The sequence below is a fragment of the Rhinatrema bivittatum genome, chromosome 17 (genome assembly GCF_901001135.1).
Source record: "Rhinatrema bivittatum chromosome 17, aRhiBiv1.1, whole genome shotgun sequence".
Classification (NCBI taxonomy): Eukaryota; Metazoa; Chordata; class Amphibia; order Gymnophiona; family Rhinatrematidae; genus Rhinatrema; species Rhinatrema bivittatum.
Window position 1 is genome coordinate 33,549,543 of NC_042631.1, and position 72,089 is coordinate 33,621,631.

A 72,089-nucleotide genomic window follows, 5' to 3' on the forward strand; every position below is an offset into this window, starting at 1 on the left:
AATTGACAAACTAAAGAGTAGCAAATCATCTGGACCAGATGGTATACATCCAAGAGTGTTGAAAGAACTGAAAAATGAAATTGCAGACATACTATTTGTAATTTGTAAACCTATCTTTAGAATCATCTACAGCAGTGGTTCTCAACCTTTTTCTGTCGGGACACACCTGATTGATAGTTCTCACATGCATGACACATCAAAAATGAATCAAATGATAGTCACAAGGCTAAATGTAAATGTAGATTTTGCATCCACAGGAACCCCACCCGTACCCTCACCCCTGACCCTCAGGAATGGGTATAAAGCAGAACCAGAACATTCCCCAGACAACTCACCATACAAAAAAGATATTCTGATGTTATTTCAATAACAGCAACACAAATTTCCTCTACTACCAGGCGCAATAGCCCTATTTATAAAAAGACAGCAGTTTACCATCAATGCAAATCCTATTGAGAAAACACAACAAATAAGTCAATGTATTTTACTAGCCATGCTAGTCAAATACCTCACCTCAGTCATGCTCACAAAATCAACCTTAACCAAGTATAGAAAGACCACAAATTACAAATATGGAGGCAGAAACTGGAATGGAAACCCAAAAAAGCCACTCTGCATGCAGTACAAAACAGGAGAAATGGAAGCTGCTTCAGTTCCTCAGGGAACCTATGCCAAAGCTAAAAGCATCCAAAGAAAGTTGTTAGTTTTGGTTTCCAAATCCCCATCATAAACAAACCTTATACCATCAGCAATGTTCACTCCCTAACACAAGAGCAAGAATTCCTACTTCATGCTCCCAAGCAGGCTTGCTGTTTTCTGTTTGGACAACAATGTATTCACTGTGGGTTTTCTGAGGATAAGAATCCCCTGGAACTCAAAGAAAAATAATAGACACAAACATTAGGAAGGGAATGGTGAATAAAACGGAAAATGTCATAATGCCTCTGTATCGCTCCATGGTGAGACCGCACCTTGAATAATGTGTACAATTCTGGTTGACGCATCTCAAAAAAGATATAGTTGCGATGGAGAAGGTACAGAGAAGGGCAACCAAAATGATAAAGGGGATGGAACAGATCCCCTATGAGGAAAGGCTGAAGAGGTTAGGACTTTTCAGCTTGGAGAAGAGACGGCTGAGGGGGGATATGATAGAGGTGTTTAAAATCATGAGAGGTCTAGAACGGGTAGATGTGAATCGGTTATTTACTCTTTCGGATAATAGAAAGACTAGGGGGGCACTCCATGAAGTTAGCATGGGGCACATTTAAAACTAATCAGAGAAAGTTCTTTTTCATTCAACGCACAATTAAACTCTGGAATTTGTTGCCAGAGGATGTGGTTAGTGCAGTTAGTAAAGCTGGGTTTAAAAAAGGATTGGATAAGTTCTTGGAGAAGTCCATTACCTGCTATTAATTAAGTTGACTTAGAAAATAGCCACTGCTATTACTAGCAATGGTAACATGAAATAGACTTAGTTTTTGGGTTCTTGCCAGGTTCTTATGGCCTGGATTGGCCACTGTTGGAAACAGGATGCTGGGCTTGATGGACCCTTGGTCTGACCCAGTATGGCAAGTTCTTATGTTCTTATGTTCTCTGTAAAGAAATCTTTCCTGAGATTACTCCTGAATCTATCCCCTTTCAGCCTCATCTTGTGACCCCTTATTGAGCCTCCTTTCCATTGAAAATGACTCACCTCCTGTGTATGGAAACCTTAGAGATATCTGAATCTCTTTCTCGTCTTTCCTCTAAGGTCTACATGTTTAGATCTATAAGTCTATCCCCATATGCTTTAGAACAAAGACCACTGATCATTTCAGTAACCACTCTCTGGAGCGACTCCATCCTTTCTATCCTTTGGAAGGTGCGGTCTATAGAATTGTACACAGTACTCCCAGTGAGATCTCACCAGGGACCCATACCGGGGCAATATCCCCTCCCTTTTTCTGCTGACCATTCCTCTCCCTATGCAATCAAGCATCTTTCAGGCTTTTACTGTCGCTTTATCCACCTGTTTTGTCTGGCTCATTCCTGTTCAAAATATTGTTGGGTTGAGAAACCTGTATTTTGATTTAAGCCAAATATGGAAAACCAGTATATCTGTGTGGAACAGATGTTGGAAGGTAGTAAGCTTGCACAGGTCTGAACTTAAAATTGTCTCCTTCCAAGAATATTCAGATGGCTTTCTCTGCTGGCTCGATAGGAAGGATGATGGAGGCTATTGGTGGAAAGGTGATGCCTCGCAGCTTGATTCTACAGTATCTGCTCTTTATCAGGGTGATACACCATTAACGTGTATGGTGGTAAACGACACAAGGGAATAGGTAATGGCCTTAAATCAAGAGCGTCAGCAAGAGATGAAGGTCAGCTTAGATATCAGACACATTCCAGCTCTTCCTCTTGCCTCCTCATCATCATTTTGTGACCATCTGCTTTTCCCCTCCTTTCTTGTTAACTCCAGCTTTCACTTTTTCTCAGCTATTTTCTGAGTACTCTAGATGTTCATTTTGTCTCTTTTACTTCACATCTGTCTCTCTACAATTCTCATAGTCCTGTCCAGTCTTTGATGTACCTGAATCTATTACTGCAGCTCATTCTGCTATACAATGCACTCATACAGCTCTTGGCATTCAGCAGTAACATTTCACCCAGTTGGCAGCTAGAAATGTGTTCAGATGCTAATGCCATGTTGAATGGGAACTTGGTGGCATTCATGGATTATCGCAGGACTTTCACCTCAGCAAGCTACACGATGTCACAAGCAAGATATGTTAGCTGGAATTAATCTAGTCCACAGTTCATCACAAATACAGTGACCCCTTACTACAACAACCCCCTCTATAACAAGCTGAGGCCTCTAGTGATGTGCTGGAGGGGGCTGGCAGGAGATAAGAAAGGCCATGCTGGGTGAGACCAGTGGGCCTTCAAGCCCAGCATCCTGCTTCCACCAGTGGCCAACTCGGGCCATTTGAAAGTACCCAGCAGATCTTAATGGGAAGATCCTTTCCATGTTCATTCCTAGAAGTGGTGATCCCTACATCCACCTGTCCTTCAGAAGCTTGTCCAAACCTTTTATAAACCAAACTGTACTATTAACCTTGACCTCCTTCTCTGGCAAGAGCCCAGCTGTGCACAGCCTGAAACATATGTTCATTTTTTTTTTTTTTTTAATTAGATTGTTTATCTGGTAGTTTCTTGGAGTGCCCCCTAATCCTTGTTCCTTGTTAACTTGTTTCACACCTCTGGTAGCACACCCCTGGATCTCATCGCTTAGTACAAATCTTCTATAGTGTTCGTCACAGTCATCAAATTCGGATTTGTCAGGGTCTCGGCATTTTTTTAAAATTAATATTCAAATTGCCACAATAATAGCCAGAGCTCACTAACTGGTTGGCGGATAGTGTGCATAAGTGAAAATAATGACATTTCCTGCTCTTATCAAAGTTAAAAAAAAAAGCATAGAGGCAAGATAAACCTAGATAAACATGATTAACTGCATAAAAGGCAAACAATGTTATCAGCAGTAGTATAAATCTATATTAAATAAATAAATAAACTATAAAGGGAGCCGTTCTATCCTCTTTATCATTTTTGTTGCCCTGCTGTATCCTTTTTGAGATGGGGTGACCAGAACCGTACAAGGTACTCAAGGTGTGCTGGCACCACTGATCAATCCAGAGGCTTTATAATATTTTCAGTTTTCTTTTCCTTTCCAAATAATTCCTCAAAGCAAATAGAATGTTAGCAGACCTATTTCTACAGTAATAGGAGTCCTGCGGGATGCTGGTTTTGTCAAAATAGTAAGGCTTGTGCATGATGAACAAGGATAGATTAAGGATGCCTTGAACCCAGGGCTCTAACCCAGTCATAGATCCCCATTTCCATTACTCTTTACTCTTAATCTGGATGCATTTGGTCCCTGGGTGACTGCTCCATCTGCTCTCCAGCAGTCACCCAGGATCCTGCATCAGTGCTTAGTCCAGCAGTCACCCAGGATCCTGCATCAATGCTTGGTCCAGCAGTCACCCAGGACCCTGCATCAATGCTTAGTCCAGCAGCCACCCAGGATCCTGCATCAATGCTTAGTCCAGCAGCCACCCAGGATCCTGTATCAATGCTTGGTCCAGCAGTCACCCAGGATCCTGTATCAATGCTTAGTCCAGCAGCCACCCAGGATCCTGCATCAATGCTTGGTCCAGCAGCCACCCAGGATCCTGCATCAATGCTTAGTCCAGCAGCCACCCAGGATCCTGCATCAATGCTTAGTCCAGCAGCCACCCAGGATGCTGCATCAATGCTTAGTCCAGCAGTCACCCAGGATCCTGCATCAATGCTTGGTCCAGCAGCCACCCAGGATCCTGCATCAATGCTTAGTCCAGCAGCCACCCAGGATCCTGCATCAATGCTTGGTCCAGCAGCCACCCAGGATCCTGCATCAATGCTTAGTCCAGCAGCCACCCAGGATCCTGCATCAATGCTTAGTCCAGCAGCCACCCAGGATGCTGCATCAATGCTTAGTCCAGCAGTCACCCAGGATCCTGCATCAATGCTTAGTCCAGCAGTCACCCAGGATCCTGCATCAATGCTTGGTCCAGCAGCCACCCAGGATCCTGCATCAATGCTTAGTCCAGCAGTCACCCAGGACCCTGTATCAATGCTTGGTCCAGCATTGATGCAGGATCCTAGCCAAGGCTGCTATAGTAGACAATGTCGAAAAGAGTTTCTGAGATACAGGATCCTCCCTCCCTTCCCCTCGCCTGTGGAGATTTGTGCTTCTCCCTTGAAACAAAGACAGTTTGTGGCTTCCTTGGCTCAGCCTCCGGCAGGGAGGGCGAGGCAGGAAAGAAAGGAGATCCCTTTTCAGCGATTGCCCGTGGGAAGAGCACAGTGTACGGAAGCACTAGTCCTGGATCTACAGCTCCCTGCACGCAGCGGAAATCTGAGCTCCTGCCCCCCGAGATGAACCTGTTCAAAGCAAAGGCCTCCACGCCTCAACCAGTCAGCTCCACGCGCAATGCAACCCGCTTACAGAGTGAGCGCGCAGTCAGCATCCCTCCGAATAACGGGGCTCCCCCTCCCCCTTGCTAGCATCCTAACACGGGGCTTGGCGTCGGGGCCTCTCCGGGCTGGCGCAGCCTCCCGCTTCGAACGATCCCAGGCAGCCAATGCGCACCGGAGAGAGGCGCGCGGCCCGAGCCCTGATTGGCGCCGCCGCTCTGCTGATCACTGGTGGGAAGCCCGAGGGCGATGAAGGGAGGGGAGGGGTGGGGGGGGGGGGAGGAGAGAGTGAGGAGCATGGGTGATGCCGGCTGCCTGAGCCGATCAGTCACCGCCGGGGCAGGCAGGTGGAGGGGGGGCCGGGAGGGAGGGAGGAGAGGAAGGGAAGAAAAGGTCTGCGAGAGAGGGAGAGCGGCTCCCAGTCACGTACGATCGCCACCAGAAAAGCGACGAGGAGCCCGAGCGAAAACGGGGGAGGAGAGAAGAGCCGCGGCAAGTGGATGATGGGGAAAGGCGGCGAGCAGGGCGAGTGCGAGAAGGCGGCCGCTGTCTACAGCTGGGAGGAGATCCAGAAGCACAACCTGAAGACGGACAAATGGCTGGTGATCGAGCGCAAAGTGTACAACATCAGCGAGTGGATGCGCCGGCACCCCGGGGGCTCCCGAGTCATCGGGCACTACGCCGGCGAGGATGCCACGGTAAGGAGAGGGAGCGGGGAGCATCCCACGGGAAACCCTACCGTGCATCCCTCAAGAGATCCTGTGGTGCATCTCATGGGAAACCCAACCGTGCATCCCTCAAGAGATCCTGTGGTGCATCTCATGGGAAACCCAACCGTGCAATCCTCAAGAGGTCCTGTGGTGCATCTCATGGGAAACCCATCCGTGCATCCCTCAAGAGATCCTGTGGTGCATCTCATGGGAAACCCAACCGTGCATCCCTCAAGAGATCCTGTGGTGCATCTCATGGGAAACCCATCCGTGCATCCCTCAAGAAATCCTGTGGTGCATCTCATGGGAAACCCAACCGTGCAATCCTCAAGAGATCCTGTGGTGCTTCTCATGGGAAACCCAACCGTGCATCCCTCAAGAGATCCTGTGGTGCATCTCATGGGAAACCCAACCGTGCAATCCTCAAGAGATCCTGTGGTGCATCTCATGGGAAACCCAACCGTGCATCCCTCAAGAGATCCTGTGGTGCATCTCATGGGAAACCCAATCGTGCATCCCTCAAGAGATCCTGTGGTGCATCTCATGGGAAACCCAACCGTGCATCCCACGGCTAATCCTGCGATGCATCTCACAGGAAACCCAACCGTGCATCCCTCAAGAGATTCTGCGGTGCAGCTCATGGGAGGCACTACCGTGCATCCCACGGGTAGTCCTGCGGTGCATCTCACGGGAAACCCTACCGTGCATCCCACGGGTAGTCCTGCGGTGTATCCCACGGGAAACCCAACCGTGCATCTCACAAGAGATCCTGCGCTATATCCCACGGGAAACCCTACTTTGTATCTCATGGATAATCCTGCGGTGCATCCCACGGGAAACCCTACCGTACATTTCACAAGAGATCCTGTGAGGCATAAGCTCTCCTTAAATTTAGGAAATTAAAATGTTTCTGTTCTGCGGTTTACAGGCCGGGCATTCCGTTAGTGTCATTTCTTCAAAGGACAGGAATTGACAAGCATTATGAGAAAGTGTGTTTGTTTGTGTGAGTGTGTGTGTTGGCCAGTGCATTTTTGTGAATAGGTGTAAGGTTTACATTTGTGTGACGTGTATAAAGTGCTTTGGGGCATTTGCAGAAGACGATCTCTGAATGCACAAATGAACTGAAATATGTGCAGTATGTGAAACGATATAGGATTCTGGTTTTCGAGACGTATAACATCTGAAGAGGAACCTATGTGGTCCCAGAAAGTTCCTGCACATCTTTGGTCACATGAAAGATATGACAATCCACTTCTCCAGGATCAAGATGGCTATTATTTATGTGCACTACAAACAAAGAGCCAGACTTACAAAAGAAAAAAAATAAATAAATAAGTGCCCTAAATACGAATCGTGTAGGTGCAAAATACCTGTTACAAAACTATATGTAAATTGTATGTGAGTGTAGATATGGATCTGTGTATAATATATGTGTTTGTGTATATGCATTCTGCAAGTGTGCACCGTGGACATACATTACTGGGCATGTGAGGTGGTTTCTGTGTGTGCAGCCGTGACACAGCCGATGGGCGTCTTCATGTCAAATAATGGGCTCATGCGACTTACAGTAACTGCAATTCTCTTCAGGGCTGATGCATGAAACTGTCACCAGCTTTGCAAACGGCATTAGGCCTGTTAAAATGGCTAATAGCGTGCTTAAATCACCTTTACAAAGTGTTATGCTCGCTCTTGGTTTCTGCAAAATCACGAATGATCTGACAAAAAAAAATCTGGCAAATCAGTGCATTAGCATTCGGCGAGCGCAAAATTTCGCAAAAGCGAAAATTTGTGCAAAACTTTTAGATCAGGAAGATGCAGTTAGACTTTAATAGAAAAAAATATATAATATCCTCTGACTTCCTGCAAAGTTTATAGCAAAAATGAAGCCCGCAAAGTCACTTAAATATTCTTCAAATGAGCTGAGAGCATGCAAAAGATTCTGCTGAAAATTCAGCAGTTTGCCACACTGGCCCCCGCAGGGGGTAAAGCAGGGCCAGCCCTGGTGTGCCAGGGCTGCTTCAACGGGCCGTGGCTGCTGCCACGTTTCGGGAGGGGAGGTGGGAGTGGAGAAGGGATCCCCCTCCCCCACACCCTCTTCAGATCTCCAGGGGGGCCGCAGAGGGATCCCCTGCCCCCACAGGGTGCCACTGGGGGGCTGGCCCCGGGTGTACTACTGACTGCCATCGCGTTCCTGAATCTGCAGTCCACCACCATCTGCTTTAAGGATTTCTATACAGGAAACCTGTTCCCCGTTTCATACATCCGGCCCTAAAGTGCCGCGACATTATAAAACGCAGGCAGGCAGTCTGTGTGTTGTGTATCCTTCTGGGTGAATGAATTGTCCCAGCTGAGAGGCTCTCAGCGGCGTCTCCTACCCTCCTAGCACATAAAGCATTCATTCTTGCTCTCTCTCCTTGCTGTAATAGGTTCAGGGGATCAGATCGATGTGATCGCGCCTACAGCCCTCTCTCTTTAAGTAAAGAAACACGACTAATTGTTGTTTGCGTGCCACCTATCCGCCTTTCTGTCTGGGGACGGCATCTCTGCACGGCTTCCTGTAATTACGACGCTGATTAAGTTCTGCCTTGCGCTCAAAATATTGATCCTGGCTTCCGCCCCGGGGCAATTTTTGCCGTTGCTTTGCTGAAGCGCTGCAGTGTCCTGTAAGGACGACACTTGGCCGCTGAAGTCTTAGTACCTGCTGGGGTTACTTCCGTTCATCCGATCTAAGCTGAATGTGTCGGGCTTTGCTGCAATGTAACCTGAATCCCGAGTTTTGTATCTACCTGTCCGTCTGTTCTGGTTTTTACTTCCTCCCCCCCCCAGCTGTTACCAAGAAGCAGAAGCTATTCCAAGGGGCATCAGGTAACTCCAGTTCTTCAGCACTAAAAGCAGGTCTGGTTTTCAGGCTTATCTCAGTGCATATGCATGGAATATATTTGCATACGGTTGCATAGGAAATACCAGACTGGATCAGACCAAAGGTCCATCAAGCCCAGCATCTGGTCTCCAACAGTGGCCCATGCAGGTGATAAGTACCAGGTAGGATCCCAAAAAATAGATCCAATCCTTCCTGCTTAAAATGAGGGATAAGCAGTGACTTTCCCAAGTCTGTATGGCTAATGATGGTTTATGGGCTTTTCCTCGAGAAACATGTCTAAATCCTTTTTAAACCCAGCTACATTTACTGCTTTCACCACATCCTCTGGCAACAAATTCCACAGTTTAATTATGCACTGAATGAAAAAAAATATTTTCTCCAATTTGTTTTAAATGTGCTACCTATTAGCTTCATAGAGTGTCCCCTTATAGTACAATTGGAAAGGGTAAATAACTGTTTGCCCATTCATCCCCACTCATGATTTTATAGACCTCACTTATCTTCGTTCTCAGCCATCTGACCTGTTTAGCCTATCCTTGTAGGAGAGCCATTCCATCCATTTTATCATTTGTGTTGCCCTTCTCTGTACCTCTTCCTATATCTTTTATGAAATGGGTGCAACCAGAGCGTCACAGGATACTCGAGGTGCAGTTGCATCATGGATCGAAACATAGGTATTGTGATAGCTTCTTTTCCTTACCTAACATTCTATTTGCGTTTTTTTTTGACGACCGCCACACACCAAGCCGAGGATTTCAAAGTGTTGTCTGCAATGACTCTAAGATCCTTTTCCTGGATGGTGACGCCTAATACGGTACCCAGCATTGTGTAACTATAGCTTGGATTATTCTTCCCTGAGTAATATCTACAGTAAACTTGTTATTGGCACCAGTGCTGTAACAGAATTTTCAGGTTAAACTTGCACTTTCTAAGCTGTCTTTACTCATATGTGCCCACATTTGTGTTGGCAGACTTTAAAAAAAGAAATTCCTGTGTTGCTCTTCACCCGTCTTTTTTTGTGGTGCATGCTACTTCATATACAGCAAAATCTGCAGCTTCATCACAGGAGGGAAGGGAAGGAGGAAATGACACAGCGGCATGTAGTCAGGTGCTTAATGCAAGAGCATGTTAGCTACACAAAGAGCCACATAAATTAATGTTTACAGTGACAGTGCTTATGACCGTGCCATAGTCTTGAAACTCCCAGATTACATTCATCATGGTATGGCCTGTCCTACTGTCAAAACCCGTGCATTAGCCACACTAGATAAAACATGTATTTCAAAAGACACGCTGTGCACTGATCCATGCACAGAAACTACACACCGGGTTCATTTGCATATTTTTTTCTGATTTAGAACATTCTGGCATGTTGGAATGGTAGCCAAAAAAACCCAGGATAGTGCTATACACTACCATGTAGAGAACATGAGTTTGACTCATGGTTCATGGCTTCCATAGTAACCCAGTAATGATAGCAGAAAAATACTAAATGGTCCATCCACTCTGCCCAGCAAATTTCTTATCATAGTAACTGCCGATCCATGCAGGTTACCCCAAGACATATTTATACATAACAAAATTACTGCTAGCAATATTTTTACGAGAGAGCAGCCTTTTTGATAATTCAGATAATGCTGCTTGAATGGGCTTTGCTTATGGACTTGGCTGTAGAAGCAGTCTTGTGTTTTTTTCCATACTATCTGCGTATCAGTAGCCCAGACCATAAAAGTCAGGGCCCAGCGCTGGCTGGCTGGCTGAATCTGATTCCCCTTTTTCCCTCTGCTGGAGAGCAATGTTGCAGTTGCATCTAAAGCATCCGGGCTTATTGCTTAAGGGTAGAAATCCCAGGCCTTCTGCTAAGGGTAGTAACTGCCGCTCTGTGCAGGTTACCCCCAAGCGCCCTCTGGCCTTTAGGGATCCTCAGTGTTTATCCCATGCCATTTTGAATTTGTTTGCTGTTTTTTGTCCTCACCACCTCTTCCAGAAAGGCTTTCCAGGCATCCATCACCCTCTCCATGAAGAAATATTTCCTGATGTAGGTTCTGAATCATCCTCCTGTAGTTTCATTTCATGACCTATAGTTCTAATGTTTGCTTTCCAGTGGAAAATGTTTGAAGTTCATGCATCATTAAAATCTTTCAGGTATCTGAAGGTCTGGATCATATCTTTTCTGCACCTTCTCTTTTCGAGAGTGCACATATTCATATCTTTTAGCCTCTCCTCATAATTCTTCTGATACAGACCCCCATACCATTTTGGTCACCCTTCTCTGGATCGCTTCTGTCCTGTCTCTGGCTTTTTGAGATGTGGTCTCCAGAACTGAATACAATACTCCAGGTTAGGCCTCACCAAGGACCGAACAAGGGGATTATCACCTCCTTTTTCCTGCTGGTTATTCCTCTCTCTATGCAGCCCAGCATTCTTCTGGCTTTAGCTAGGCCTTGTCACATTGCTTCACTGTCTTCAGATCACCAGATACTATCACCTCAAGATCCCTCTCCCAGATCCTCTCCCTTTCACCACCCATAATATACAGCTCTTCTGGAGCATCCTAGATGCATGACTCTGCACTTCTTGGAATTGTATCCCATCTGCCAAATCTTCTACCACTGTTCAAGCTTCCTTAAATCACATCTCATTCTCTCTACTCCTTCTGGCATGTCCACTCTGTTGCAGATCTTAGTATCATCTGCAAATAGACAAACTGTGCCTTCTGTCCCTTCCACAATGTCCCTCACAAGGATATTGTACAGAACCGGTCCCAACACCAATCCCTGTGGCACTCCACTTAACACCGCTCTCTCTTCAGAGTAGGTTCCATTTACCATTACACGCTGTCTCCTATCAGTCAACCACTTTGTAGTGCCGAGTTCTAAGCTTCTGATTTTATTCACAAGCCTCCTATGCGGGACCATAAAAAGCTTTGCTGAAATCAAAGTAAATCACATTGAGTGCTCTTCCTTGATCCAATTCTCTAGTCACCCTATCAAAAAAATCAATCAGATTTGTCTGACAGGACCTTCCACTGATGAATCCATGCTGTCTTGGGTCCAACAACTCACCAGATTGAAAATTGTTCACTATCCATTCCTTCAACAGCGTCTCAATTCATTTTCCCACCACCAAGGTGAGGCTAATTGGCCTGTAGTTTCCAGGATCCTCTCTGCTACCACTCCTGTGAAGCAGGACCACAATCGCTCTTCTCCAATCTCTGACACCACTCCCATTTCCAGGTATCTATTGAACAGGTCTTTCAGCACCACTGTTCCCTCCTAAGCTGTGTGCATTCATGGCCACACATAACTTTTCCCATGGCTATGAACAGCTTTTACCCCCACTCATTGCACAGGAAGACCAGCGGGGCCGCGGTGGAGCTCAACCCATTGCGGCCCAAAGCAGAGAAGAGGCCTGTAGCCTCCAGGGGATCCCATACCACCCAATGGCCCAAATAGAGGAGGCCTATGGCCGCCAGGGCATCCGATCTCACCTGCCGGCCAACTGGAGGAGGCCTCGCAGCTGCTAGGGGTTGCGTCCCGCCTGGCAGCCCAAACGGAAGAGGTCCTGTGGCTGCCGGGGGATCATGTCCCTCCCAGCAGCCAAAATGGAGGAGGCAACGCAGCTGCCGAGGGATCGTGTCCTGCCTAGCAACCAACTAAAGGATGGTTCCATGGTCGCAGGGACTTATGTCCTGCCTGCTGCTAGAGAGGAACTGCTATTATGTGTGTGTAAGAATGTGTGCTGAGAGAGAGGGAGCATGTGCGTGTTTGTGTCTGTGCATGTGTAAAAGTGTGTGCCTAAGAGAGAGGAAGCATGTGTATGAGTGTGTGGGAGTAAGCATGTATGCCTGAGAGAGAGGGAGCATGTATGTATGTAAGCATATGTGCCTGAGAGAGAAGGAATGTGTGTGTGTATGTGTAAGCATGTGTGCCTGAGAGAGAGGAAGCATGTGTATGAGTGTGTGTGTATGTGTGTGTGTGTGTGTGTGTGTAAGCATATGTGCCTGAGAGAGGGGAAGCATGTGTATGAGTGTGTGTGTGTATGTGTAAGGATGTGTGTGTGTGTGTATAAGCATGTGTAAAGCATGTATGAGTCTATATATGTGTAAGCATGTGTGCTCGAATCATGTGTGTGTGTAAGCATATGTGCCTGAGAGAGAAGGAGCCTATATGTGCCTGAGGGAGAAGAAGCATGTGTATGTGTGTGTGTTTGTGTGTAAGTATGTGTGCCTGAGAGAGAGGGAGCATGTATATGTGTGTAAGATTGTGTGCCTGAGAGAGAGGGAGTGTGTGTGTGTGTAATGGGTAAGTATGTGTGCCTGAGAGAGAGGGAGAGTGTATGTGTGTAATGGGTAAGTATGTGTGCCTGAGAGAGAGGGAGCATGTGTGTGTGTGTGTGTAACTATGTGCACCTGAGAGAGAGTGTGCATGTGTCTGTTAGCATGTGTACCTGAGAGAGAGGAAGGGTGTGTATGCGTGTAAATATGTGTGCCTGAGAGAGAAGCATGTGTATGTGTGTGTGTGTGTGTAAGCATATGTGCCTGGGAGAGGGGAAGCATGTGTATGAGTGTGTGTATGTGTGTGTGTGTAAGGATGTGTGCAAGTATATTTGCCTGAGAGAGAAGGAACATGTGTGAGTTTGAGAGAGGGAGTATTTGTGTGGTATATGAGAAAAGAGAAAGTTGTGCACCTCCTTTCCCCTTTCCCTCCCACTAATCCACGACAATCTTACAGTGACCGGAAGTTAAAAGTTCCCAGGTATGGAGAGCGAGTCATTTTTTTTATCCTTATTGATTTAATTAAATCTGGTGTTAATTGATGTGTCTGCTATTTTGAAATATTTTATTGATGTTTAGGAAATTTTAAAAAATCTGTGCAAGAGGTTTTAATTATTGGATGTTATTTTATTTGTCTGCTATTTTGAATATATATTTTCTAGTAGTATATTTTTACAGTTCTGATTGATTTGTATTTCTTGATTGTATTGGTGTGAAGAATGGTGATGTTTCTGATTTTCCGTTGTTGCACTGCATATAGAGTCTGGCTTGCTGTGGTTTCCAATTCAGTGTTTGCATGTGTGTATAAGTGTAGGAGATACAGAGGAAGCATATTGTGTGTGTGCGCTCATGTGTGTGTGTGCACACGCCCCCAGTCTATGACAATCTCAGCCAATTGAAGTATCCACCTTGGGTGCCAAATACTTTAGGTATGCCACTGATGTGAAAGTCTGTGAGTGTGTCTGCGTGATGTCCTGTGTGCAATCCATGTATATCTGTGTGTGCCTATGTGTCACACTATGGGCCTGATTTTAAAAAGCATTTACTTGGGTAAGTGGGCTTTTGAAAATTGCTCCAACACTTGCCATTGAATTGTCCATAGTTTTTTCTCACGTAAATGCACTTTACTGGAGTAAATGGCTTTTGAAAATTGACACTAGTAGTTACATTTACGTGTGTAACTCCTTTGAAAATGACCCCCTTGGCCTCTCACAGACACACACACATAATGTGTGTGTGGGAGAGACAGCCTGGGTATGTATGAGAGAGGGAGTATGTATAAGAGCGTGGGCATGTATATGAGAGAGGTAGGTTGCGAGAGAATGAATGTGACAGAGTGTGTGTATGAGTGAGAGAGAGAGAGAACAGATAGCGTTTGTGCGGCCCTACCACCCCCAATCCATGACAATCTCAGGGTGACTGGAAATCAAAAGATCCCAGGTATGGAGAGCAGGAGATTTTTTAAAATCCTTATTGGGTTTAATTATTGGCTGTAATTTCTGTTGTTTTGAAATATTTAATTGTATTTTTGAGAATAATAACATTTTTAAATTATTGGATGTTTATACATCAGATATTTTGAAATCTTTAATTGATGTTTGAGATATACAAATTTATCAAGTTCTTTAGATTATTGGGTGTTCGTCGTCTGTTTTGACATTTATTCTTTTTATTACCATGATTTTAATATTATGAATAATGTTTTATGTCTCTTGATTTTATTGCTTGATCTTTTGCAGAGAAAGGTTACATAGTCCGTTTTCAATTGTTCAAATGAATCTTGTAACATTTCTCTGCACTTTTTGTGGTGAACTATTGATTTTGAGTGCAGTTGTTGCTCTAGTGCTTTGCTGGAATTGCTTGATCTTTTGCAAGGCATGATGATGTTTCTGTTTTTCTATTGTTGCACTGCATAATACAGTCGGGCTTCTGGTTTTCAGTACACGTTTTGCTGGCACATTTCTATTTATATATGTGTTGGTCTTTCTATTTTGTATTTGGTGAGGGTCTGTCTGCATTTTAAAGGTCCAGTTCTTGTGCAAGTTTAATTCTTGCTCTGAAAATGATGGTACTTATCACTGGCATTATGGTCCTCTCTTCCTCATTTCTATTTTAAACAGAGTTTACTCTTTATTAATTTCACTTGCATGCAGAAAATGTTTTTGAATGTTCTTGCAGAATATATTTTTTCATTCACATATTTTATTGTTGTAATTGTTGCTGATAGATTAGATGAGTATTTTAAGGGTTGGACTTAGCTCATGTTCCCTTTAAGGACTGGGTTGCTGTGAGCATAAAATTGATAGGCTTTTTGCATCAAAGAAAGTAGTAATTATTTGCTCACGAGCAACCCAATCCTTAGAGGAAACATTGATTAGCACACCTCTGCGCTACCTTAGTATCTTGGGATGTATCCCGCTCCCCAGGTCAGCTGGAGTTGCTGCAGAGTTAGTGTTCACAGCCCCTGACGGGGAAGGGAGTCATAGTCATTGCACAACAGTGACACCTAGTGGTTGCAGTTAGAGCCCATGATTACAGGATTCAGGCCAAGGACTGTCACTGCACTCACCACATAACCAGACTAACCCTCCCAACTGACCCATATAACCCTCCCAAGCTGAGACTTGGGAGGAGCTCTAACATGGGGGAAAATGTCCCCGGGTGGTTGCAAATGAAGGTGCACCAGATCCCAGTCCTGTTTAAATAAACTCCCCCTAAAAAATCAAAACCAGGACTGGATGAGAACATTTCAGTTTTTATGGAGTCACCTGATTATGCTACACGAGGAATGTTTGGATTTTAGAGCAGAATATGAAGCATTGATGAGTCATTATCAATGATGTCAGTGAGGCTCTAGTTATATATTCACATACAGATGAAGAGAGTCAAATAGGGTGAATTTATACATAGCACCAAAACTGCTTAAATTAACATTTATTGACTCACCCTCAGACAGATCTATAGCCAGGAAACTCCCTAGTCTGCGAGAGTGCTGCCTGATGTGAGAGACACCTTGGATAACGTGCATATAATAAATGATAATCAGACAGTGCTGCATCTGAAGACAAGTTCTGTCTCTTGCAGTGATCCCCAGCCACCTGCAAATCTCCACCCACTCTCTACATGTCCATCATGCCTTTATGGGCTGCCCGTAATTTGTCCAGCGGCGCAATGTTACACTATTGCCCTGGCAATGGGAAGTGAGCTGGCAATCATTTTGCAATGCATTTTGTGCAATAGATTTCACACATCTGTGCTAGGAGACTTTGCCAGTCTGTCAGCAGCTCATTAATACCCTAGTAGTAGTGCATGCTAGCAAATATTGTAGATTAGCTGTGGGCCTTTCCGGAGTACTTTGCATTCCTTCTTACAGACACTTCCAAGCAAAGTATAAAAGGCAGTGCAGAGGGACCGGTCAGAAATGTTCCTGAGCCAGGAGAAGATGTGAATAGAGCAAGGAGTTCAGATGTGTGATAAAATAATAGGGGGATTTGGAGAGGGTGTGAGAAACCCTCTTCAGGGTACAGCTGGGAGGAGATTTACAATAGAAGCATAATCTGAAGATGGATAAATGTCTGGTGATGGAACATAAAGAGCATGAGATCAGCCAACAGGTATATGGGTCACGGACCACTGCCAGCAAGCATTGCATTGTAAGGACAGATGGCAAGCCATTCACCTCCAAAGACCTCTTAGATATGGACATATCTTTTTGCCAGTCACGCAAGGTTATGAGCTGTGCTTCTAGGATATATGGGGAAGATGTCCCTTCTGTTTTGCTAGCTCTCTGCAGCTCACTTAGCCGACTCCCCTCTATAACATGTTTATATATGTATTATTATTGTATCTAATACAATTATTCAAAGTGGATTACAACAAAACATTCAGATAATTTCAACAAAACAATGCATACGCAGCACATAAAGATCGAGGGCCTGTAGGAAGTTCCTGTGGCTGACAGAAGGCTGCGGTTCTCTCAGAGCTACTTCCAGTGCTGCTCTGGCTTGGCCAGCAGGTGCTACCATGAGAGCAGGACCAGGACCTCAGCCCCTGGTCCCAGACTGTCAGCAGTACTCAGCTCCTGCCAGCCTTGTGAGTAGGCAGGGAGCTTAAGCCAGATAGCAAACCCAGGTGTCGCAGGAGCAGAGAATGCCAAGGCATGGATCAAGCAGAGGGAACAAGGACAACCATCCAGGCTCCAGAATATGGGATCCTCCCGGCACCAGCTCACCTTGCATCCTATTGCCTTTTTAAAATGCAGACACAACAATCACAGGCAGCCCTGCCAACATCAAACAGAACGAAACATTAAGGGGGTCCTTTTCACCTTCCTGCAAAGTTGACAGCTACTTCTTAGCTGTGGACTGCACACCCGATTTCAAAGTATGTGCATGCGTTTTCTTGAAACTTGCATGCCTAGGCACTTTTAGGCTTGCATTTCATGTGGGTAGAGGTTTCGTGGAGAATAACCCGTGAAGGGTTGAAAAGGCAAAATGTCTCGTCTAAAGCACACCCTGGAATGCCTGCCCACATGTGGCTGTGAAACACCACCGTGTGCTTTCAGAAGGCCTGAGGGAGGGTGGGTTTCAGCGGATGAATCATAGTTTTCTAGGCTTTGAAAACTGCTAAGGTGGTAGCAGAGCTCAGATCTGCGGCAAGAACTGAAAGCTCTCTCTGTCTCCTGTTCCTAGATGAGGTCGGATTAGGTTGTAGCTGTCTCCTGCTGCCTCTCCCTTCTCCTCTGGGGCTCCCTCATGTCCCAGGCCACTAATTGGATGCTGCTTCCCGCTCCCCCCCCACTGACACTCCGATCCCCACAGGAGACACAGAGGGTTCAGAAGATGATGTCACCCTCTCGCTTTTCGCAGAACCAGTTTAATGTTGGAATAATTTTTTATTTTTTTTTAATGGATTTAAAAATTATTTCTCCTAGTTCCATGCTATTATTTTGTAATCTTCTTCTCATAATATACGTTGTACAGGGAGCAGGGTTCACTGCTGCTTGAAAAGGGTGTGGCCTAGGTGGGGGCCCTCTTTTTTTGTGGGAGAACGTGGGGTGATTAGAACCAGGGCTAGGCCTTATTATGGAGGAAATAGAACAAGAACTGGCCTATTGTGCTGGCTGAGACATTTTCAGTGCTCTGAGAGATGAGAGTATTTCTCTCATGCTGTTACGCAACCTTTAAACTTGTCATGAAAGATGTGAGGTCCATTCTGCACTGGAGCAGGATTCCTAGCTCCAGGCCTTCTCTGGATCAGGCTTAGAATTACAGAACGCCCTGCCTAGAAATATTCACCAAGCCTTTAAATATTCAGAAAAATGGTCAAGACTTGGGTATTCAAAATGGCTTTTAGGGTTTGGATATTTTATTTGAGTTGTTTTGTTTTGTTTTTTGCTGATTATATTAGTTTATTGCATGTGTTTTGAGTTCTTTTTTTTTCTTGTTTATTTTAGACATTTTTACCTTGTTCCTTTTATTTACAATTAGGGATGACTTTAGTGTTATGAATTGTTTTGTATGTTGCTTTTTAAAATTTGTTTTATGAGATTTTATTGCTCTACTTCACGTTGAACATTTTTTTTAGGCCAAAGAGAGCAATAAATAATGACAATGATCTCAGTTCCTTTTCTATGACCGTGAATCCAATAAAGACGTTTAAAATAAAAAAAAAGAACAAAAGGCAGGTCTGAGAATTCTGGGGTGTTCTATGGAAAATGGGGACACTCCCTGCATCAATGAAGAGTTATTTAAACAATTGGTGCTAAAGGGCAGTGCTGAGCCCTGCTCAGATTTCAGTGCCTCTGTAAAGGAGTGAACGTTAAGCCCTTTTTTAAAAAGTCCAGGACTAGGCTGCCTGGTCCACCTTAAGCCTGGTGGCAGGGCGTGTCCCTGGGGAGAGCAATGGCAGGGCCTGGAGGCCCCAGAAGAGAAGAGGAGAAAGCTAGAACTGTGCTGAAACTGTATTATCTGTAAATTGCTGTTTCTGTCTCCAGTTCTGCCGAGGTAAGCAGGCTTCCGGTGGTTTAATTTGTCTGTAAATAATGAAGTCTGTTGGAAGAATGGCCAGAATCCAGCCTGCTCTGTTCTCCGGCACGCTGAAGGCAGCTTACACTGCGTTACACATGGTGTCATTCAGCGGGATGCCCCTGCTCCAACGGCCTGTACAGGCGGGGACCAACGCTAGCCGTAGGGCGGTGGTTCTCAGCAGCTGGGTCAGGACACCCTGGAGCGTCGTCGCAGGACCAGCCGATGGCTGCCTCCTTATCATTCTGGGTGGGAATTGGTTGACTTCTCTCACACTGGGCCTGCTGGGGAGGCTTCTCTCACTTCCTTCGCTTCTTTCTGGCCCAGTGGGAGGCTGTTTCCTCCTTCAGCCAGATCAGAGCGAGACATTGCCAGCTCCTGCTGTTCTGGGCCTGATGGGACACAAACTTTTATCTCCCCCTGCTGAGTCTGGGAGTGACGCTGCCGCTGATCTCCCGCACCCTGAGGAGGTTGGGGATGCTGGGCAGATAGAAGTGGAAGGGAGAGGGAGTGTGAGCACTGCTGAGCAAGAAAGGATGAGAAACGGGGGGGGGGGGGTCAGTGTGGCTGAGCAGGGAGGGGTCAGGAATGCTGGGCAGGGATGTGAGTGTGAGTGGATGACTGAAAGGGAGTAATTGGGGAAAAGTGAAGGATGATGGTGACATGGAGGGAGAGTGGCAAGGGGTGCAGTTTGGGGAAATGTGCCTTTCTTCTCTCTTTGAACTTTGCATAGTACAGGAGGAAATGCATTTCTCTTTCTAGTTCTCCAGTTTTACATGGCATGCAGAGTGGCTTTTTGAGGTTTCCATTCCAGTTTTTGTCTCCACATTTGTAATCTGTGTTCTTGTATTTGGTGAAGGTGGGATCTGTATGTGTGAGTGAGGGATTTGTTGGGTTTTCTCCTTCTCAATAGGACATGCACTGCTGCCTTTTCATAGGTCTGAATTCTTGGAGTTAGCATTGCTATGGTATTGCAGTATGGCAGGTTTGCTGTACATATGCTGAGTGGGTTTTGTTTTTGTTTTCAGGTTTTGTATATTTACAATGCTCCGGGTAGTAAGGGAGTTTGTGTTTCTCTTACTGAGCGAGCACCAGAATCAGAATATATATTTTTATATGGCAAGTTGTATCCATTCTTTGGGGACCGGGAGGGCGGGTTCCTGTGGATGCAGAGTATATGTTTACATTTGGCCCAATATGATCCAAGTGTTCAGTGTGTCATGCGTGTAAGCATTATCTGTCAGGTGCGTCCGGATTAGAAAAAAGGTTGAGAACCACTGCCGTAAGGGAAGGGAGAAAATGTTTTTTCTCTGCCTCTGCTCTGGCTGTTTGCTCGGAGCAGGTTCTTGTGCTGAAAGAGTTTGGCTCTAAAGCAGCAGCACGGAGCAATGAACCTTGTTAAACTTTCCTGGGCCCTGGCTGCAGCTGCAGCCGTAAAGTAAAATACAACAGGCCAAGGGGGATTGTTCCACCTGGACAGGCAGAAAAAAAAATCAGTCAGAGCCAGACAGGCTAGGATTTTTTGTTTTCTTTCGAATGAGGCACGGAGTTACAGCAAGGAAAGCCTCTGTAAGGCCAAGGTTTATTAACTAATATGGAGCGATTAGTGCAGACCCTTGCTGAAGGGGAAAATCAGCTCCAGAGAGTGGTTCAGGTCCTGCATGAACAGTTTAACCAGCCAAGCTCAAGCAGTGCAAGTCACTACCACCCGGACATCCCCATTGCCTCCGGTGTGGTTTAAAATGAAATCAGGATAAGACCTGGGTATTTTTCTTAAGGAACCTCGAGAGAACTGCCCACACATGACTGCGGGGCCCCAAGCTACCTGGACCACCTAACCCGTTGAATCAGCTTTCCGACAGAAGCCAAGCGGCTTGTCAGACTGCCAGCTCAGATGGAAGAGCCAGCTACTCGGAAGTTAAAACCGGCATCCCGGAAACCTATCGGCAACAGGTCTGGCACGGGACCCTACAGCCCAGGGAAAGTCCATGGAGCCTTTTTCATTGCCTAAAGGATGCTGGATGAGTGGCTACAGCCCAGGAGTACAAACAAGCCTCAGAGTAGCCAGCCAAGTACTCTTGGTTAGCAGTTCCTGGATGGGCTGGACCAACCCATGTAGAGTTGGGTGTGTTGACGCCCAGGATTTACCCTGGAAAGAGCATTCGACGAGGCAGATGCCTTCCATCTGGTTCAGCTGATGCCAGAACTAATACAGAAGTTAGACGGGCAAACCCGCGCTGGGTTCCTGATGTGTCCTCTGGGTCCGTACGACGCTCACAGAGCCCAGGTCTGCCAGCTGGTTTTAACCGTGGAAAGAGGAGTCACTTGGCTATGAAGAAAGTGAGACTATAGGCTCCAGCCTGGTGATACAGCCGGCCCTTAGAGGTTAAAGTTCACACTGACAAGGGAAAACCTCCAACGTGGGGAATGGCCGCTGGGCTGCAGGAGAAAAGAAGTCTCTGAGGTGCCCGCACAACCAAGAAGCAAGGGTATGGATGTTTTCCTTCTGCTGCTCTCTTTGTACAAAGAATGGGCATGAGGAGGAGTTTAGCCCTTATGGGAAAGAAGGGGACGATGAGCCCCTGGTGGGAAGCGTTGACGTTAAAGCAGAACAGGTCCCCATGGCGTGAAAGAGCACATTCTCACAGACTTGAAGATGAAGAACGGGAGTGGGAAGGAACAGGCACTTCTGCGAAACCTTAAAGCTGTGATTTGGGGGGGGGGGGGGGATTCCTTGCTTGGGCCATAAGGACTTTGTGATCCCAGTTGAGTGGGTAGTGCAGGAGCCCCCTAACTGATTCCCCGAGAAGGATGGGGGAAGGTAATCCTAGAGGTTAAAAAAAAGCCCCACTGGAAAGAGGTTCCCCTGAGTTGGGCCGGAGGGTATTTACGGGTGTTGGAAGGGAAAGGACTCTCAGGCCTAGGGGGCTCTACACCGACCCTGCCCTCCGCAAGGAAAGGAAATGGTCAGTCCCAGTTCTGCCTGAGAATGGGAACTAAGAAAGGTGAATTACTTTCCTGGGATTTAACCAGGGTAGAGGCAGATGCCCGGATCTGACAAGGTGAAACTGAAGGAGCACACGTTAGACCCTCCTTAAAAGTCCAGAGCCAGGCATTTAGCCTGGTCCACCTTAAGACAGCCCAAGGGAACCCTGATTGCAGGTCATGTCCCTGGGGAGAAGGGAAGAAAGCTGGAACTTGGCTGAAACCTAAATATCTGTAAACTGCTAGGTTTCTGATTCCAGCACTGCTGAGGTAAGCAGTGAACCTGGGAACTCCCGGGATTTCACCCTGAGACTCAGGGAATCTGCATCCATTGCAGGGTCTCAGGGGAAAGGCTAGAAATCTCAGGGCCTCTCTGTATACAGCGCAGCCACTCCCCTTCCTCAGTAAACCTGCAGAGAACAGGAGAAGTGGGGCGAGCCTGAAGCAGACACCGCACAGCAGCATATGGGGCTGCAATACACGCAGCTGTGATTCCAGGACTTGGGACTCCCTCAGCTAAGGACAGAGTGAGGATGCAGAAGTCTTGGAGCTGAGACTTATAGGGGAAGAGAGCAAAGAGAGTGCTGGGGTCAGGGAGAGAGGAAGGGGAAGTGAGGGGGGGGGGCAGGTGATGGGTGGGAGAAAAAAAAAGTGGGGTGGGGTGGGAGAGCAGTGGAAGAGAGAAAGCTGATACATCTTCTTCCATTCCTTCCCCCTCCCCCCACCCTCTGCTAATCAGCAATCTCAGGGTGACCACAACTCAAAGTCCCCGGGAATGGTAAGCAGGCTTTTGATTGTTTAATCTTCCTGTAGAAGAAGAGCCAGACTCCAGCCTGCTTTGTGCTCTGGCAAGCTGAAGACCGCTCAGGCTGTACCGCATCCTACGTATGTAAAGCAGTGCCTGACACCACCATATTAGCAGGGAAGACTGAGGATCCCGCTCTCTGAAATGCCATCACCAGGACGTCCAGTTTGTTATTTCAAGGGCCATACGCAAGATCCCTGGCTAAGTGACTGGCTCCATATGGGAACCCTCAGCTAGCACTAAACAGTTTGTAGAACGTAAAATCTAATCCCAAATGTCTGTTCTCAGTTGGATGTTTTCTGTAAACTTTTAGATTTGAGGTTTAGAGTTTTTTGCTTCAAGGACTGGCTCCATCTGTTCCACATGACAGACAAGTGGTAGCAACCTTGATAGGGTGACTTTGCTGTGCCAGGTATGTGGGGGAGGGGGGGGGTAGACCTGGGATATTGATTGTGGCATTCTGGGGGCTGAACATGCCTTAACATTTCAGCAGAAACGTTTAGATGGTGCATAATCATGTGATACGTCTTCTCACACTGCATGAGCACAACTGAAGTTATAAAGATCCTTGATGCCAGCCCCTTTACCCCACAATCTTTCTGGCCTTGTGGCATGGATCCCATCCCCTCTCTTCCCTCCCCTGACCTCTCTGGCCTGGATCCCATCCCCTCGCCTCCTCGCCCTGACCTCTCTGGCCTGGATCCCATCCCCTCTCTTCCTTGCCCCGACCTCTCTGGCCTGGATCCCATCCCCTCTCTTTCTTGCCCCGACCTCTCTGGCCGGGATCCCATCCCCTCTCTTCCTTGCCCCGACCTCTCTGGCCTGGATCCCATCCCCTCTCTTCCCTGCCCCGACCTCTCTGGCCTGGATCCCATCCCCTCTCTTCCTTGCCCCGACCTCTCTGGCCTGGATCCCATCCCCTCTCCTCCTTGCCCCGACCTCTCTGGCCTGGATCCCATCCCCTCGCCTCCTTGCCCTGACCTCTCTGGCCTGGATCCCATCCCCTCTCATTCCCTTGCCCCGACCTCTCTTGCCTGGATCCCATCCCCTCTCTTTCTTGCCCCGACCTCTCTGGCCGGGATCCATCCCCTCTCTTCCTTGCCCCGACCTCTCTGGCCTGGATCCCATCCCCTCGCCTCCTCGCCCCGACCTCTCTGGCCTGGATCCCATCCCCTCGCCTCCTCGCCCTGACCTCTCTGGCCTGGATCCCATCCCCTCTCTTCCCTTCCCCAACCTCTCTGGCCTGGATCCCATCCCCTCTCTTCCCTCCCCTGACATCTCTGGCCTGGATCCCATCCCCTCTCTTCCCTTCCCCAACCTCTCTGGCCTGGATCCCATCCCCTCTCTTCCCTCCCCTGACATCTCTGGCCTGGATCCCATCCCCTCTCTTCCCTCCCCAACCTCTCTGGCCTGGATCCCATCCCCTCTCTTCCCTTCCCCAACCTCTCTGGCCTGGATCCCATCCCCTCTCTTCCCTCCCCTGACATCTCTGGCCTGGATCCCATCCCCTCTCTTCCTTGCTCTGACCTTTCTGGCCTGGATCCCATCCCCTCTCTTCCCTGCCCCGACCTCTCTGGCCTGGATCCCATCCCCTCTCTTCCTTGCTCTGACCTTTCTGGCCTGGATCCCATCCCCTCTCTTCCTTGCCCCGACCTCTCTGGCCTGGATCCCATCCCCTCGCCTCCTTGCCCCGACCTCTCTGGCCTGGATCCCTCTCCTTCTCACTTCTCTTTGCCCTGGATCCTGATCTGTCGTGCTTGAATCACATCTCCTCCATTTCAACCCCAGCCTCTCTCTGCCCAAAACCTTTTCTCCTCTCTTCCTCATCTCTGTGTTTTACTAAAGGAGTGGATCTTACACTTCCGTTCATTTTAGCAGGTAAGAAGAAGTACATTAGGGTTGCCAGCTGGCTCCATTTTTTTCAGGATAGGTTCAATCAGTACTGGATTTACCTCACCGTATGTGTGAACTTCCAGTTCTGACGTCCCTTTTCATTCCTCTAAGAAACTCAAGCTTATTAGGCCATGTAGGCAATGTGGTAAAAGCAGGAATGGATCAGCCTATCCTGAAAAACTGGAATCAGTTGGCAAACTACCTACAGGAATACTACCTACCTACAGGAATACTATCCTTAGAACAAAGAAAGAATTCTACGCAAAAAAAATACACAACTTCATTTTCGACTCAAAGGCTCTTTTTTCTTACGTCTCCTCTTTAACCAAACCATCCCCTCCCACTATCCCAGACCACCAAGCGCTCAATAAAGCTAACGAACTAGCCAACTACTTCAAGACAAAAATCACTAACCTTACCAATTCAATTACATCCAATAGCCCCACCTTAACACACCATCTAACAACAGTGCCGCAACAAACACAAGCTTGGACTCATTCGAGCTCACTTCTTCACTGGAGATTGAAATACACTCAAAAACTAAAACCATCCTCACACCCATCAGACCCATTACCACAAATCTCCTCATTGCCATACCAAACACCATTCTCAAAAACCAATAGCAGAAATTATCAACACATACCTGTCTCAAGGCTTAGTTCCTAACCAGTTAAAATTGGCAATCCTGAAACCGTTACTAAAGAAACCAAACGCTTCTCCATCAGACCCAGCTAACTTCCGACCTATTGCAAACTTACCACTCATCGCCAAACTGATGGAAAAAAATTGTCAACAAGCAACTGTCAGAATATCTGGAAGATCATAACATTCTATCCCCAGCTCAATATGGCTTCCGAAAACGACTAAACACCGAATCTCTCTTATTATCGCTCACTGATACCATCCTCGTGAACCTGGAGAAAAAACAATCTTACCTGCTGGTTCTACTTGATCTTTCTGCGGCGTTTGATACGGGTAAAACATACTACACTTATAGACCAACTAGCTAATATAGGGATCAAAGGCACAGCTCTCAAATGGTTTCACTCCTTCCTAAGCAACAGATTCTACAAAGTAAGGATAAACAACAAAGAATCGCATCCAATCCTTACAGAGCAAGGAGTCCCGCAAGGATCCTCACTTTCTCCCACCCTATTCAATATCTACCTCCTCCCTCTCTGCCACCTACTCTCAAACCTCAAGCTTACCCATTACCTCTATGCAGACGACATTCAAATCCTACTCCCGATTACAGAATCCCTTCAAAAAACCATCACTTACTGGAACGAATGCCTACAGCCCATTAAGGAATTACTCTCAAGCCTCAACCTAGTATTGAATGCCAATAAAACCGAAATGCTCATTGTATCTCAGGATCCCCTCACAATCTCTTCTAGCCTCTCTCTACCAAACGCTAATAACATGTTCTCACCGGACGTCAGAGACCTGGAGCATGGCTTGACAATCATCTTAACCTAAAAAAGTTCGTAACAATACCACGAAGGACTGCTTTTTACAAACTGCAAGTCTCAAAAAACTTAAACCCCTCCTTTTTACTTCTCCGACTTCAGGCTAGTACTTCAATCCATTATATTATCTAAGCTCGACTATTGCAACTCCCTGCTACTAGGTCACCCAACAACACGAATCAAACCATTACAGATGGTACAGAATTCTGCTGCCAGAATTCTAACAAGCACTAACAAAAAAAGATCACATCACCCCAATCCTTAGTAACCTACATTGGCTTCCCATTAAACAAAGGATACTCTATAAGGTACTCACAATCATCCACAAAGCGGACATAACAAAATACTCCCATCACGTTAAGCATTTCAACTCCAACCGCACACATCTTCTAGACCAATCAGAAGCGCTTACAAGGAACACTGCATGCCCAACAAGTAAAATCATCACTGAGCAAAAGAGCGCTATCCTTAGCAGGCCCCCACCAGTGGAACATGCTCCCCCCAAATCTAAGACTTGAACCCAATCATCAAGAGTTCAAAAAAAGACTAAAGACTCTTCTTTTCCAACAAGCCTTCCCAGACTCACAATCCTACCAAGACGGAAAGACTTCACAAATAAGAAGTATCCCCTAATTATGGTCACCATACCAAGTCCTACCTTCAGGTCTCTGCAACTGGACAACAATCTTTGAGTTCTAAAAATTAATCTTATTATATTTTCCTCTGCAACTGGACTACAATTTCTAAGTTCAAAAAATTCATTTTATCTTATTATTTATATTTGGCATGGTTAATATGTCACTATATCCAAGTTAAATAGTTAAATTATACAGATTATATTACATAATTTTATTAATTACAATGTTAAACTATACTATATTATTTATTATCATTATGTTAAATTGTCATCCAGTTATATTGTTCCATATGTGCTACTGTTCTATGTAAAGCCCCTTATCTCTGTTGGGCAGTTTATCGTTATATGTAAACCGGAGTGATTTGTAGTCTCTATAAGAACCTCGGTATATAAAAATTAAAAATAAATAATAAATACAATGCATCTTTGTAACGTAAGCACTTGTCTTGGATTTGCTGTCTCTTAGCCCAGTTATTGCGTGCGATTGGACTGTAGACTAACCCAGGCTGAAACCCAGTGACCGCTTAAGAGCTGCTGCCTGTGCAAAACAGAGGCAAATTATTTTTCCTAAAATGTGCCACCACTACGTTTTGACATGTTTCTCTGGTTTCCTTGGAAACCAGCTATCTTGGGTTCCCCGAGAAATTCTGCGTCCTTGCAGTAGGACTTAAAAGTGCCTGGAAATGGCAGCTGGTTGCAGGGCTGCTGAACCTTCAGAGCTGGTCTCATATTTAGGCCTTCACCTTCCTTCTGCACAGCATTCCCGAGTCTCCTGTCAGCAGACATGATGGGGGAGGGTCTAGCAGCACCCCCTCTGAGCCTGGCACCCTGTGCAGCTGCACAGGTTGCACACCCCAAAAGCCTGCTCTGCTCGCATTTGCACGCAGAAGAATAATACAATGTAAAGCAATGCCTTCCTGAGGATCCAGTCTTTATATTTTGGGGCTCCAGGAGGGTAACCCTTCCTCTTAGGGGTTGGGCAGATGCGTGTGGGAAAAATAATGATTGCGTAACCTGATCTGTTTCCTCCCCAGGACCCATTCCGGGCTTTCCATCCAGATCATCAGTTTGTACAAAAGTTCCTCAGACCTCTACTGATTGGAGAGCTTGCCCCCGGGGAACCTAGCCAGGATCGAGACAAAAATGTAAGTGCCAGCAGAGGCCCAGCAGGAGAGACACATCCGTCTGTCCATCTCAGCCATCCTGCTTCCCCTTCTGACGCTATCTACTTGCTGATTTGTTCTATGCCTCTTTGTCCCTTTGCTTGTCTCGTCCTTCCCCTCACTTCTCCTTCTTCGAGTACTTTTGTGTAAAGCCTCCACAAGCTCTCCAACTCTAGTGGCTGCTCCCAAATCTTAGTTTCCGTCCAGATGTCCAAGGGTATCTAGATGGTTGCCATCTTGCCTTCAGGAAGAAGGTGAAGACTTGGATCTTTCCAGATGCTTGAGGCATATTAAGGAATTTCTGATATTCAGCTCTTGCAATAAGATTTTTCCTTTTCTTGCTTCCTCCCCTATTGATGTTGGGTCACTATCTAGTGAAGTGCAGTGTGTTTTCTGGCGTGAAATATGTGTGTGTCATTTTCGGTATTGGGCTTAATTTTTTTCCATTGAATGTTGTTTTTTTTTCATTGATTCCTTTATTTAATGTTTGCTTTTGTTTGTTTTGTTTTTTTTATTACCTGATATTGTGTTTTGTTTTTTGTGTTTTCTGTTGATCATGTTTTTCATGCCGGTTGCCTATAAGCTTGTGCACCACTTTGGACACCTCTCTGGAAAAATGGTAGAGAAAATTGTTTAAATAAATAAATCCAACCTTTATGCTAAATGTACTTTCTATTTTAATTTAAGAAAGGAACTAATATAGCCACAAAGAGATGGAGAGAGAGAAAGTATGTGGAAGAGGAAGGGAGGAGGGAAGAGGATATGTAAAAGGTTTAGATATGTTTGTGGGTACAGATGGGGAAAGAACAAAGACCCTTCCTATGAGCTCTTAACCTCAAGAATGAGCAATTCTACTCTATTAATCATTCTTAACCAAGCTAGGTTCCGCTGCTGAGCCTTCAAGAATGGAGAGTGCCAGAGAGACCCAAAGAAACGATTCTCTGTGTGAGGACATTGTACAGGCTATGGAGGGAGAAGGCTGTGGTTCTGTCTGCAGATGTTCTGGCCTATGCTTTCTTGCTGTCTTTTCCTCTCATGCCCCTGTATGATGCATTCTCTAACTGCTTTCTGGACTTCAAATTACTCCATTCATTATTCAAGCACTTTGCATCATTGACTAGACATGGAAACACTGGCCCTTTTATTCCTATTGTTCCCGGACCATGGAAGGGCCATGATAGCCTTCCCGTTTGCAATATTAATGGCCTCATTAACCCAAGTCACTGTTTTACTTCTGTGAAACTCAAGTGAATGCAGGGTAGCAGAAATGCTTCATCGTATCATAAAGGAAGAGTGTACTGCCCTCATCTAGAGACACAGAACCGAGCAGGACTGGAAACTGGATCCTTCCACATCTGCAGGAGGAACTGGTTGCGCGAGGATTAGGTTCCTTTAGAGGGAGGATCAAATGCTAGGAGCATTTTGCAAGGTGTGAGGCAGCAGTGAGAGACACGTCTCAAAGCCTTTTCACAGGACCGCCTGAAACACAATGCAGTGAGGGACTGCGGCTGCCTTTCCCAATGGAGACCCGTTAGTAGCCCTGTAATGGAGTTCAAAAGGGCATGGGATAAGCCCAGAGGATCCCCAGTGGTTAGAGGATGGAAATGGAGGGGGGGGGGGGGGGAAGATCAGGGATTGCCAACTTTTAAATAAAAAAAACCGGCTAGATTTAGTTGGATATTCAGCAACACTTTAACCTAGATATGTGCTGCTAAATATCTGGATAAACGTACTAGGGATGTGCAGGGAAACAATTTTTGTTTTGGTTTTTCATTTCAGCGGTGGGAGGGGGGGGGGGGGGAGGCGAGGGGTTTTATTTGGGCTATGGCTCATTTAATGTTTGGTTTAGTTCATTTGCCTTACTGAAATAAACAATAAAGTAAAAACCAAACCCCATCCAGGCCACGCTTACCCAGTCACTTCAGCCTCGCAGGCTCCAGTTCAAAAATGGCTTGATCACTGTGTCTCTCAGAATTTCTACCCTGTTGGCTTGGGTTACAGGATGTCGCACTTCACAAGGGATATCAAGACGGAGGCAAAGGTGCGGAAAACGAATTGTGCTAGCCCTGAGTGCCAACAAACTCCTGATGCAATACATTATAGGCAGGGAAGCCAGAGTCAGGCAGTTAAATGCCTCAGCAGGCCACTCACTCACAGCCTAGTGAGGTCATTTCTTACTCCAAAAATTGCAAACTACTTTTTTGTTCTACAGGCACAGCAAGTGGAAGATTTCCGAGCTCTGCGGAAGACAGCAGAGGACATGGGTTTGTTCAAAGCCGACCCCGTGTTTTTCTCTCTCCACCTGGCTCATATCATTCTACTGGAACTCTTGGCTTGGTTCACCCTATGGTGCTTTGGAACTGGCTGGATCCCCACCATACTAACCATTTTTATGCTTGCAACTTCCCAGGTAAGTATTACCTTCTCCCTTCACATGTATTCTGTGTTCAGCTCTCACAAGATACTCCTTGTATCACACATTACTAAAAGTAATGTGTGACTTCACCTGTACCTGCATCTCAGTGCTGCCAAACCATAGCCCTTGCATACGCCGACAGCTTGTGCTAGGGCCATGTTGCTTCTCCTTCCTGGCTCCACTGCAGTTCACATCCTTCTGAAGGGGCAATCAAAGAACAGTGTGCCCAAACGCTCCTGTACCGCAGAAGAAAGAAGGCCAGGCCATTATAACGCATCTCCAAAACCAGATTTGTTCTTCTGACAGTCCAGATCTTAGAGGCTGCCTACAGCAATCTCAATCAGAAGTTAAGGATAGAGCGGAGGTGAGAAGGAGAAAAGAACTGATTACCTGTTACCCTACTACTTTTGCCAAACCCCAGGGGGTGAGGACGATCCCGGCCCCGATGGGGCAGCAACGCCGCTTCCGGTCCGTGACGTCATCTGGGAGGGACCGGAAGGGCTTTAAAACCGGTCCCTCCTGCGTCGCGCAGCAGGCACGCGGCTTTGTTTAATTTGGTAATTTCAAAATACTAAAAAATTTCTTGGAATGTATGGATTTCATGTAAGTTAAAACTTTTCATTGCTCTTCCTTCCTCCTAAACCTTAGTACTTTGGTTTCCTTTCTCTGTAAACCTCCATTTCAGGAGAGCTAGAAAGGTTTAGACAGAGACACATATTAAGAAGGAGTTGATATATTACCTTTAATATATATTTCCTTAATGAACGATGCCTCATACCAAAAGGAAGGCACGGTTAAGGGAGGCATCGACCTCGTCTCCCATGCCGATAACATCGCAGCCGCAGATATCCTCCTTCTTTAGGTCTGCAGCTGACCTATTATCGGAGGACAAGGCTGCTGCGGAGGTCGCACTGGAGCGAGAAGCAACACCGCTGGTTGAAGAAATCTCATTAAGCCCCGACGCTCCTAATACTCCTTCCCCGCCATATGTAAACCTTATGAATCCTGTGAGCTCCCCCAACGGGGGCCTTGGAGAGTTAATTCATTTACCAAGGGATAATTCGAGGAGTGGAGGCCAAGCTGTGGGGGGAGAAGGGGTTTCAAAACCAGAGTTGCAGATAATTTTGCCTCAGAAGCCCACAGACATCACTTTAGATTTATTATGGTCAGCGATTAAATCTTTGGAGTTGGCAATTATAAATCTGACTCAAACTACTACAAGTTTTCAGCATAAAGTTCTTAATTTGGAAAGTTCAGTATTAATGAGTGAAAAAATTTTGGAAACTTGTGAGAAACGTTTGGAAAAGGTGGAGGTTCTTCAAAAAAACTTTTGTTAAATCTCAGTTATGTAATGAAAAGAAATTGGAATTTTTAGAGAACTCATTGAAATATGCAAATTTGAGGGTTTTGAATTTCCCGGTACAGAAAGTAATTACCTGCAATAGATATGTTTAAAGAGTATTTGAACTAGGATTTGAAAATGCCACAGCAATCTTTACCAGCTTTTGCGAAAGTATATTATATACCATCAAAATCTAGGATAATTAATCAGGAGGGGAATCTGCAGCCTGAGAGTTCCATGAATCTAACCGAGGTATTAGAAACTTCAATAGGTACAGATTATGCCTACTAGAGTAACGCTCTTTGTTTCCTTTATATTCCCTACTGAGAGAGATACTGTTTTGCGAATGTTTCTTAGACACAGGTTAGAAAATTTCCATGGCCAACAAATTTGGATCTACCCAGACTTAGCGAAAATAACTCAAACTAGGCGAGAGGATTTTTTTGAGATTGAAATCAGAAGTGATTGCTAGGGGAGCTAGATTTCAGTTAAAATTTCCATGCGGATGTGAAATAAATTATTTAGAGCATAAGTAAGTACGTCTTTTATGAGGTTACTCAACTTCAGGTATTCTTGGAATCCCATCCCCCAGTAAACACAGAGGTTGGTTAAGAGAGAAAGTGAACCCAGCTGTAGTCTCTGATAGCTAGGTGAGGGGATTACACTAACCCCCCATATAGCTTTATGGTTTTCCTTTTCCTGAAAACTCACTCTATTAAAGTTAGCTCTTCCTGGATTTACTTGAGATAGGTAAAGATAAATGATTATGTTGATAATATGTTTCCATAAGATGTATTGCTTTATCTGTATATAATTATAACAACAGTGTTTGTTATAATTTTGGAAATGCATAAATATAAAATAAAAAAAAAGGATAGAGCAACTCTCTTAGTTATCTTTGCACTATAGCCAAACAAAAACTGGACGGTGAAGCTTTTTTTTGGCTCACATATTGAGGACTTTTAGACCAATGTCATAAAACCCATGCCAAAATCAGTGTTAGATTTTAGTGCAGGTTTCATTTAAAGCTTATGTTAAAAAAAAAAGAAGTCCCTGCAGGATGCAGGAAGCTAGCGATATGCAAATAGACCAGGAGTAAAAAAAAAAACCAAGTACAAAACTGAAAAAACATGCTCTTTTTGACGTCCCAACCATGCTAAAAAAAAAAAAAGCTCCTCAATATCCCTAATGGTGCTCCCTCCCTCCTGCTTGGCCCAGTGTGGCTGGGCTGGGCTGGGTGGATCAGTCTCTTATCATGCTGAACCCTCTTCTTCCCATATTAAAATTAAGTCAGGCAGGGCAGAGTCTGGGCCCAGGTCAGTCGGGAACTCCAGCTGGAACAGGCCTTACCTCCTCACATGTCAGACTTCTGAAAGGGGACTGGTCCTTTCACTGACTGACAGGGGAGGAACCAATCAGCAGACAGCGACGGAGTGAATACATTAATATTAAGTTGCCGCGGGAGACGCAAAGTTCTCTTCACTTGATTTCTTTTCACATTCTGTGTCGGCCCCTGCTTCCGCTGCTCACAACAATTTGGGAAAACTGATTGGGCAGTAAAGTTCAGTGTCATGGGTTCAATGCAATGTGGAATTAGCAGCTGGAGGGTATGAGATTGTGCATGGGGGATTTGAAAACTGCCCCTATGAGGAATATACAGACGAACAGGATTTTGTCGGAATACCCTGTAGCTTTTCCTGGAAAAAAGCTTTGCTTGTGGAAGACCAACGTAAACTTGCAAAAGATTCTGAGCTTCACGGGCCCCATATAGATATAATATTGCAAGCGTTTGTCAGGCTGGAGTCTTTGGTTGCTAAAACTGAGTTACAGCATCATATTGTGGTAAAATATGAGCAGTGAATTATTGAATTATTCAGTGAGAAAACAAAGGAAAAGTATTCTGAAATAGTAATTCCTGTAGAATGTAAAGTAAATTCTGTACAAGACACTTGTGCTGCATTATTAAAAGATAATATGATGTTACATCAGAAACTGGAAAACGCTGACAATATGATGAAATGCAGAAATTTGCACTTAAATTTCCCCAAATTGTCTAATTTCACTGGATCTGACTTATTTAAAAGAGCCTTTGTTGGAGCCTGAGGCAGTCTTACCACCATTGATATCTGCACTTTATGGGCCGGATTTTAAAAAGGTTAAGCCGTGCCTATTTTAAAAAGGCCCGGCCACGCCCGTAAGTCCCGGGGCTTGCAAAAAGGGGAGGGGGTGGGGAGTGGGCAGTTCGGGGTCAGTGGCTCCTGGCACAGCGGCCAATTTGCCGCTGTGCCGAGGATCGTGCGCCGGCTGTTGGCCGGCGTGTGCAACTTATGCCTGCCCAGAGGCAGGCGCAAAAGGTAAAATAAAGGTCAGGGGGCGGGAAGGTCAGGCTAGGGGGAAGGGAACGAGGGAAGGCAGCGCAGCTTGGCGCGCACAAGGTGCACAATTGTGCACCTCCTTGCGCGTGCCAACCCCTGATTTTATAACTTGCGCGCACAAGTTATAAAATCAGGTATACACGTGCGCGCGCCAAGTAGCGTGCGCACATGTACACCCACGCGCACCCCTTTAAAATCTACCCCTATTCAGATTAAACGGAATGGAAAACCAAAACGAATGATTCAGTTTTCAATTTGATTTGTTCAACTGAATATTTTTGGTTTGGCACTATTTGCAGAAAAAAAGAAATGGGGCATAACCGGAACTGAAATGGGATCTCCCCAGGCCTCTCAGCCTCCGCTTACTCCTTCCGTGGGGTCTCCAATGTAGATCTGGGCAGGAGCAATCCTCAGTCACTCCTTCTCCGTCAATTCTCAGTTTCACAATGGCGCTAGTTGGCTCTGAGCTTGGTGCTACTTTGCCGTACTTTGGTGCTGATTTTAGGGCTGGCAGGTCAGGAGTGACCTGGGATCACTTCTGCCTCTGTCTATTTTGGAGACTCCCATGAAAGAGATGAACAGGGTCTGGGGAGGCCTCATGTTGAGGGAGGCAGGGGAGCCCGGGGAGGTTCTGGGGCCAGTGAGTCCAGGGAGACCCCTTTGTAGTTCACTGCTTTTTTTCATTTAGAGTATTTTTAAATTTAATATTTATTTTAATTCAGCAAATGAGCTGAACCAAAATAAACATTAGACAAACCAGATTCTGAAAGAAAAAAAAAAAAAGTGAAAAAGTGAACAGAAGTGAAAAACTGTTCCCTGCACACCCCGAGTCTGTTTTTGATAATTCTCCAGTGGGTAAGGATCGTCTAGATTGTTCTCCTGCCAAGGCTTCCTTTGATCTCCTACCAGATTTGCTGGAATAAGCTACCTTGTTTATAAACCTACTCCTTGAATCTCATATGGACTGGATCCTTAAACTATTCTTTTCTCAATAAGATACAGAGTTTTGGGGCCAATTAATAAGAATGTGTTCTTACAGAGATTCAAATCTGCCAGCAAAGTTCCTGTCACTTAGGCCTCAGTTCCTTGATAAGGGAGCCAAGTTCCTTTTAAATTATCCATGCAAATGTAAACTATTACATCAACATGTTTACATTTTCTTTTTAACCCAATCGCCCTTCTGATTTTCTGAAGAGCGTGAGGCATTGATCTAGGAGTGAGCTGGCTGGGTCTTTATCTTCTTTGGAAGATTCATTTTTATTTCCTTCTCTTTTATTCTGATTGCCTAACCTGTCACATTGTTTACATTTCTTACAGATCTCCTTTATGAGTTTTTGTTCATCTTGGAGTCTCTTAATTGTGGACTTAATGAAAGCTACTGTACTATTCTATTCTCAGGCTTTTACCCTGCCTTTTTCAAGAGGGAACTCAAAGGTTTACATTTCAGTACAATTCAAAAAAATACAGCAGTACAATTAAAACATAAAATAATGTATTAGTCTGTACTTACCTATTTTGGATTTGGTGTTTTGTTTTTTTTTAAATGTTAACTTCTAAGAACTATTCAATTAGAAGAAAAAACACTAACAATTAGAAGAAAAAAACATCAACAGAACAGTTAACTGAATTATAATCATCACACCCAGTTTCTTGGTTCCTTTACTGACTTTTAAATGCTTGCAATAGGTCACTGTGTATTATGTTTTTCATCTAGCCTGCCATAGAGAAGCCTGAAAATACAAAACAAGGAAGGAAAAAAACCAAGGAGGAAGAAAATATGCAGAACTTTGGAATGTCTGTGGGTGTTTCTTTAGAAATCCAGCTACCAAATTAACCACACTAAAGATCACAAACATTTTTGTAAATATGTATGGGAGTTCCAAAAAATATTATTGTAACTGCAGATTTTTTTTCCTTTTCCTGTATCTCAGGTTTAGGTAACTACGGACCAGTACTCAAGTGTTGAAAGGTGGTCACACTTTCAAGAAATCCACAATGAATAAAGCACATGCATTGCCTCCACTACATGCAGATGCATCTCATGCATATTCATTGGGGATACCCTGAAAACCCGACTGACTTGCAGCACTCAAAGACCAGGGTTGCCTTCCTCTGCTGTATCTGATAATTTACATGTGTCCAATAAAGAGGTTTAATGTACTTTTGAGTTTGGGGGGGAGGGGTTATATTTGCAGATTTTTCTTTTTCCATCTTAAATTCTTTGGCCGAACTCAGGTGAATTTTCAAAGGAGTTACTCGCATAAATGTAACATACCATCGTAGCAATTTTCAAAAGACAATTTCATTAGTGACCCCAGTCACCAGGCGGTGTATCATGCTAGTGGTACTTCCTTTTGTCTTCCCTCCTGCCTTTCCTCCTCATCATAATTTTGTTTTTTTCTCCCAGACTCAAGCAGGCTGGCTACAGCATGACTTTGGGCACCTTTCTGTGTTTAAGAAGTCCACATGGAACCATCTGGCCCACAAATTTGTGATCGGTCACATGAAGGTAAGGACCTTGCCGTAGGACAGCAAGAGGTGTGAACTCTTACAAAAGGAAGTATTGGGTTTGGCCTGCTGTCTCAGTAGGCATTCGATCCCCAAGTCAGGTCTTCCACTCTCCAGATTGGCTGTGGGTGGGGATGCTGTGGTAGCCCCAGAGTACCGGTCAGAGTACAGAGTACCGGTGAGCCAGAAGCTGCGGCAGAGATTTTGGTGCTGGGCCAGGAGGTACACACCTCCTGAACCCCTGTTCTTCAATAACCCAACCTCCCTATATTCGTCTCTTCCCCCTCCACCCTCTTTAGAAGCCTCCTCCAGCTAGCCTCCCGAAGCCCCCACCTTAACCCTCATCCAACCCTACTTTCCCAACCAATATTATCTTATCCCATCGGCCTTCCAGCAAACACCCTTAAACCCCTTTAAATGTTGCAAAATGCCTCTGCCAGGATACTAAGACCAACAAGAGAGACCATATTACCCCCATCTTAAGGAACTTACATTGGCTCCCAATCAAGTACAGAATCCTATACAAAACACTAACGATCATTCACAAAACCATCCACAAGCTCACTCCACTGGAACTCAACATTCCTCTTCAACTTCATCTACCAACCAGACCGACAAGAACAGTATACAAAAACACTCTTCTAACAACATACATCAAAACCTCTCTAAGCAAACGAGCCATGTCAGTAGTAGGTCCAGCACAATGGAACTCTCTACCGCCAGAACTCCGTTCAGAACACTGCCCAATCAATTTTAAAAAGAGTCTAAAAACCTGGCTATTTAAGCAAGCATTCCAATTATGTTAACATACCTCAACACCGTCACACAAGTCATCATTCTAAATCAAGACTATCCAATTATGCTACCCTTACAATTTTTGGTAACCCTACTCTACATCAGCTTACCCATAGTAATATGTCTCTCATATTAAATATATGCGCCTAATAATATAATCATGCGTTTTTTCCCCTTCTATGTTCCTGTTTTTCCCCATGTATTCTGATCCAAGTTTTATGCCCTGTTCTATGTAATTTGCATTCTCACATGCCTGTTTTTCAGTTACAATGTAAACCGAGATGATATGTAAAATTTTACATGAATCCCGGTATAAAAAAAAAGTTAAATAAATAAATAAATAAATATTGCTCTCCAATCCTAACACAAGTCTCCTCGCTGCAATGTAAATAGTTATAAATTACAAAATACCTCATACGATGTAAGTTCGTATTTATATTAATTTATTGTAAATGTTACTTTGAATTGCTATTACCTTAATATCTTATAAATGTCAAAATATATAGTCATCTCTTTATTTCCTTGACAAGTTACCATGTTACAATGTAAAATAAGGCACAACCTGCCCTATTCACTCAGTTATATGTAAACCGATGTGATATCTCGATCGAATGTCGGTACATAAAAGCAAATAAATAAATAAATAAAATGAATAAATATCTTGGTGGGTGGATGAGGACTCCCTCTGCTGCTCAGTATTTGGGGGGAGGGGCCGTTCTGGCTGATTTGTCCCAGGTCCCACATCCCACTAGGGTCAGACTTGTGTGCGGGGATTCTAATGGAAAGGTCACTATGCCAAAATGTATGATGGATGTGATGTAGAAGGTACCAGGGTTAATACGTATTGCAGGGTGTGCAAATCAGGCAAATGTGGAGATTGACATATAGGCAGGTGTTTTGGGCTTCTTACCTTAGATTATACTGACATCATGACCTAGGGCATGTTCAATGTGCTCTCTTCACTTTTTTCTTTAGGAGACCAATGTCACCAAGCCATTTTGCTTGGTGACATCGGTCCCCTAAAGAAATAAGTAGGCTTATGCATAAGGTAATGAGACAGCTAATGCATTCGACTGGTGGGTAGGGAAAATGATTAGGTTCTGAATACATTCTAAATTATATTTTATTCCAGCTGAGATATTCTGGTTTAGAGTCCCTTGTTGCTGAGGGCTTCCCAAACCTGTCCTGGGAAGTTCACAGTCAGGTTTTCAGGATATCCACAATGACTATGCATGAGATAAATTTGCACACCTTGGTATAAAAGCTGATTTATCTCATGTATAATAACCATTGTGGATATCCTGAAAACCCGGACAGGTTTGGAGAGCTCTGTTCTAGCCAGTGCTTTCCACTGTTACAGCACAAAGAGAATTAGAAAATGGCTCTGCTGCTTCTTATGGGAGCCCCATACAAGTATCATCCTGGGATCTGCTATTACAGGAACAGCTGGAGAGTAGGGGTGTGCACAGAAATGTTTTCAGTTTTGGGGGAGGGGATGGTTCATTAAGTTTACTGCAGATGAAAAAAACAAAGGCTCTCAAGGCACATTTTTTTTTCAGGTTTCAGTAATTAATTCCATTTATTTTCTCACCTGTTTGATTATTAGTGTTTTCTATTTTAGTCTGTTTTAGCTGTGTCATGTTTGCATACTTCCTTGTTTAGTTTATTTTTGTTTTGTTACGAAAATATTTTAAATTATTTTTAGTGTATTTTTATTGTAAATTGCTTTGATTATTATACACAGAAAAACAATTCATTGTTTTAATAAACTAAATAATAAACAAACTTAAGAAAAGAAAAACAAAACAAAATGTAAAAAAAATGTTGAGTTTTGACTCTGCCTCAGAAACAAACCAAAACATCCTCCCAAGCCTTCTTCCCAACTTCATCAGCACCACCCCCTCTCCAACCTCCTACCCCAGCCATGAGGTCTCCTGCAAAATGGGGCAGGAGTGACTGGGGATCAGTCCCTGCTCCTTCAAGAATCCTCGCAGAGCCCCACAGATGGAGTAAAAGGTTGGGACAGGCAATGGGAATGGGGATTGTTTGTTTGTTTTCGGGGCATAGGTGGAGCTTAATTTTAAAATCAAACAAAATTAAAGCAAATGAAAAACATTTTTTCTTTTGTTTTCATTTTAAAACTAAAATTATAGGAAATAGGAAATTTCTCTGAATTTTCTATTTCATTTCCAACAAAGGCATATCCCCACTGGAGAATAGGTTCAAAGTGAAATTTGAAAAAAAAGAGGGGTTATTACAATTAAATATACACACCATGCATTTCATAAAAAAAGGGAAAATATAAAAGAACAAAATACACTCTGAAAACAATGAAAGGAAACCTAGGGATAAGATCAAAATGGGAAGCATGGCTGCCCTTGATATCATTCAATAAATGAAATGCAATAACCTTTTGAAAGTTTCTTTTTACCTATGGAAAAATATTGACTTAATCCTTTTCATCCTGCTATATCAGTCCAGATGTGGGGGTTATCTCCCCCTACTAGCAGATGGAAACAGAGGACACACCTTGTTCTGTGATGTCATCACTAGTTATTACCAACAGTCTCTGTCTATGTAGCTCAGTTACTTGCAAAGGCACAGCAGCTTCCTGAAGGGCCAGAGGCTGGAGCCCGAGATCCCTAGAAGTCACTTTTATATGACCGTATTGGGATCCCTTCTAGTTCTTTAAGATCATGAGAGGTCTTGAATGAGTAGATGTGACTCGGTTATTTACACTTTCGAATAATTGAAGGACTAGGGGGCATTCCATGAAGTAACAAGTAACACATTCAAGACTAATCAGAGAAAATTCTTTTCCACTCAACGCACAATTAAGCTCTAGAATTTCTTGCCAGAGGATGTGGTTAGTGCAGTTAGTGTAGCTGGGTTCAAAAAAGGTTTGGATAAGTTCTTGAAGGAGAAGTCAATTAATGGCTATTAATCAAGTTTACTTAGGGAGTAGCCACTGCTATTAATTGCATCAGTAGCATGGGATCTTCTTAGTGTTTGGGTACTTGCCAGGTTCTTGTGGCCTGGATTGGCCACTGTTGGAAACAGGGTGCTGGGCTTGATGGACCCTTGGTCTGAACCAGCATGGCAATTTCTTATGTTCTTATGTTCTGTAGCCTTGTCAGTTGCAGCATGAAGGCTATTATGGCTACAGCAGTGGGTGGCAGATGCTTCCTCCAAAGCCTGTCTAAGCAAGCTTATTTTCAGCTGGTAAACTGATTCTTTGGTGAGGAGTTAAATAAGCTTTAATGAAGCAAAACCTCAGGGAAGCAGCTGACTTCCCAATCGTTCAGTTTCAAAAGAAGAAATCAGTCCTTTCAAGCATCCATAAGGCCAGGAGGTAAATCATCTGTTCTGCAGTATCCGGCTGTTCCACCCAGTGAAGGTCAGTTGTAGGCCTTTGCCTTCAGCAATTTTACCAGGAGTGGTCTCACATATCACGGTTGCACCCTAATTCTTGCCACTTCAGTTTCCAGCACCTATATGGTCTCTCCAAATGTTTTGCCCACCAGGAGGGTGGCTTTTCTCACTACTCTCGAGTAGCCTTCACACTTGCAAGCAGTGGTTCCAGTTTCATGTGAAGTGTATGGACATGGTCAGTATGCCATTTATTCTGTGGTTCCTACAAACCCATCCTCAATCCAAAAGGGGTAAATAACAGTCTTCATTTCCCATCTCACTATGGAAACCCTCCAGTCCGTGTTAATGACTATTTTGGCAGAGTGAATTTCTCTCCTTGTAATCTGTATGAGGCTTATTTCTATATTCGCATCTGGGAAGATAATCTTAGGATCCTTCATTTTTGCATCCTGAAAAAGTACTTTCTTGTGATGAGTGGCATGGAAATTAGCCCTTGGTTTCTGACGCCTGGCAGGGCTTAGGTGGGTCCCTAAGGCGGTCAATAGAGCAAGAGTTCAAGGGCACACTGGGGTCAGGACAGGCAACAGACTGGAGAAGCCGGAGACAGGCCAAAGTCGGAGCAGGTGGCAGAGAAGTGTGGTCAGGTTCAAGGCAAGAGGTCAGATCCAGGTGGCAGGCAAGCATGCTCAGGTCCAAGGTAAGAGGTCAATACCAGAAGATCAGGCCAGAGAGGGACGAAGACACACGGGGAACACTGGATGAGACTGGATGGGACAAGATGACAAGCTGGATGAGATGGGTTGGCTAAGGAAAGGCTGGGCGAGACGAGTTAGGCAAGGCAGGCGGGCAAAACAGAGCTGGAACAGGAACACAGGAACAAGCTGGCACGCAGGACAATCAGGAATACAGGAGCAACACGCACTGCTCGTAGCAGGAGACCCATGGCTGAGATGGCTGTTGCTCCTCAAAGGGAGCCTATTATTCTGGAGGTCCCATGATGTCATCAAAGGGCAGCAGGGCTGAGTAATCGCCTCAGGCCCTTTAAGTGGCTGAGTGTTGGGATCACGTGGGCTTGGGGGGGGGCCCAGAGAAGAGGCAATATGTCAGTGTCCTGAGCCACAATTGGCAGGGCCTAGAAGCTGGCCGCAAAGACCACAAGAGCCCTGGAGTGAGTGAGGCGGCTCGCGGGGCCATCCCATGAGCTGCCAAATGTAACATTTCTGTTCAGAGCACTTCCATTTTGATTTCGCCATGGCTCTAAGAATCTTTCAAGGTAATAGTAGTGGTGCCAGCTTTCTTATGAAAGGAACAGATTATGGTTCATCCATACCTTGACTATTCTTTTACAGCACCAAGTCCTACCAAGAAGACCTTTATGGTATCCAACAGAGTTGTGCTCATTTAGAAAGCTTACACTGGGTAATCAACTTTGCCAAGAGCAAGCTGTTTCTTCCCAGTCTCTGGAACACTTGGGATCACTCTTTGATGCCAAAACAGGCCAAACCTATCTGTCTCAGGAAAGAATGGTTCCACTTGTGAGTTGGATAAAGACATTTCTTGCTTAGAGGGCTCCCGGAGTTTAGGATTATCTACAGCTCCTTGGCTTCATGGCAGCCTCCTTCTATTTGGTTCAGTTGGCCAGGGTCCATATGTGTCCTCTGCAGTTTTTCCATTTATCTCGCTGGTCCCCTCAATCTCAGGATTATGACGTTTGTCTTCCTCTCCCAGGATCAGAGAGGCAAAACCTCTCTTGGGGGAAGCTCCTCAAAACAGATGCAAGATTGTTGGGGTGAGGATCCCACTTCCAAGACCGGGTTATTCATGGGGCTCTGGTCACAAGAGTGACATGGTCCATCAAAAGACTGGAAAACTGGGCCATCAGATTAGTTTTTCTGCATTTTCTCCTCTTTCTCCTGTCCATGGTGAAGAAACTGATTGTCAGAGATAACCTGGACTATGCCACGGCAGTGGTTTATGTGAACAGACACACTCCCAGAGTGTGTCTGTTCACATAAACTGTTTTTCAGTGGGCAGAGTAGAAATCTTCTGCAATTTCCACAACTCATATTGTAGGACTGGGAAACATCCAGTCCGTCTCTCTTTAGATATGTGTTTGGTTCTCAGAGAGCGGGAGCTCATCCAGGAGACTTTTTAGAAGATACTGGATTGATGGGAGCCTTCACTCATGGTCTTAATGTGGTTCTTCAGTTATCACTGGAAGTATGGTTCCAAAGGAATAGACATTCTGATTCAACCATGGTCAGAGGGACAGCTGTTGTGTGTGTTTCCTCCCTAACTTCTGAGAGCAAGGACCTTGAGAAAGATAGTGAAATAGTTTTTGTGGGTCATTCTAACGGCTCCAGATTGGCCAAGCTGTCCTTGATATACAGAGCTTGTGAAGACCACAAGTTGAATCTCCAATATGATTCCTAGGGGATCAAGGTCTCCTAAATCACGATCTGACTCTTATGGAGGGTCCGGCTTCATTTATCTTACAGCCTGGTTCTTAAAAGGTTGCAGTTGTGTAGCAAGGGATATTTTCTCTCGGTAACATTTGCCCTGTTGAAAGTCCATAAGAATGCCAATTTGCTTGCTTATGTTTGAGTTTAGTCTGTTTGAAACGCGCTGCAAGGAGTGATCTGTATCGGTGTGGCAATTGGATACTTCCAACATTTAGACCTTTTTTCAGAGTGGGTTGCATTCAGATTTGATCACAAATTTCTCTGAAGTTTCAAGAAGCTGCTTTCTCATATTTATATAGGTGCAGTTCAAGGGTTTTTCTTGGGTTTCACCTAGGTGTTTTTTCTCATTTTCCTTTGAGGGGTGTGATATCTTTAACCTCCTTTTAGGTCCTTGATTCCTCAATAGGACCTTCATTTGGCTCATAGAGCTTTAGTGGGCACATGGTACAAGTCTCTTAATTGTGCTTTTCTGTAGACTTTCTGAAGATGATTTTTTTCTAGTGGACATTTAAGAACATAAGAAATTGCCATACTGGGTTGGATCAAGGGTCCATCAAGCCCAGTATTCTGTTTCCAACAGTGGCCAATCCAGGCTACAAGTACCTGGCAAGTACCCAAACACTAAGTAGATCCCATGCTACTGGTGCCAGTAATAGCAGTGGCTATTTTCTAAGACAACTTGATTAATAGCAGTTAATAGACTTCTCCCCCAAGAACTTATCCAAACCTTTTTTAAACCCAGTTACACTAACTGCACTACCACATCTCCAGGCAACAAATTCCAGAGTTTAATTGTGCGTTGAATGTTCAGCTAGAGGCATTTCTAAATTACATGCCTTGTCTTGCAGAAATCATTTTCTGGTCTTCTCATTGTTTTCAATGTAGAACAATTCTTTTTACCTAAACCAGTTTCTGTGTACCACTTAAATCAGACACTATCTCTACTAGTGTTTACAAGAGGGGAGTAGCATAGTAAATACAAATAGAGGTCACTCCAGTTATTGGATGCCCATCGGGTTCTTCTTAGGTATTTAACTACCTCTAATCTTTTGTTTGGAAATCTGAAAGATTGTTTTAATTGCAGGACTTCATTTATTTATTTTATTTATTTTAAATCACTTACATCCCAGCCCCTCCAAAGTTCAGGGCAGGTTACATAAAAACATTCAAAATAAAACTGATAATCATTATAGTTACAGGCAAGAATCTTGGATTAAGTGGTTCAGATGCCTAGAAAGTGTGAAGGAGGACCAACTGAAAAATGTCAGGTGCCTATATTCTGTTTTATTATGTCCTTGAATGTCTTATTAAAAAGGGCTTTCCAAAATGCCTTTGGGTCATCAATGTTACGTAACTGTCGGGATAGTGAATTCCAAAATATGTAAGAGCCGACATGTATTATGGAAGTAAGGATTGTACCACCTGGCCTTCTTGGCATGCCTGACCCAATGTGTTCTGACAGGGCAATTTCATCAAGAACATGCGTAATGATCCTGTCCCAGTCATTCATGCCATTTCTGTCGAAGAGACAAGATTATTTGGAGCTGGTTCTAACAAATCAGTTGGCTGGTCTACATCAATATTGCCTCTCCTATGCTAAGAACGCTGACAGGAGTTAAAGGCACTTCCAGTCTGGAATCTGGATAGAAAAAGGTCAATGAGAAGTGATCTCACCAAGACACACTTAGACAAACTTGGAGAATGGTTTTGCAATGAAGAAGCATTGAGTATGACAGATTGACAACTTGCTTCCAACCAAGTCAGGACATAATATCTAAACATTGCTTAACATGTGAAGCCAGCGGAAGCATATCAACATGTATGTTAAAGTCACCCAGAATAAACGGCTTTGGCTGCCACTAATGACTTGAAGATAGGAAAATAATTGCTACAGAGTTGGGGAACAATCGCCCACATAAATGCTTTTGTCATGTGCATATAATTTAAGCATTTCATATGATAATCCCCCACCCAACCGTTCAGCTGACATTGCAAAGCAATTTCTATAGGAATACTGCTTTTTTTCTGGAGCTGCACCATGGTAACTATCAGTTATGATGTCACAAAATAAAGGTGTGTCCCTGTCTCCATATGCTAGTAGGGGGAGATAACTCGCAAGTCTGGACTGGTGTAGCAGGATTCAAGGAAAGGAAATTATCAGGTAAGATTACATTTCTCCACATCAGTTATCCAGATGTTTTTTGGGATTGTGTGAAGCATGAAAACAGTACTTTAAGACATTCTGGACATGTTTTGAACTGATATGGAGAGCAGTGGAAAGTTCAGATAAAAGACACCGGAGGAGGGGGAGAATTTATATGCACATCTATCCCAAGTGGAAGAGCTGCAGCTGGGAGACTGGATGGGCAGATTGATCTCTTTCTGCCATCATTTACTATATTATTATGGAATATAAGGAAGGGTGGATGATCTACAGCCCTGGGACTTAAGTTCTACCAAACAAGGGCAATGTGTTCCACAGACATCCCAGGACGGCAACTCCACTGTTCTGAAATGCACATCATCATGTTAAAGCAGGTCCCCCGACACGGATCCCGTGTTTCACCGCAAGGCTGCCTCGGGAGGGACAAACATGAAAATATCAAATCTGTGTGGCACTTGTAGAAATTGACTCAGATTTGATATTTTCATGTTTGTCCCTCCTGACGCAGCCTTGCGGCGAAACACGGGATCCGTGTTGGGGGACCTGCTTTAACATGATGATGTGCATTTCAGAACAGTGGAGTTGCCGTACCAAATAAATATTTATAAAAGTAAATAAGACATTCATGTGCACCTTTAATTTGTTCTGCACTATTCCTGTTTGCTTGTTTATTAAGTGCAGAAGTTGATTTCCATTTTTTGTTTGTGGGTGAATATGATGAATATGCAAATCTACCCTTGCATATTCTTTAACAATATCCCTGAACACTTGACCTGTTTACAGCCCTCAAGGGCTGTGAATGAATACCACTGGACTAAATAGTTGGGAAAAAGATATCCTTCAGCTTCAGAACATGTCTTAGAAAATAGTCCCTTGCTATGTGGAAAGGCAAAGTTTTAACCCTTCAGTCTTCACCATCTCCACTGGTAGACCATTTCATGCCTTGTCATTTTCCTTTACAAGACCAATACTAAATCATTTCTATCAGTCTAAACCTGAACTCTTTATGGCTTTCTTTATGAGGGCGCCTCAGCTAACTGGTGGAACCACCGGCATTTTCAGCACCACGCTAAACCCAACATCTTTTTGAAGGATCCAGATGTCAACATGTTGCATGTGTTTGTCCTTGGGGATACACAACCTGTAGAGGTATGATGCAGAGGAACTGGTGAAAACAATGTATTTTAGATCAATTTAACTTAAAAGATAGTAACTGGTCAGACTCCAAGTATAACAGCAATTAACCCTTTAAACCACAACGTGGGCTTTCTAAGAAAGCTGATGGACTCCACTGTTCCCTTTTTCCTCAGTATGGGAAGAAAAAGCTGAAGTACCTGCCGTACAACCACCAGCACGAGTATTTCTTCCTGAGTGAGTACCCAGCTTGGAGAATGCCAGAAAGGGATAGCTGTCTCGATTTCTCATCTCATCTTCTTGCTTTAACTACTGCTACTCCCCCCCACCATAGCAGAGCATGCAGGTGCCTGCCTTCTCACAGGCCCCAAAAGGTGCAATGGAATACCCCTCTATTGATTTCCTTCTTCATTTCCCCAAAACGTCTGTAAAATTTGCCTCGTCCTGCTTGAACTTATCTAACCATGCCACCTTATCTCCTTTGTTTATCTAATGTCGGCTTCTGCTCTGGCCTTCCTGTTAAAAAAAAAAAAGCTATGATGTCTCAAATGACAATTCTCAGGCACTTCATGAACCAATCAGATCTCTTTCCATGTAGCAGCACTGTTTCAAATGTGGCTACTTCCATGGGTTCAGGAAAATTGCAGGGGAGATACTTAAACGTAACCCCAGACAGTACACAAGCTCTAATACTGAGGCCAGCAGTTCTCCACTCACTTGCACAGTCTGTGTAGCCCTAGACTTACAGGATTCTCCATATTGGGGAGGGGGGGGGGGAGAGAATAACCTCCTGGGCATCAATGAATTGACTCTAAGGTGCCAATAATTCAGCTGGAGTCAAACTGTTGTTCCAACTCAGCTCTACTGATGAATCAAGTTAAACATGAAATATGGCATTCTGTACGAGTCGATTTCAGGAAGCATTCAATAAACAAGATCAGTTTGGTAAATCTGTGGTTTCAATGAGATATATCATCCTCTCAACCATCAGGGTCCAGTTCTGTTACGGAATGAATATTGGGGCACCTCCTGGAGAAAGGTACCTTGGATCCAGTGTTTGATACCAAGTTCTCCTATGCTCCTTTCCTCCTTCAATGCACTTGAAAAGACCTCCTGGATTCTGCTCTGAAAGCTGGCATCTGTAGTGGCCAACACCAAAAGGGAGCCAGTGCTCTCTCTTCACCTGCTTCCTCTCTCCCCTTGGATACTGGATGAGTATTCTCACCTCCTTCCAGATTTCTGTTGTGTGTCTCTGCATTTCTCGGACAGAGAGAACCAGTTGAGTGAGCTCCAAAATCCCCCATTAACCAAAGCTTCCTTTCTAAAAACAGGGGGGAAAAAAGTCATCTTTCCACTTGAAACACAATAACCCAGTTCAGGAAGTAAGTCACATTTTCTACCTCCCATGTCCTCAAAGGTTGGGGCCAAGTAGTTCTAGATGAAAACAGGAGCTAACGAAAAACACTCCTCTCCCTTCTATTTCCTACTCAAAAATTCACAACTTTAGCTTTATTAAAATGTATGAATCGCTTAACATGAATCTAAGCGATGGACAAATAAAACAATCATAAAGATCTAGAAGTACCCGTCCTCCATAGATTCAGGGAAAAGCCATTACTGCAACCTCACATGTTCTAAACTCTACAGGTAACAGCTTGGTGGGGATCCCAATAGAACCCTAGAGAAAGAATTTCAAGAATGCCTTGTTTACACTTTTTAAATCGATGGAGGATGAATGTTTCTGTTTGCACTTTTGAAATACCAAGGGTACAGTTTCCCATTAATTGTTTACTTCCTTTGGTAGAGCAGATATCTTTCTCACTCTTGTGTCTGTGGTTCCTTCAATCAGCCAAATCTCTCCTTCTTTTCTTGCAGTTGGGCCACCTCTTCTCATCCCAATCTATTTCACCATCCAGATCTTTAAAACCATGGTTGACCGTAGGGATTGGGTGGTAAGTACTTGAGTGGCGAGAAGGCGTCTCGGTAGAGCAGTTTGTAGGTACGGTGAGAGGAGAAGTATGGAGAAGATATGTTAAGGGTGGGAGGAGCGTGCACAGGGATGAATGTTTGTGGACGCTTCCTTGGGCATTGTGGCGAGAAGGAGATTGACTTGGGTTGCTAAATGGCTTGGATTTTCTATTTGTCCATTTGAAGTTTAGCCTCTTTGGTCTCCACTGGCACTAGGTCTGTGCCCCTTGGCATCATGATATTCTTGTGTAAAGCAGACACCTTTTATTAGAAAATATGTTTTAAAATAGAACTTTTTCAGTTCTCTTCTTTTGAATAAGATGTGTCACTGCTGGTTAATATGAGGAAGATTCCCTGTAACTCAGAAACTCTCTCTTCTAGGATCTTATCTGGTGTTTTTCCTATTACACTCGTTATTTCTATACTTACATCCCTTTCTACGGAGTCCTGGGATCCTTAGTTTTTCTCAATATTATTAGGTGAGTGTATTCAATGATTTGTAGTTTATGTTTTGCTCTTTACCTTCCCCAGTTACACGTCCCTATCCATGCAGCAACATTGCCAGACACTTAAGCCATCCTTTCTTCGATTTTCTACTGTACCCTCCCTCCCCGTTTCCCTTCTACTTCATGCTTTGTTCATCCTCAAAGGACAATTAGGATATGGGCCAGGGATACAAAGCTGCCATCTCATTTACAAAGGATTGTGGGAACACTGGGGTTACTCTTTTGCACCTGCATGGAAGCGGGTACAAAGTATATGCCTGAAAGTACACGTGGTGATGTGAAAATGCAATCACTTTTCCCAGAGCCACCTGAATTCCTTGATTAGAACTTGGCAGGGCAAATTTGACTCAGAAGCTGCTGGGCTAATTTATTTAACAGACTTTCTTTCACAGCATATCTATCTGCCTGACTTAGATTCTGTCTAGAATTTAAATTAATTAGCTGAGTCATTACTAGGCGTATAGTATAAGTGGTGTGTCCTTGGGTTTAATCAGAATGCCTTCTACCATAACATTTCTGGCTCTTCGTCATTAATGCCTTCATGTTTTGGGCAGGTTCATCGAATCTCACTGGTTTGTGTGGGTGACGCAGATGAATCACATTACTATGGAAATAGATAAAGAGAAATACAGAGACTGGCTCAGCTGTCAGGTGAGTGCTTGGATTCCAAACTGGAGCTCTCAGTGTCCCTGTCAGCTCCTGGGCTCCCACTTACTCTTTCTTGTTAAAGGTTACCAACTGCAGGGGTCCCATTACCTCTTAAATCGCCAATATAGGCCATAATGTTGCTCTTATAATAGGAAACCATAGTAGAAGCTCCCCTGGACCTGACCTGCCCTGAGTAGACAGAATCCTGCCTGTTCTTCCAGCCTCATGAGACTTGTAGAGAAGCATCAGGCAGAGAGTCTTCCATGGTCAAAGTAAGAAGACTTCTTGTCCAATCAGACTTCTTGTTCCTGGCTGAATGATTCCTTTTTTAAACTCTTTATTTAACAACTTTCAAGAAAACATGACAACCAACCAACATCATGACATAGTGTCACAAAATGGAATAAAATGTACATTACAAGCAGCTATATAGGTTCATAGCTTATCATGAATCAGTATTCAATAGCAGACTCTTTTTTTTTCCAGATTATAAACTGGAAGTCAAGCCCATACTAGTCCATGTAACATTCCCAGATTTGTTGATATTTAAAGTTGTTTACCTTCTAAATCATAGTGCAAATTTTCAATATCCCTAACTTGGTCACACCAATAGTCTAGTTTGGGATTTCATTTTTTAAATGTTGCAATAGTAAATCTTTCAGCCAGTACCAACTGGTCTACCAGGGATCTATGTTTACCTAGGACCAAAGATCCCTGCCAAATTCCCAGCAGTTCTAATTTTGGCTGAAAATGAACCAGAAGATTCAGAATGTTACAGGTCTCCAGAACCAGGATACCCCCTAGCAGAACAAACACCTATGGCTATAGGTGTCTGCTTATCACAACCTCGCCAGCATGATGTATCTATATTAGGAAATAGTCTAGCATAGAAGGTTGAGGACAATAACTTTGATGAAGCAAGTTAACAACTAGTTTGATTCTCTAATAGGAAATAGAAATACGATGGACAGTCTTCCATAGTCCTCTGTATTCTTTTACAGTGAGGATGGTACCTAAGTCTTCATTGCATTTGTCTATGAGATTTTGAGGTGTGTCCTTCCCAACCTTCTGCAAACGAATGGCCCAGTATGTATACAGAGGCATCCAAATCACATAAAAAGGTTTCCATTCCACTGAGCTGGAGAAGGAGGCCCTGTAAATCTAATTATTTCCCAGAGCCTCTCTCAATTGCAAGTAATCCACGTGCGAGTCATCCTGTAGCTCGTGGTCCTCAACAAGCTTTTGGAAAGCAAGAAACCCATTGTCCCACAACTAGGCCACAACCACTGCTTAAAGGTGGGGGAAAACTGCAACTAGAAATACACACATTTTTGTAAATAGGAGGTTGGAAGTATGTTTTCATTACCAATAAGGCATTTGTTTGCCTGTCTTCAAATTTGCAGAGCGTGCATGAGGCTTGGACTATTCACCTGCTCCTGGGCAAAGGTGCAGGCATGAACACAAGCACAGCTAAAGTAGCCTCAGAAGCTTGTTCTCGTTCTATGGCCAGTCACCCGGACTCTTTATCATTGAAACAGTTTTTCAACAAATCAGAGCGTAGTCAGCTTTATTCTCACTGGCTTGTGTTTCCAAATACATACTCAGATGAGTAAATGTAAGTCAACGAGCACTTGCACTGGGGACATGGGAGAATGTTCATCTTAACCAGGTTCTTTCTACCCGCCCATGAGATGTGTATATCCTCCCAGTGCCTTAAATGTGGTTTAATATTCGCAAGAAGAGGAGAGAAGTTTTTAGAATAGTAATCCTTATAATCCCTGGTTACTCAGCTACCCAGCTATTTGAACCACTTCCATTCCAGACAAACAGGGAACACTAACCTGTTTCCTTATGGAACACCTCAGACTTGTCAGAATTCAACTTATATCCAAGTAAGACTCCATATCAGGACGCTAGATCCAAAAAAGCAGACCCTGAGCAGTCATAAAAAGAACAAGGTCATCAGCATAAAGCGAGGCCTTGTGCTTCCTTCCCCCCAGCCTGTTGCCTTTTATGGCAGTTCTGAGCCTTATGGCTTCTGCCAGGGGCTCAGGGCCGAGAGTGGGCATCCCTGCCTTGTGCCCCACTTAATAGGAATAGAGGAAGTTAGTGGGCCGTTTAGTACCAAGCATAAGAAAGCCATAAACCGGTGAGGAAATCCAGGCTCCTTCAGGACTTTCTAACACTTATTGGCCTTCTTTTTAACCACTTGTGAAGTGTAGCGGGGGTGTGAGCCCTTTGTGCTGTGGCATAATTGACACAGCCTCGAGGGCAAACCCACGAGGCCTACATTGGCAGCTGGTGAACGCGTTCTGTAGCAGGAAATTCTGGGCCTTCACCTCTATCTGCTGCCTCTCCTGCAGGTTGAGTACTTAGGTGCTGGCGGCCGGCAGGACTTAGGTGGGTCCCTAGGGTGGTGAAGAGAACTAGAGTCCAAAAGCTCACCGGGGTCAGGGCAGGCTAACGGAGTCAGAGACAGGCCAAGGTCAGAGTAGGCAGATAGCAAGAGTGATTAGGTCCAGGCAAGGGGTTCAGGTCCAAGCAAGAGGTCAAGATCTGGAGATTCAAGCTGGTTGAACACACCACAAAGCCACTGGACAAGGCAGATAGGACAAGGCAAGGTTGGATTCAGGAATGCAGGAGAACAGGAACCAGGCACCTGCAAGCAACACCTCCTGCAAGGCAGAAGACCCATTGCTGAGGCGAGGTAATGCTGCAGGGTCCTTGCTTAAATAGCCCATCGAGCTGATGTCATCGGGAGGCGTCGCTCAGTGTTTCCCACCACGGGGCCTATATTGCTCGTGCGCATGTGCACGCTTAAGGGAAGGCGGCAGCGACGGTTGGTAGCGTGTGGCGATGATGTTCTGCTGTGACAGGAGACCTCCAGCAGCATCAGCGAGTGCAGCGGCTCATCGCGCAGTCCTGTAGACCGCCAAACGTAACACCATTCTAGCCAAAAAGGAGCCAGGTTTATCTCCCCATTCATAAAATTTCAGTTTAGCATATTGGCGTGCTCTGCCTATTTTGGCCATTTCAAGATTTTAGGTCTCTACTGCTCCAGGATTCTCAACGCGCACAGGGAACAGTCAGGTTTATGCTGCAATTCCAACTTGTGAATCTTTAACATATGGTCATCAACTCGTTGTCTATGAAGTTTCGATAAGTGACTTGCACAGGAGCTTATCCTATCATGGTGTCCCATCTCAGTGCAAGCAAGTAATCAGCTTCAGGATTAAAAGCATTACATCCAGGAAAGGGACCAGGTCCTGCACAACCGGGTGGGCGAACTGTGCATTTGCATGGGGTGGCACGCCTAGGGGAGCAGCAGCAGGAGAGGTTGCGGGGCCGCTGGTGGAGCAGCCCCAGTGGTCAAAAATGGAGAGGGTGCGGGCTTCCGGAAGAGCCCAGCCCGCTGGTGGCCGAAATGAACAGAGGCTGCAGGCCACCAGTGGAACCCAACCTACCAGTGGCCAAAATGAGGAGAGGCCATGCTGCCAGCGTCTGAAAATGAGGAGAGGCTTGTTGCTGGAGGCAGCCATGGAACAGCCTGCCTGGATGTGTAAGAGAGAGAGGAAGAAAGCCTGCCTGTGTGTGTGTGTTTGTTTGTGAGAGGAAGCTTGCCTGCATGGGTATGGGTGATGGTGTGTGTATGCATGAATGGGAGCATGCCTGGGATGTATTTGTGAATGAAAGCCTGCATGGGATGTATGTATGTATGTGTGAATGGGAGCCTGCCTGGGGGTGTGTGTGTGAGAATGGGAGCCTGCCTTGTCTGTGTGTGTGAATGGGAGCCTGCTTGGGTTGTGTGTGTGTGTGTGTGAGCGTTCCCTTCCTCTCCCCCATTAATGCACGACATTCTCAGGGCACCTAGAAATAAAATTATTGCTCGGTGTTCGATGTTTCTGCTGTTTTGAAATATTTTATTGGTGTTTGGGAAATTTTAGATATTCTATTCATTAATAGGTTTAAAATAGTTATTCCTTTTTATGAATATGATTTTACTATTATGATTGATGATTATATTCTTGATTTTATTATTTAATGTTTTTATGAAGAATGGTAATGTTTCTGTTTTTCCATTGTGTTCTGCACACAGAGGCTGGCTTATTGTGGGTTCCAGTTCAGTTCTTCTCTTCTCGTTTCTGTTTATACTTTTTGGTCTATTTATTCTATATTTGGTCAGAGTTGCTTTGTCCACAATAATACTCAGACGCGAATCCAGCTTTGCTGTGATTTTAGTGGCAAAGGCATCCAGCCTTTTAACATAGTGAGGGCCATCAACCTGCTCTGTTTCCAGTGCATCAAATTTCTCCTCAGAGGCCGGGCCCTCTGCCAGAGTCACCGCATCCATTGTAGTTTTAAAAGCAAATTTTATAGCTTTAGAGCCTTGGTCATCCTATAGTTCAGGAATGGACTAGCTGGATTTATCATTAGAGAATGACATTGTACAAAACATCATTCATGCCAGGGAGTACCCCAGCCTGGCTGACAGTCGGCCATCTTGAAATCTAAGCCAGGACTTCCTCTTTGTCAGCTTTCAAAGGAAGAGGCGGAATATTAAATGTTTTTATTTCTAGTTTATTTTATTTATGAAGAACTGGTAACTTTGGAAATCTTAAGGCCATTTTGGAGATATATATATATGGTTGGTTGGGATTTTCAGTGTTTGCCTTGCTCTCACCTCACTGTCTTGGCTTCTTGTCTCTACAGTTGGCGGCTACATGCAACATTGAGCAATCCTTTTTCAATGACTGGTTCAGCGGACATCTGAACTTCCAGATTGAGCACCAGTGAGTAAATCCCCTCCCATGCAGAGCCTGTCTCCTTTCCTTCTCTGTCTCCCTCAGATGCCGGCCTCTAACCCGTTCCCCTATCCTTTGTTGTTTTCCTTGTTCCAGTTCCTCAGGCACACTCCCTATAAACCAGTTCTTATCCCATCCAAATCTTACGGCAGAGAAAGGTATTGCTTGTCCTTAAAGGAGCAGTGGTTTTTGCTTAGGCTGTAGTTGCATGTGTAATGTAAGGTGACAAGCAACTATATTTCCAGCAAGACTTTGACTTTCAATATTCCAGTCCACCTGACGTACAGAATCTGTGAGGTCAAGTCAATCAAAATTCTCATGGTTCCATACAAACTCTGAGGACAAGTGAATCCTAGTAACGTAGTAAATATTCTGTAACCCATTGAGAACCTAAATCTTTGTCTCAAATATACAGTATATATATATATATATAAATATAATATATATACTGTATATAAAATAAAAATTCTTTTGCAGCCAGGATGCCATACATCAGTATCATGATAAAGTTAACTCTCTCCATAGACATGCCTGTGCTTCTGGCACTGTATAGCCCCTTTATTGGGATAAAGTATCCCTACAGCCATGTAATATGAGCCTGTGCTATCTTGACATGGTGGAGATGTACTGTCTGCCCCCACAGGTCAGTGCAATGTTTGAGCCATGCACACGGACTGGAAGCACAGCTCCTGAAGGGCCTTGCTTATTTCTGAGAGGGGGTTGGGGGGGGGGGGGTCCTGATACTGTCCATGTAACAGGGTAGGATTTTCCTGTCTTCCAAGATTGTGGGCTCATTTCCTTCCCCTCTTTTTTTTTTTTCCTCTAGCTTGTTCCCCACCATGCCACGTCACAATTACCAGAAGATTGCACCCCTGGTGAGGTCCCTTTGCAGCAAGTATGGTGTGAATTATGAGGAGAAGCCGATGCTGAAGGCATTTCGAGACATTGTGACGTAAGGAACCCTACAGGACAGAAGTTCTTTTTTTTTTCAGCCAGTAGGGGGCAGTGCCAGTCAGACCCATCCACCTGTTAGATTAGCATCCACTGACTATGGATGTCTTCCCAACTCTGGGCAGTGCCAGCTGCTCAAATCTTTCTCCACTAAAAGAAACACTGCAGATGTCTCTCTCAACCACTGCATGGCCTATGATGGTGTTTCCCAACCTCTTCCAGTCCAAGGCCCGGTGCACCAGTCTCCACAGAGCAGGCAGTTTGGAAAGGGCCAACCGATTCAAGATTCACATAACTTTATTGGCATGACAAGTTTACATGTGCTGCCAAAGTAGAAGAAGAGCTTGGGACGCACTGAACGCTCCACCAGCTGCCTTCACTGCTGCTGCTGCTCCCAAAACACTCAGAGGTCAATATTCAAAACAGGTTCAGCATTATTGAGCCGCAGACATATAGCTTATGAGGTTAAGTAGTGACTGCTGAATATGTGCCTATGTTCAGCGGCCTCCACAGGCCTGCATTAGTCACATAAGTTGTGGGTGGATCGGGGCAGCGCAAGTTAGCCATATACATTATGTGGCCAACTAGGGCTATTCAGTCTTAGCTACCTGACCTGCCATAGATCAGGTCTAACTTAGCCGGCTATAATTTTTATGGCTAAGCACAGATATATATACACACATTCAATAAGTTAGATGTGATATTTAATGGCAGGGCTAAGTTAGCCGTATATGTCTGTCCATGCAACTTAGAAAAACAGCTAATGTTTGAATATCCTCCTCTCAGATATCAGATAACTGGCCAAGCTGCACAGCAGATAACTAGATAAACTTATCCGCTGAATATATACGGCTATTTAAAAAACCCAATCAGTTTATTCGGCTAACTTTAGGACAGATCTACGAGCCACCAGAGTTATCTGGCTAACTCTGAATATTGGAGTTATCCACCAACTTATGTGGTTAACTTAATTACTCCCAGATACCCTGGAACGCCACTAACTTATCTGGCTAAATTCTACCCAAATAACTTATTGTCCTGCTAGAATTTAGCCAAATAAGTTCCCAACTCTTAATTAAGCCAGATAACTTCTGAGTCATCCAGCTCAATGCCTCTGCATATGGACCTCTCAATCCCATCTGGTGCTCCATACATGATTTCCATGGCTCACTCAACCTGGAGAGAAGATAGAGGGTGGAAGGACTTGAAGGAGAAGGCTCAGGACGGGGAGGATGAGGCGCTTATGTGTCCTAGCTATCAGTGCCTTGCACGCTGCAGGGCTCAGGTTGGAGCTAGGAAGAGGTGTACACAATTTCACAAGTTCTCAGAAAGGAGCTCCTACACCTTTAAGAGCCAGCGCTGGTGTCTCTTGTTGCTATGAGGTGCTGAGAGCAGAGCCCAGTTGCTGGCCTGGACTTTTCCATTGGCTGGCCTGATCAGGCCTGAAGGTACAGTGGTTAGGAAACAGTGGCCTATGCCAGCTGGTCAGACCACAGTGCTAGGTGGCTGCAGCTATCGCCTTTCATCCACTGCAGAATGTAGTAGCAATATGCCAGGCCTTGCCCTGTCCCCTTGGAAATAACCCCTGCATTGGGTGAAAAGTATCTTGATATCTGCTTGACCAGCAAATAAGAGACCAGATATAGTTGTCTAAGAAGCATCTTTAGACTAAGGCCAGTATGTCAATGTTGCAGGCCCTGTCCTAGTTTCCTATCCCTTCTCCCTCAGTCGTGCTCTGCATTGCACATAATACATTCACCAGTCCCATCCAGTATCATTTCCCAATGGCACAATGAACAAGCTCCAGGTTGCTAAACTTAAACTCTTTGCAGTCTCACCTCCTCTCGCTCCTATAGCTGTCCTTACACGGGGCAAGGACCTTGTAATTTGGTGTCCTTGAATGCTGGTGGAGTCTCCCTTCTGGATGAGGCTATTATACCAGCATTTCTTTTTCAAATCTCAGGCAATGTACTGCTTGGCCATTGACAGACAACGTGGCAGGCTTAGACTTGGATGGACTCGGCGCCGACTTCTGCTTACGTGGTTTCTCTCTTCCTCGCTCTCCACAGGTCCCTGAGGAAGTCCGGAGACCTCTGGCTGGATGCTTATCTCCACAAATGAAGGGGGATGGGGTGGGGGAGGGGAGCAGGCTCTGCCACATTTCCATTCCGTAAGCACCGTGGCAGGGAGTACCCCGGCCTCCTCGCCCCACAAACGCAGCTGAAGGTGACGCCACGGCTCCGTCTCGCTTCAAGAACGAGGTTCCAATCTTCTCTCTCTCAAGACTGTGCCCTGCCGGGGAGCAAGCCCTAGCGCCCAGCTCCAAGAGCTGCAGCTGATCTGCGGCTCTGGCCTTTTCCAAACACACTGGAAGGACTGATTTTTTTTTTTTTTGTCGTCGTTGTTGCCCTCTAATCTGTAGTAATCTGATCTGTATATCTGCAAAGTGAAGTCCACTGCTGGCAATGGACCTCTGCGGGGGGAACCAAGGGATCCAGTGCTGTTTGAAAGATTATTCACAACTTCCTCCTTACGCCAGCGTCCCCCGTGCCTCAGCCTCCTGCGGCTGGCAGAGTGCGTCTTCCTTCCTGCCGGTGCTGCCCATCTTCCTGCCTCTGCCTGCACAGGGCTCTGCAGCGGGGATGGCTCAAAAAGCAGAAGGATCAGCAGCGCCAAGTCCCACGGTACCAGCTGGCTCGCCGACTGGCAGAGGACGCACACAGCACCAGTTACCCTGCCTTAGTCTCCGGCTGGCAGAGTTTGTCGCTTTTTTGTTTGTTTGTTTTTTTTGGGGGGGGGGGGGGGAAGGGAGTACTGACGTGACTCGCTGACATCGGGACAGGCAGTGTCCCACTTGTCGCCACATTGTCCTGCATTCCTTGGAGCTACGTTGGCCACACGTGCACTGCCCTAAGACCAGGACCGGCCGGACCTGTCCCCACGACATGGAGTCCGTTGGTAGCCCCCGCCTCTCTTTCAGATGTAAGGAAGGGATGCGATTCTGCGAGTCACTGCTGTTCCAACTCCTCTACACAATTTTCAAACTCTCGGGAAGGTATTTGCAGACAATGGTGGTGTTCCCAACTTCATCTCTGTTTCTTTCGTAGTACTAGACCCCTCCGTTCTGACCTCCATCTTTTCCCCCATTCTCTCTCCCTCTCCTCCCTTTCCCCTGGTGGCCTTTTCTTTGGCTGTGTAATGGACAAGGACCTTGGGAGATCAGTGATCATGAGGGCGAGTTTTCCACGCACACACCTGGTCTCCGTCCCCTCCTCCGAGGCGAGAGCTTGCTCTTGTGGGAGATCTCCCAAGGGCAGGAGGCGGTAAAGAGCTGGCCTGGGAAAGGCAACCACAAAAAGACAAGGGCGGTGAGGACCATACGCGCCCTTAAAGCAATGAGGGGCCCAAGTGGGGAGAGAAGGAGCAAGCAAGAGGGGCCTCCTGCCTCCTAACCTCGGCCCCGCTATCGATGGGCACGGAGAGGGGAGCAGAGATGGGATTGTGAGGAGGGGATGAAGCCCTTTGCTCATATCCTTACCTCCTTGTCTCTCCCCTGTGAGCAGTTTTATATGCAAAATTGGAATAAAAGTGATGTCCACTTCCTCGTTTACCTGCATCTTTCTGTTTCAGGCTCTGCCTTCTTGCTCTGTTCTTGGCATGAAGCTAACAGTGAGGAATGGAGAGGCAGTTCCTTTAAAGGCAGGATGCATAGCTTGGCCCTATTTTTTGGGGGGAGGGGGGTGCGGGTCCCCTGGCCCACCCAAACATTTAGGGAGCTCTCTCAGCTATGAATCGCCTCCAGGCTGCAGCACCACAGGACCAGAATGAATCAGGCTCCTGTTACCCCTCCACCCACACATCCACCAGTGAGTGCTTTCCTCTCAAAATGAATCACATGCGGGCAGGCAATGGCACTAAAGCGTTGAACCCCTGTATCTGGTCCCCAAGGTGCCTACTCATCCCTCTCCCACAGGGGCCCGATTAATCCAGCTCCTGCCCCTGCATTTAGGGTCTGCTTCTCGGTTTCTGGCCCCCACCTCACAAGGGGCGCAGAGCAGATGGAAGGGGCCTCTACAGGAAATTGGAGGAGAGACAGAGGGTGGGAGCTGCTGGGGAAGAGGCGCAGGAAAGAGAAGGTAGAAAGTGGGAGAAAGAGGCAGGAGGAGGCGTTTCAAGGGGAGCCAACGAGAGAGGGAGAATAAGGGAGTGAGGAAAGACTAAGAAGAAGAAATGGGAGAAGTGGAAATTGGAGTGAGAAAGGGGAAGAAGGGTGGGAGTGAGAGGGAAGCGATGGGGGGAGAAGGAGAAGTGAAAGGAGATGAAGATAAGCGGATGCAAGAGAAAGATGGAGGGAGAGTTGGAGAAAGGAGGCTCAAGCTATATAAGAAAGAGCCAGGAGAAGACCAAGAACCAGATTAAAAAAAAAGACAAAGCTAGAAAAATGTTTTCAATTTAGAGTCTAGACTTCGGGACTTTAGAAGCTTTTGTAGTAAGGGAGGATGGAGTGAAGGAAAGATGGGGGGAGTGACAGAATGAAAGAGAAGAGAGAGGGCTGGAAATTGATAGCAGAGCATGCGTGGCATCATGGGAGTCACCTGAACCCCTACTAAAGCTGAGGATACTTGCTCCTTCTCACCCAACCTTACCCCAACAACATTTTAGCACTGGCCTTGGCCTTGCTGCTTTCCTAGCTTTCTCAAGTTTATTTCTTCCTATCCAAATCAATAAATTTTATTTGAACACGATGAGTGTCGATGTGGGCTGTTTGTACACTTGTTCTGTTTCCCTAAACCAATTGCAAATCTGCATGACATTCCAGGTTCGAGTGCTATGCAAGCTGCTCTGTGCAGGAGACGGAGCATGGGAATGGTCTTCTCTTCTCAGTCGCTCTTCTGTTTGTCTCATGAAGCAACAGACCCTACTTTCTGTTTCTGGTGATGGCAATGAAAACTTCTTTCCTAACCCTGTTCTCTTCTCTTTATAATCACTCTCCTTGTAGGTGTCTCTCTCTCACCTTTTCTATTTCTGCATTTTGCTCTCATCTGCACCATCGCCTGTTCTGTTTGCCTCTCTCTATTTTTTCTGTCCTGTTTCTGGCCCTAGGACCTAACCGGTAGCATTTGGCAGAAGCTGCAGGAAAGGACCTCCAAGGCTGAACGCCTCCCCATCTCAGTCCTGCTCCCTGGAGACTTTGAAGCAGCTGGAAAGCCGAACTTCTGCGCTCCCTGCATCTGCCCCACACAACAACACCCACTTTTATTTGCAAACCAGTGCAGCCTGCAGTGCTCTGCTGTCCATCTCAGGACTCAGTTCTGCAGCCCTCCCTTCCATGACCCGATGCAACCCAGTGAAGCTCCAACCACGGGGAAGCAAAGCTTCAGGGTCCTTAGGCACTGGACCTCACTCAGTCTGAATTAACACTTCCCATGCAGTGATTAGTGACAATCCGACCCCATGCACGCTTTCTGGGAGAAGAATCCTTAAAGTTACAATGTTGCAACCACAGCTTCTATTTCAAATGTAAGGTGGAGCAACTCTTAATGAATGGCTCTAGGGATTTGCCCTGTCCACTGGGACAATCCCTGCTACCTGAATTCCAATTTCCAAGGTCTCCAATAATCTCATTTGGAAGCTGCTGGTTGAACAACCTCCTCCTGGGAGTCCTCAAGAGTTCTGTTCACCTAGCGCCAGATAGGCAAACCTCTCTCTCTGTTCTCTGGGTTAGTACCCGAGTGATCTGTCCATTAACTGGACTCCTCTTCTCTCAAAAAAACCACAGAAGATTACTGTGAGGTTTCCAATCACTTTCTGGCAAGCCACCACTGACCAAAAACACTAGCAAAAAAGGAAAATGTATCCAGAAAGCCTCAGACTCATCTGCCTCTCCTTCGCTAATCATCTGCCCCACACAACAACACCCACTTTTATTTGCAAACCAGTGCAGCCTGCAGTGCTCTGCTGTGTTTAAAAAAGGATTGGATAAGTTCTTGGAGGAGAAGTCCATTACCTGCTATTAAGTTCACTTAGAGAATAGCCACTGCCATTAGCAATGGTTACATGGAATAGACTTAGTTTTTGGGTACTTGCCAGGTTCTTATGGCCTGGATTGGCCACTGTTGGAAACAGGATGCTGGGCTTGATGGACCCTTGGTCTGACCCAGTATGGCAATTTCTTATGTTCTTATGTTCTTCCAAAATAGGGGGAAAGACCATATACTCCCTGCCCCTTCCACACACTCTTTGGGCTTTGCAGCTTCTACCCCACCTCACAACAGCTCTTGTGCTGTCGAGGCGCATTCCTCTTCTCTCTCTCTCTTACTGACCAACTCTAAAGCCTCTATGGGTCAGAACACCAAGCCACTGAGATGATCCACTCAAACACTTCCCATGGGTAGGGCCTTAGGAAAATGGTTCAGTCCAATCCTAACAATTCTACCAAGCATTCTACGGCCTCACTGTGGGGAAGACAGTTGACCATTGGATGCTTTTCTCTCCTGTTTTCCATGGGGTATCTTTTAGCCCACAGGTCACTTTTTGATGAATGATGTAGTCCAATTGTGTTCAAGGCCAACCCTCAAGTATGCTTAACGAGCTGTACTTTCAGGACATCCACAATGAATAGTCAGGAAATATATATTTGGTCTCAGAACTGGGTTCATTCACATAGTATTGTTACTTTGAAAGCCAACACATTGCGGACCGGATCCGAAATCCACCGATGTAATCTTCTTCCTCTGTCCACTCCATCCCCCACCTCCGCCAGAACGCAAATGGGAGGTAAAAACAAGGTGCTTCATAGAAGCCAAATTTTCAAAACTATTGGGGGGGTTAACAATCTGGACCCCCTGAAGGAGTTTGCTTAACACTGGAGGGGGGGGTCAAGCACCCACTGCACTCACAGAGATTGCACCAGGAACAGCGAGTGGCCCTGATCAGTCCTAGTTTCTTTTGAACTTCTGTTCCAGTACACTTTCCTGTTTTAATTGTTTGCTTGTGAACAGCAAAATGCCCTACCATGCTTGAGAATTCCATGCCAAAAATCAGGATCAGCTCAGAATGTGAAAGCATTCATAGAAACATGGGTGGAGGGCTGGCACTGAATGTTAAAGAGAGCATGGAGTCAAACCTGGGTACTTGCCAGGTTCTTATGGCCTGGACTGGCCACTGTTGGAAACAGGATGCTGGGCTTGATGGACCCTTGGTCTGACCCAGTATGGCATTTTCTTATGTTCTTAGGATAAAAGTTCTGCAGGAAACAAAATGCAATGTTGAATCTTTATGGATAGAAATTCCAGGTGAAAAAGGGAATAAAATAGCAGAGGGTGTGTTTCACCATCCACCTGGCCAGAATGAACAGACACACAATGAAATGCTAAAAGAAATTAGGGAAGCTAACAAAATCAGCAGCACAGTAATAATGGGTGATTTTAATTACCCCAGTATTGACTGGGTGAATGTCACATCAGGACATGTTAGAGAGGTAAAGTTCTTAGATGTAATAAATGACTGCTTCATGGAGCAGCTGGTACAAGAACCAACAAGAGGGGAAACTATTTTACACCTGGTCCTTAGGGGAACACAGGATTTGGTGCAGTGTTGGAGCTTCTTGGCAATAATGATCACAACATGATCAAATTTGACTTAACTAGAGGGAGCACAAAAAAGAAATTTACTGTGACAACATTTAACTTTAAAAAAAGTGACTTTGCTAAAATGAGGAAAATGGTTAGGAAAAAACTGAAAAGAGCAACTGCAAAGGTTAAGAGTTTTGATCAGGCATGGACAGTGTTTAAAAATACCATCTTGGAAGCCCAGCCCAGATGTATTCCATGCATTAGAAAAGGTGAAGACTAAATGACTACCGGCATGGTTAAAAGGTGAGGTGAGAGAGGCTGTAATATCTAAAAGAACATCTTTCAAGGAATGGAAGAGGGATTCAAATGAAGAAAACAGGAAACAGCAAAAGCACTGGCAAATCAGATGCAAAACATTGATAAGGAAGGCAAATAGAGAATTTGAAAAGAAGCTTGTCGTGGAAGCAAAAACTCGTAATAGAACCTGGAAAAGGTTTATTTGAGGTAAAAAGCCTGCGAGGGCTTCAGTTGAACCATTAGATGATCAAGGGGTAAAAGGGGCACTTAGAGATGATAGAGCCATAGCAGAGAGAATAAATGACTTCTTTGCTTCAGTCTTCACTGAGGAAGAAGTAAGAGAGATACCCACGCCAGAAATGATATTCAAAGGTGATGATTCAGAGGAACTGAAACAAAGCTCAGTGAACCTGGAAGATGTACTAATGCAAACTGACAAATGAGAGTAGCAAATCACCTGGACTAGATGGTATACATCCCAGAGTGCTGAGAGAACTGAGAAATGAAATTGCATCCCTGTAACAATCTATGGTACCCCTTCCTCTGAGGGTTGCCAATGTAACACCAATGTTTTAAAAAAAGGATCAAGGGGTGATCCAGGAAACTACAGACCAGTGAGTCTGACCCAGGTAAAATGGTAGAAACTATCATAAAGAACAAAATTGCTGATCATATAGGTAAGCATAGTTTAATGGGACAAAGCCAACATGGATTTAGCCAAGGGAAGCCTTGCCTCACAAATTTGCTACATTTTTTGAGGGCGTAGAAACATGTGGATAAAGGTAAGCCAGTTGATACAGTGTATCTGAATTCCAGAAAGCATTTGACAAAGTCCTTCATGTTTTTGTATAACGTTTGCTGCTAGTAAGTAAACATCACTTTGGAAATGTTATTGTAAAATTGGAAAGCGATTAATAAATTTTATAAATAAATAAATACAATGAGAGACTTCTTAGGAAAATAAAAAGTCATGGGATAGGAAGGTAGTGTCCTATTGTGGATTGCCAAGTGGTTAAAAGAAAACAGAGAGTAGGGCTAAATGGTAAATTTTCCTAATGGAAAAAGGTGACTAGCGGAGTCTCCAGGGATCTGTTCTGGGACCATATTTATAAATGACCTGGAAATGGGAACAACAGTGAGGTGATCAAATTTGCAGATGGCACAAAATTATTCAAAGTTGTTAAATTGTAAAAAACTGCACAAGGACATTGTAAAACTGGGAGGCCGGGCATGCAAATAGAAAATAAAATTTAATGTGGAGAAGTGCACAGTGATGCACTTAGGGAAGAGTAAGCCAATTTATAGCTACACAATGGAAGGTTCCACATTAGAAGTCACCACTCAGGAAAAGGATCTAGGCAGCACTGTTGATAATACATTGAAATCTTCTGCTCAGTGTGCAGCAGCAACCAAGAAATTAAAGAGAATGCTAGGGATTATTAGAAAAGGAATGGAGAATAAAACAGAGAATATCATAATACCTCCGTATCGCTCCATAGTGTGACCTCATTTTGAGGATTGTGTGCAGTTCTTGTCACCACATCACAAATAAGATATAGCAGAATTAGAAAAGGTACAGAGAAGGGCAACCAAAATGATACAGGGGACAGAATGATTCCCCTATGAGGAAAGGCTAAAGAGATTAGGACTCCAGCTTGGAGAAGAGACGGCTGAGGGGGGATATGATAGTGGTCTATAAAATAATGAGTGGAATGGAACAAGTAAACATTAATCAGTTTACTCTTTCGAAATGTACAAAGACTAGAGGTCTCACAATGAAGTTACTGTGTAATACATTTAAAACAAATAAGAGAAAATATTTTTTACTCAACATATAATAAAACTCTGAATTCTTTGCCAGAGGATGTGGTGAAAGCTATTAGTGTAGCTGTTTTTAAAAATGTTTTGGACAAGTTCCTGGAGGAAAAGTCCATTAACCGTTATTATTCGTTATGGCAGAACAAATTATGAATCATCAGGTCACCAGGTTATGCTAGGGACACAGGACTGTCATCTGTTTTCCTAGTCATGCAGAGTTCTGATAGCTGGATCAGTCCTGGAGGTGTTCTCAAAAGCTCTAGTACTGCCACGGCCATCATGGACTGCGTTGGTCCAATAAAAAGGCATTCCAAAAGTCCCTGCAAGGAATCCTGCCACATCCCTGAATATCAGCCTCGACGATACAGGAATCCCAGAAAGGAACGGATAACTAAGTTCCTGAAGACCCCCCTGAGGATTATGATGTCTCAGCTAACATTCGAAAACCTTGCAGGCAAGCAGGGAGATAAGCAACACCACAACCGGCTGCTTCCTCTGACCAGGACGGCTTCCTTTAGGACTCCTGCAACCAATCCCACATTATGGCACGTGGGAGAAAAGTGGAGCTGCAGGAGAAATGACTTGGGCGGTCTTATAATTAAGAGTGGGGAAGCAGCTTATAAATTTTTAAATTTAAAAAAAAATAAATAAATCTCTGTACAGGAGCCCAATCAGTAGCTGTCCTGGGAAATGCTCCTTCCACTGCACCCCAAGAACCAGCTATGTCAGGGTAGGACACTAAGTTTTTCTCTTTCCAACCCTGCCATTTCACCCTGGTCCAGTTCTTAACCCTCAACACACTTCATCGGGCCCCTCCCCTCCCCTGCTAGCCAAGAGCTATAAAAATCGACCCTCTGGGCTTTGCCCTTGAGACTGTAGTTAATGCATTAACAATTGTCAATAAAAAATAATCGCACCACTCAAACCTTTGTTTGTGTCCTGCTGAAAACGGCCCCCGCTGACGCTGCACCTCTATCCAAACCAGTTCTATCTGTCTCTGGATTATATTATACTCCACATCAGTACCCCACTCTTTTCAAACCGGACTGGAGAGCACTTTATAGTACAATTATGGTGTACAATTAGGAAACAACAATTCAATACAACATTACAAATCAAGAAAACCAAAATAACGCCATTAATACGATCTTATTCAGCCCTCCCACCCCTCTCTCTCAAGGACAGGAATAAGAATCCTGCTAGCACACGAAGAATGGAGTGGGCTACACACAGAGAACGGAAAGGAAGAATCCGGGTAACCTGGGGTGATTTATGAGGCACCATTTCAATGCCGGTGGTGCGCTCAAGGGCTCCATCTGGGCAGAGCTTCTGCTTCATGCATGGCCGAGCTTACCCGGCTGACTGCATTACGTCAGGGAAGTGTGAGGGAGTTCAACTCACGATGGCGGGAGGGCAGGGCTTCAACAGCTGGACAAGACCCTCTGCCCCCCGCGAGAAGGAAGTGGGGAGGGGGAGGGACTGGCTGCCCACTGGATCAGGGCCGCTCTACCCTTCTGGTAACTTACACAGAGCGGCAGCCGCAACCCTAAACAGCGAGCTGGACAGACCGGAGAGACCATTCTGGTCTGCATCTGGTGACATCGACCACGTTCACTAAATAACAAAAAAACAAATTCCACATGGCCCCAGCAGGAGACCAAACAGAACTCCCCCAGTCTCTCCCTTAGCAGCAGTCGCCTTTGGACAAGCCCACTGGTGGCATCTCACCCCCAGGCTGGGTGGGCTCTTCACCAGGGCCGGTGCTAGGTTTTTTGCTGCCCTGTGTGAAAAGTTACTGTGCTGCCCCCCCCCCCGATTCATTCAGTGCCTGTCCCGGGCCCATCAAATAAAGCCCAGCTCTGCCCTGCAATCTATATTTAAAAACTGACACACACACACACCCACCCCAGGACCCATGGATAGGGAAGGGTATTAGGCACCCTAGGCAAACCTTACAGCCTGCACACACCCCCACCCCCAGAATTACATTATGCATTTATAACAAATTTTACATGAAAAAGAACATTCAAAAGTAGAGTCTTCTGAGGCAAAAATAACACAACAATGCACATTATATTTACATGCACACCTGTCGTGCCACCAGAAAACTCTGTAAAAAAAGACACTTGGAGCTCCTATGGAATTAGACATTTTGTAATGCGTGCTGGGTGTGAGCTTGGCCCTCAGAAAGCCATGAACAAACAGAATTACCATTACAATATAGTAAGCCTGACACACCAAAACATCCCTAACTGCGAGCACTCAAACTGTAACAACCTATCCTCGAAAATATCTATGAAAATGCAACAGTGTTGTTCCTAGTTCATTGTAATATCGTTGACTCTCTCTATCCTCGTTCATTGTAATTTCCTTTCTCAGTTAATTGTGAACCGACATGATGTGTCCTACGAATGCCGGTATATAAAAATTGTTAAATAAATAAAAATAAATGATATACCAGGCCTAGAACACCAATACACCTCCTATCGGTATATAAAAATTAAAAATAAATAAATAAATAAATATAAGGAAAACACAAGAAATCAGACTGCTATAGATCCCTACACAGAAATTACATGCCAGCAAAATACCTCACATCGGTCACATATGCAGAACACAGACAGACCCTCACCAAATACAGGACAGAGCAAGGCTAGGAACACACAGGCAAGAAAGGCCACTGGGAGGATTAACACAGGCACAGCAAGGCTAGGAACACACAGGCAAGAAAGGCCACTGGGAGGATTAACACAGGCACAGCAAGGCTAGGAACGCACAGGCAAGAAAGGCCACTGGGAGGATTAACACAGGCACAACAAGGCTAGGAACACACAGGCAAGAAAGGCCACTGGGAGGATTAACACAGGCACAGCAAGGCTAGGAACACACAGGCAAGAAAGGCCACTGGGAGTCTTAAACAGAGCAAAGAACCAGGCAAGGCATACAAGAACAAGGACTCCCAGAACAGGGACACTAGGCATGGAGGACACATTCAGAGAAGAGACTCCATGCTGAGGGAGGCAGTAATCTGTGAGAGAGGGATTTATAGGGCCGGCCTTGCTGCATCAAGGCGGAGGCTAGAGCGGGTTCGAGCATGGCCTAGTGAGGGCCCCTACTGGCAGGGGGGACCACCTAACAGCTGGTATCATTACCAGTGTTTCTGTGGAGTGACCGTGAGTCTGATCCCCAAGAGCCCTAACCTTAGTGTCGCCCCTAGTTTGGAATGGAACTGGAAGTGAGCCGAGTTGTATCAGGACTCAGCCTCACAGTGTAACCTCGCTGCTTGGCGAGGTCAAGGGAGGAGCCTCCAGCGTTATCACGTTTTGTGTTAGGGCCAGAGATGCCTTCCTTCCTTCCTGTGCATTCAGCAACAATCAGGAGTGTAATAAAGTGGACATTTCATTTTCTAAGCTGAAAGAATAATCAAAAACTGTTCAACACTGGACAGTCCAGTGAAGGAAACTCTTCAGAGGTCGGAGATTTCCGTCAGAAATTAGGCCCTGGAGAACGGCGGAAGACTTTCAGGGGGAACGATTAAGTGCGCCATCAGGCAATCTGTTTCCCCGCATAACCTCCCCCTTAGGATAATTTCACAGCCCTAAGAGTTTTAAACCATAAAGTAGTTTCCAAGTTTCTCCATTACCCTTTTCAAACATGATTGCCTTTAATCAAAGCAAAACTCACGGATCTGGTTATAACGCACCACCGTTCACTTTTTGCTTGAAACTCTCGGACCCCTGGCCTTTCGTTTTAGCTTCCGAGACTCTCAGCTCTGTTTCGTATTGGGAACAGAGGCAGCCGGTGCCGCCCTCAGATCCATAAGAGCGGCTCAAAAACAAAAAGTGACTTTACAGGGAATTTCTGGGACTCGTAGAAAGCCGGCAGTATCCCAGCCCTTGTAGCAGAGGCAGCAGCAGCACACGGGCGTTATACGCCGTGGGTTGCTCCTGATGATGATGGCACCTCGATCAGGCTCTCACCTACAGGGGTGTGGGCTAGGCTAATACCGAAAACAGGGACCTTATACAGTCTGTACAGAGTAATCAGACCTGATTAGCACCTCCTTGGGTATAATTTGGTAATATATTTGAAAAATAATGTAGCTAAGCCATTTCTGTCTTAATTAATCTTACTGGAATAGTATTGCCTCACTCACCTTTCTAATGGTTCTTCCCTATGGACTACGTCTTATTGATATATTTACCAATGTCTGTGATCCCAGATGGTGAAGGGGTAAAGTAATTATCAGCTGTCGTAGAAACTGCCTCCAGCCGTCTCCCGTTTGGTAGAGCTTGGGAATCGGGGGAAGGATAGGAAGGGCAGAAGGTTTTAGGGGGGGGGGGAGGGGAGGGCATCAGTGGTCCCTTTCCTCCAGGCGCTTCCTGGAGTGCGGCCTTCAGGCTGGCTGCCGTACCGAGACCGCTTCACTCGGGGGCTGCCCTGACCCGCTGGCCAGGGGTACAGCTTCCGCCCTCTCCTCTGCTGGAGGAGCAGTCCCTCGTTGTTGCATGAACCGTGCTCAGCTCCTTGGAATAAGGAAAGCTTCTCTAATTCAAAGCATTTAGGCAGGAGACTAGGATGAGGCCCCGCTTTTCCCTAAAACGCTCCTCCGCAGAGTTTTTTGCGAGAACCAGGCAGACTCTGTTAGACAGGAAGGGGAACCCTACCGTTTCTGTAGGGACGAGAGTCCAACGCCATCCTGTGCCCACAGGGCCATTTCTCTCACCTTTTATTGTGTGTGGGGCTTTGCAGCCCAGTTATTGGGGGGAAAAAGGTGAGAATCTAGGGAAGGAAATAGCAGAGGGCCAGGTGAGGATCAGCGGAAAGATCACCCAGAGCTCTATTGGTCAAACTGCCTCGCTTGCTCTTACAGGACAGACCCCATTACCAATAATGGGAGTTGTCAGGGTTTGATAAATAGACTCCTAAATTTGTTGGGTGCATTTTCTGTGATCCTGATGTGACGCTGGGGGAAAAACATTTGTATGGAGGTTAAAGATGGACATCCCTGAGAGGCGAACCCAGCGAAACTGGACTCGAAGCTCGATGCGTACCATCGCCATCCCTGGCAGGGTCTGCAGCCCTGATGCCAAGCTTGTTGGCACCGGCCTGCCTGACAGAGAACTTTATACTCTAGGACTGAGGCTGTTTTGCTTGCTTCCGTGCTGAGCTGACAGGTGCAGTGCTCCGACCGGACACCACCACCCCTCCTCCACCCCGCCCAAGAGGACGGTGAGCTGATGGGAAGCAAAGTCCACGCACCCTGGCTACCGGGCTGAAACTGCATGTACGTGCCAACCATTATCTACACCATATCAGTGTATCAATGACCGAATAACCCTAATTAAACACAAACTGCAAACAAAGGAAGATAATACTGTTGCCCTGGTGATGCTGTGATGGGTGGATCTCAGGTGGATGTGAAGATCCGTGTTACTGTCATATGGGGGGGGGGGGATCTTGTGCATCTGTTGCTATGGCGATGCGTTGCTATGGTCGGAGAGGCTCAGATGCTTGTTGCCATGGTGATATTGTGATTTGAGGTATGGCTGGCTGGTGGCTATTGATGCTGCTGTGACTGTGGGCTTCATCCTGAGGATCAAATCTTGGTTTTTTTTTCTGGCCAAGTAATAATCAATGGTTGGTTAATAGTTTTCTTTGCAGGTTATGACTCCTTTTACTGGACCAACACAAGGATTATCCAAAGAGCTTTCCAGATCACAGAGGGCCCCATCTTCAGCTGTGATCAGACGGGACTGATGGGGGTCGGAAAAGCTCATGTCCAACATCCCAGAAAGGACTCGGTTCTCTGCAGGACCCGTTCAGCTCCTAGAAGTGTGTGCGTCTCTCAGCGTGGCACCGGAAGGCCACGGAGGGCTGGATCCTTGGCCCTCTGAAGGAGTCTGCACTGAATGCAGGGACGGTTACTAATCTCCTCTGTTTGATTAAATAATCCTCTTCAGTTGCAGAATGGAAGCCCGGGTTGGCCACGCCACTGCAAGCAGAGGGAAAAGGCATTAGACTGCCCACGGCTTCTGGCAGCCGATTGGTGGAAATTCCCCCGGAATTCTCTACCCAGCTTCTCAGGCGCAGGCCCCCCCAGTCACACGCCAGAGCCTTCCCGTTGTAGAGTTCAGTGCCCGATTTATTTATACAGTGCCAGAAATACTTCAAACCAGCTTTATAAGAAGGTATTTATGAACAGCAATGCAGGATTAAAGTCTAAAAGAAACAAAAAACAGAGAGAGAGAGAATAAGGGCAAGAGGGAAAAACAGGCAAGGAGAACCTTAGGAAGGAAGCTACGAGACCTGGGAAAATGCAAGAAATGCTTCGGCTCAGGTTGGAGCCTCTGCTCTTCATTTGTATTAAGTCATGTGATCCCTCCCCCAGCTCTAGCACCGAGACCCTCCTATAGCTCTAATGCCCTCTGCTGTTCTAGTACGGACCTGCACAGAGCTCTAGCACCCACTGCTATTCCAGCACTCAGCCCTTCCCATTGCTCCATCACCTCCTGTTATTTCAGTACATGGCTCAGCCTCTGCACCTCTGGCCTGGCCTGCAGTACCTCCCAATATTCCCGTTAGCATTACTTCAACACCTACGCATAACCCCTCTGTTTCATGTGGAAGGTCAAAGAGTAGAATCTGAGGATTTTGTACTGGCTTAAATTTTAAGTGAGATAATTCTCTTAATATAAGCTCTGGTTTATCAAGGTTGGAATCAAATTGCATGCGATAGTCGCTGAACATTAGCTTGTAGGCATACAGCCAGCTAGGGTATAGAGCATGTAAACCTGAACCCTCCACGCCTGGAAAAGCACAGGACAGCATATCCATAGCATACAGAGCGTCGCGCAACACAGCACTGCATAGCTGTAGCGTCCAACGCACAGTACGCAGAATAGCCATTGCACAGACAGCACAGCATAAAATACCCATAGCATACATGGCACAACAACATACAGAATTCCCAGAGCATACACAGCACAGGAATGGAGCAACAGTCACCAACCCCAATTCCCCTCTGGACACTGGCATCAGATCTGGTGCCTCACCAACAAGCACCCATTAAGGAGTAAAGCAGAGGCTTAAGGATCAATAGTGCCTGCTTCGGTGC

The 72,089-nt window shown here is 45.2% G+C and overlaps 1 protein-coding gene across 1 annotated transcript; it reads left to right on the top strand.

Moving 5' to 3' along the window:
- Window positions 1–5,382: 5,382 nt before the first annotated feature.
- Window positions 5,383–60,028, top strand: LOC115079140 (acyl-CoA 6-desaturase-like). The gene is made up of 12 exons (XM_029582263.1): window positions 5,383–5,693; window positions 27,712–27,822; window positions 30,053–30,250; window positions 36,381–36,482; window positions 46,298–46,423; window positions 46,585–46,645; window positions 48,284–48,360; window positions 48,758–48,855; window positions 49,437–49,533; window positions 54,241–54,320; window positions 55,159–55,284; window positions 57,353–60,028. The coding sequence occupies exons 1-12, from the start codon at window positions 5,496–5,498 to the stop codon at window positions 57,402–57,404; spliced, it is 1,326 nt and encodes a 441-aa protein (XP_029438123.1). The 5' UTR covers window positions 5,383–5,495; the 3' UTR covers window positions 57,405–60,028.
- Window positions 60,029–72,089: the final 12,061 nt, after the last annotated feature.

Bases quoted from the DNA above. Each gene is read 5' to 3' on its own strand.
- LOC115079140 (XM_029582263.1), top strand. From the start codon at position 5,496: ATGATGGGGAAAGGCGGCGAGCAGGGCGAGTGCGAGAAGGCGGCCGCT. The intron at 27,823-30,052 runs GTAAGTGCCAGC...TTTGTTCTACAG, and splicing joins GCCAGGATCGAGACAAAAAT to GCACAGCAAGTGGAAGATTT. The intron at 46,646-48,283 runs GTGAGTACCCAG...CTTTTCTTGCAG, and splicing joins GCACGAGTATTTCTTCCTGA to TTGGGCCACCTCTTCTCATC.